Source organism: Podarcis bocagei (assembly GCF_964188305.1).
Source record: "Podarcis bocagei genome assembly, chromosome: 3".
Lineage (NCBI taxonomy): Eukaryota > Metazoa > Chordata > Lepidosauria > Squamata > Lacertidae > Podarcis > Podarcis bocagei.
In genome coordinates, this window is record NC_138127.1 from 49,728,212 (window position 1) to 49,783,768 (window position 55,557).

At 41.7% G+C, this 55,557-nt stretch overlaps 3 protein-coding genes across 3 annotated transcripts; 1 reads left to right on the plus strand and 2 right to left on the minus strand.

Moving 5' to 3' along the window:
* Positions 1 to 1,611: 1,611 nt before the first annotated feature.
* On the minus strand, positions 1,612 to 12,001 carry ADAT2 (adenosine deaminase tRNA specific 2). Its single transcript, XM_081186330.1, has 6 exons — positions 11,868 to 12,001; positions 10,700 to 10,804; positions 6,441 to 6,591; positions 5,225 to 5,331; positions 3,529 to 3,601; positions 1,612 to 3,443 (listed from the first exon to the last, which is right to left on the minus strand). The coding sequence occupies exons 1-6, from the start codon at positions 11,937 to 11,939 to the stop codon at positions 3,403 to 3,405; spliced, it is 549 nt and encodes a 182-aa protein (XP_081042456.1). The 5' UTR covers positions 11,940 to 12,001; the 3' UTR covers positions 1,612 to 3,402.
* A 136-nt stretch (positions 12,002 to 12,137) lies between these two features.
* On the plus strand, positions 12,138 to 23,477 carry PEX3 (peroxisomal biogenesis factor 3). Its single transcript, XM_081186317.1, has 12 exons — positions 12,138 to 12,271; positions 14,987 to 15,118; positions 16,313 to 16,394; positions 16,940 to 16,983; positions 18,106 to 18,230; positions 19,003 to 19,069; positions 19,168 to 19,222; positions 19,330 to 19,498; positions 19,752 to 19,822; positions 20,388 to 20,510; positions 21,630 to 21,726; positions 22,406 to 23,477. Exons 1-12 carry the CDS (start codon positions 12,199 to 12,201, stop codon positions 22,487 to 22,489), a joined length of 1,122 nt encoding a protein of 373 aa, XP_081042443.1. The 5' UTR covers positions 12,138 to 12,198; the 3' UTR covers positions 22,490 to 23,477.
* On the minus strand, positions 22,403 to 31,837 carry FUCA2 (alpha-L-fucosidase 2). Its single transcript, XM_081186313.1, has 7 exons — positions 31,545 to 31,837; positions 30,212 to 30,399; positions 28,951 to 29,290; positions 27,466 to 27,676; positions 26,644 to 26,834; positions 26,164 to 26,272; positions 22,403 to 25,364 (listed from the first exon to the last, which is right to left on the minus strand). Exons 1-7 carry the CDS (start codon positions 31,775 to 31,777, stop codon positions 25,224 to 25,226), a joined length of 1,413 nt encoding a protein of 470 aa, XP_081042439.1. The 5' UTR covers positions 31,778 to 31,837; the 3' UTR covers positions 22,403 to 25,223.
* Between the last annotated feature and the right edge of the window lie 23,720 nt (positions 31,838 to 55,557).

Sequence of the window (55,557 nt, forward strand, 5' to 3'; positions counted from 1 at the left end):
CCCCCGTATAGCCAACCACGTACCCCCAAAGTCTGCTGTGGAGGGTGGGGGACCCTCTGGGACAGGATTGGTGAGGCCACAGGAGATGAAGAAGGGGACACTCACTCAAACATCATTACGGTAGATGTCACCCTGTTGCTGCAGTCCTGCCCATCACAGATGGGAAACCTGTGGCCCTTCAGATGTTGTTAGACCGCAACTCCCACCACCCCTGGCTACTGGCTGGGCTGACTGGGTCCAACAACTCCTGGAGGACCAGATGTTCCTTATCCCTGCTATCTATGCTGGGAGTAAAGTTATTTTAAGTTTATTTATAGGCTCTTTTGGAGGGAGGCACAGCCTCATTGAACTAGGCAGGACTTCCTTCCAAATAAACATCGATAAGATCGGGCTTTCTCAAAATAGATCATCTGAGTAGGAATTCAAAAGTTGCTAGACACAGGTAACTAGTGTGTGGGATGGATTACCAAAAGGTAATTGGAATAATAAGGATAAGCTTGCTTTTTTTTTTTTTAAGGAACTTCAAAATCTTCTCAACTGTGTGTACTTGTGATATACCGTATAAGCAGTGGGACCTACAGCCAGTTGCAGCTTCTAAGCCTGTGGAGATGATGGTCTACATTTTTTTGCATTTTTAAAACGCATGATTTCTCAGTAGGAAATGAGAAATGTGTTACAAGTTGCTTGTTTCATATGAATAGAAATAATGTTTGTAGTGTTTGTATCTCCCAAGTTTTCATTCTTCCCTTCATCAAACAGAAATGGATCCTCTCACCTGCCAGCCGCACTAGACTCTAATACAGTGGTGCCTCGCAAGACGAAATTAATTCGTTCCACGAGTTTTGTCGTCTTGTGAAGCACGGTGTCTGAAAAGTTTTGGAAAAGCTTCAAAAATCACCAAAGTCTTCAAAAACCTCAAAAAAGGCTACCACACCGCGTGCTATGAGTTGCTCCTCAAAGTCAAGTCGCAACTGTATTAACGGTGTTAAGAAAAAGGAAACAAACTTGCAAGACGTTTCCGTCTTGCAAAGCAAGCCCATAGGGAAAATCGTCTTGCAAAGCAGCTCAAAAAACAAAAAACCCTTTCGTCTTGCGAGTTTTCCGTCTTGCGAGGCATTCGTCTTGCGAGGTACCACTGTATGTACTTAAAGCATTTATCATCACATTGTGACTGAAGACAGATTAATAAGGGAGAGGCACAAACTGTAGGTTTAAGGCTGCAACCCAAAAACACATATCTGAGAGTAAATTCCATTCACCTTCCAGGTAGACATGCATAGGACTGCACTGTGAAAAGCACCTTGCATCATCCTTACCTATAACTATTAATGAAATATATTCATCACACAAATGATGTCCCAGGTGCTATGCAGGGCATAGAGGGGGCATATTCTCTGCGCAGACAACTTACCATTTAAAGGCCAAATCAGTTTGCTTATAGAAATGCTGTATTTGAAACCAGTGGGGCCTAATTCCAAGTTTAATGCTTAAGAAATGAGGTGCTAATATAGCTACCTTAACATTACCTCCCCCCACCCCCAAAATGCCCTTCTGCCGTGCACAGTGTGAAATTATTATATGTCAATGGAAGCCAAGCATGGGAGGCAAGTGGCAGATGTATTCATTTTTATTATTTAACCATCAGGAACGCACTTCATCCCTTTTCAGAATTTGTTTATCTGTTTAATAGAGAAATAAAAATAGTGCAACAACTGTGGCTCTCACTTGTCTAACTATTGGAATTGTCCATAATATACAAATCTATAAGGCACACTGCTTGACTGCTTCCCAGCCTGTTGAGTTGCTCAGCATGCACATTCTGCAGGAATAAGAGCTCCATGTCAAACTGCTGGGCCATTCATTATTAGAACAGCAAGGCCCTCTTCTGGATTGTAATCAGAATACGGTCAAGGAACAACCCAATAAGCACTGAAGTGCCAGCTCTAAGCTTTAGGCATTTCTTTTTTCCATTTTCCTGCCTAGTTACCTTATACTAGGAAAAGTTCCTCTGGAAATCTACTTCTCAATATTCCTCTTTGACCTCTTTTTTTTTTTTTAAAAGAACAATAAAGCAATGTATGAATCTTATGAAACAAAATATTCATTCAAAAAATACTGGGTATGCTAGACTTCCGTTTTCAAGGCGGTTTTCTATCACAAGCATATAAGAAAAAGAAACTGTTTGCTAACTATAGTGATGACGTAACCTGAAAAAGTACACACAACCAAATATGGTCATAAACCATGGTTTGTCAACTCAGACATCATGAACAAACCATAGTCAAGCTTTCTTAATCATGAATGTCTTAATTGAGATCAATATAAACAAGCCATTGTCTGGGATTTGCTAGTTTACCTTTGAATTCCTCCAAATTATGTATACATTGGAAACGTGCACCACAAAGTGATGAGGAAAGCAGGTTTACTTTTAAGTAATACCAACTATAAATCTGTCTAGGATACAAGGGAAAGGGCTGTAGCACACTGGAAGAGCACATGTTTTATGAGGAGAAGGTCCCTATTTCATCTCCCTGTTTCCAGTTAAGTAGTCCGTAGGTGTTGTCAATCAGAATACGTAATCCTAGCCTAGATAGACCAATGGTCTGACTCCATGTGACAGCTTCGTATGTCCTAGAGCTAATAAGACTGGTCCTACAGTTTTCAGGATCACAGCCACTGCTCACACAGGTTTCTAGCTGCATGAGTGGATGTGATGGTTCTGTTCCAGCTGATGGAGCATGCAGAACTCTGAGACCACTGAATTTTTGTATGTTGTTAAGTGGTTTAAATGTAAACAGAACTTGGTATGTGCACTGGCTGGTATATCATCATGTGTGTGCATGGCATCAGTGACAAGAAGTCATACCTGCCAAACTAAGTACTTTCAGGATAGTTGGTCTTCCAGCTGATCAGTTCAAAATTAGTAGGGTTACAACAATGTCATCTTCTTATTATTAATTTTTCAATTTATTAAGTACAAATTAGAAAACATACATATTTACAACAAAAGAAAATACAAAAGAAAAAGAAAATACATATAACCAAGGAAAAAAATTAGAGAATACCTTGTCTCTTTTCATATTTACAGTTATTTATGCCTCTATAAAATACTATTCACAATAAAGGAGTGAAATGAAAGATAAGACTTAACTATTTAATTATTGAAGGATACCACTCCTTTCTATTGTTCCTTATAAAAAGCCAAACATTTTAACCAAAAGCCATATTTGACAATTCGATTATTATCTTTCAATTATTGATACTTTTGGACATTTTACAGAGTAACAGACATGTTTTTCTCCACCTCTCAGGATTAAATACACTGAGGGAAGGTCAATACTGGCCAGCCTTTTCAAAGACTTGTCATTCTTCCAGCTTTGCTTTACTATCCATCACAACCACTCACTTACTGCATTCCTTTCTTCGAACTTTTGATTTTGGTGCTGCCACAAGAAAAGAAAAGAAAACATAAGCATTAATGTTCAAAGATGTAAAAGCCAACATGAATTAGAACAAGAGGGTACTTACCATTTGGATTTTCTTGTCTGTAGAAGGTTTTCAGCATTTCAACAGCTTCTTCAGATCGATAACCAGCTATGCACTGTAGAGATTGGAATATTTTGTTCATAAAGCCTCCCAGATTAACCGGCTTGTATCCCAAAGAGGTTATCTGACTCTTTAGTAGCATAAAGAACGTCAGCAGATGTGACTTCTGATATCACTGTATTCAACTTCCAGGGGCAAAAGAAAATCCACTGAACAACTTCATACTGGAGTTTTTTTTAAAGACAAAGCAATACCTTTCAATAACAAAAATGGCTTACCACTGAGGGTATCCAATTTACACATGTAAATAGCATGTTTCCAAACCGTTATTATATTCATCTTGACTGGCTTACAGATAATAACTATAGTGTGATAGCCTGGTTTGTAGGGATAGCTTAAAATAACAGTTTCCTGGTTTGGACATTAGAAGCAACTGTGGGTTTAACAAGCCTCCAAAGTAATGAATGAAGGCATATGAGAGGAGGGAAGTGAGAGTGTGCACATACACAGGCTCTTCCTATTCCAACCAACCATGGTTTGTTGAACAGGAATCTATGAGTTTGTGCCAAGGAACTTGCCTTTGTGGGTGTGCTTTTCGCCTAGCAGCAAAACGTCCTTGACCTATCAAAATAATTTAGTTATGTTGCAACTTTTTCCACTCACAAATCTTTCCGTTATCATTTATTTCTTGACATGTGTGAGTGAAAGTGACAGTGCTTACACACATACACAAAATAGGATGCTTTCAATGAATGCCCTAATTTAAGCAGTATGCACACACTTGGTGGAATAATTGCCATTAACTGCAATTGTTTGAGACTGGAAATCAAATTTCTTAAATGCAAGACATTTCTTCTCACATAGTTGCCATGATGTAGAGCTAGTGTCATCACTATGCTAAAGTGCCCTTTTTTCTCTTTTAAACAAAATTACAACCAATGATGGTCCTATAATGGTTTCCAACTATTCTGATAAACCTTCATCCATATAAAGTGTATTATTTATTAAGTTTACAACTTGTTCTTTGTTTTTAAAGGGAGGATACATAAGATTTATTGTGGTCTTCCATACATGGACTACTCAGATCCACTTAGCGTCACCAATGCTGCACAATTAAGTGCTCCCTAACCATTCACTGAATCCATTTTTATTGCAGCTAATTTTACAATTTATGGTTTGCATTCCCTCACACCTCAAACAAGGATGAATTATAATCTCTATAAAATAAAGGAGCCCTGAAGATGCTATATTATGGAAGAACACTCCAGCCTACTATTTCTGTTTGTGGGGTGGGAAGAGAGTGGCTGCTCTAGATAATAAAGCTATTTGAAGTCTCTCTGAATGTTGATTCAGCACCAAACTATCACTGGAGAAATGCTGACACAATAGTGCTAAGGATGAATTTCAGTGGTAGTTTCAGAATTAAAGTACTGACAACGATGCACCTTTAGAATAATTTCTCTCTGGATAAGGTTGTACCATCAACATGCACTTGGTTCTTCTACACCAGTGGTGGCCAAACCTGGCCCTCCAGCGGTTTTGGGACTACAATTCCCATCATCCCTACCCACTGGTCCTGTTAGCTAGGGATGATGGAAGTTGTACTCCAAAAACAGATGGAGGGCCAATTTTTGTTGTTGTTTTTTAAAAACACACACATCCGTGACAAGTATTTCACCTGGAATGGTTCCCCTGTGTCTGTTAAGGTAGCAGAAGAGATGTTCAAAACCGAACCACAGCCTCCGAATCGTTCATTCTGGCAGCCATATACAACCAGTGGGATTTATATATGTAAGTTAAGAAAAGAAGGAGCATAGAATAGAATTACCCTCATTTAATAGGCTATATAGTTGTGCTGGTCTCAAACCCATGCCTCCCTCCTTTCTCACGTATGCTATAAACTTCTCTTTTCCACAGACACACTACTGCCTGGTCATATCTCTGGGCAAAACTTCCCCCACTTAATTCAACTCCTTTGCTGCTAATTCAGTGTTCCCCTCTGCCCACAATCTGAGAGCAATAACTACCACTACTGTATCCTTTCCAAATTTTCTAACCTAGACTTGCCATACGTCAGGAAAATTCCTGACATGTCCTGGTTTTTGGGTGTAAAAATTGTGTTGGATGAATTGCCAAAATGTCAGGGGAAACCCAGATGTATGGCAACGCGATGCGGGGGAAAGCAGAGGAAACAGCTCCAAAAGCTTAAAGTCACTATTGGGGGGGGGGAGGTTCCCCCCCAAAAAGCTCAACAATGTGGGTTTGTTTCCCAAAAAAAGCTAAACAATTTTGGGGTCCTCAAGAGTAAACCAGCTGGGTGGGCAGGTTATGCTTGCTCAACAACTTTGCGGGTGTCAGGAATTTTACTTATTGAAATGCAGCAACCCTATCCTAACCCAGAGCAGAGATGGCACAATACACTTTGGCCCCTGAGGCACAAGCACCACCCAGGGAAGGTAATAATTATAAACTAAGTCATGATAACCCCAAAGATTGCCACCTGATGCAAGCTGCCTCACCCTGCTTCATTGTAGCATTGGCTACACCCGGCACCCATTCCTTGCTTAGACTCACCCACACAATTACTTGCTAAATTAAACTTCTTCTCCTTAGGTGCAGAACCTGGGGAATAGCAGAGGGACATAGAAATGCGCTCTGCTTGTTGGCTTTCCTAGGATCTGGTTCAGCACAGTAGGAAACAGATGCTGGACCAGTTACGTCTTTGAACTTGTCCAGCACAGCTCTCCTTACGCCCATCATCTCTGCACAAACAAATCCCCTTAGACCCAATGACACAGGCCTCATGTCAACACAGAGCTGCCCTCTGTTAGCTTGTTAGCAACCGATACATGAGATGAAATTAACATACCAATGGATAATTCTCCAAAGGATACTCATCATTCGCAGAGCAGCTGCACACATTATACAGGGCTCTACAGTGACATATAGCACTGTGTTCGCAAATACTTCCCTGGGTTCCTTCTTGTTCTGACGACACCAGTCCATGACCTGATCAATTGCTACCATTTCTGCATGGCGAGTAGCCTGTGGGGATACAGGGAAATAACATCAGTATTTACACCAAATAGTAATGTATCAATCTGAATGGATGGATTCCTGCTATTTTTAGTAGGAAGGCAATAGGGTAGGATCTTCAGTGATGCCAAAGCTTAACCACTAAAACCATATAAAAGATGGTCATAATAACTGCAGAAATTTCATTTCAAAGCGGTAAATTTCCTCTTGTAAAATAGAAAAGCAGAGTATGTTGTTGGCACTTTATTGAAAGTTTCTTCCTTATCAAAATCTGCTATAAAGGGAAAATGCACAATACCTCTGTTTCTCTTTATCCTTGGTTAACAAATGTTATGTTAATCAGCTTTTCCATTATTGAAAACATCCCAGTTTTTACCCAGATTACCATTCATGCAAGGACAGAGAGGTCAGACAGAAAGTGGCCAGTTGGGGGGAAATGCTCAGCTACAGGCAAAATGCTTTCCTTACTTGTCAAGATATCAGCATCCTTATTTTGTATCTAACTCAGTCTATGAATAAATATGAGGGAGGCGATGAGACCTACTAGTCATAAGAGCTCAAAGGATACCATGCAAGACACCCTCCCTCTTTCAACAGCTTTAGGCGTGTTCACATATTCCATCCAGAGTCACTTTCAATTAGGAGCATTTGAAAATGCTTCTAGGCTCAATAGAATGTCAGTATTGTTCACAGACAGACCGATTACCTCCATTTCATTCATTTATTTACATTTTGATATTCTTTACCCTGCTCATAAGCTGACAAGGCTTACATAAAAATTCGTTTAAAATAGGAACAATGACACACACACACACACACACAGAGAGAGAGAGAGAGAGAGAGAGAGAGAGAGAGAGAGAGAGAGAGAGAGATATGAAACAGGTTTCAAAAAACAAGAATTAAAAGATTTGGGAAGATAAAAAGAGCAGACTCAATGTCTCTGGGGAAAACACTTCAGTGCTTGGAGGCTACAACCATTGGTCTGGCTTCACCTCCAATGGCAGTGGGACCAGAGAACAGGCTCTGAGGATCATCGTCATACTTGAACAGATTCATGTAGGAGAAGGCACCCAAGATTCAAAGTCATTTCAGCGTTTAGAGACTAAAACCAGTCCAAAGAATTGTGCTCAGACATAGACTTGGAGCAGTTATTTCAAGGCTGGCAAGTTATGATCTGGATGTCAGTTCTCTCTTAGCAGTCTAGCCACTGCATAATGAACTTATTGTTATGTCCATTCCTCAAACACAACCCCATGTACAAAACATTATACTTGCCTAAATAGGAGATTAACAAGAGCATGGATAGGAACTGCAGTTGGTGCATTAGCCTAAATGCTTTAACACACCATTTAGTGACAAAACAAAACACATATTTTGATAAGAGATGTTTAAAGCTATTTAAGGCTGCTTGGCTTATGATAAATGAAGCCTATATATTTCATTGAATTCCACTTCTTTAATACTCTGTTGCTGTTAAGATAGCGATCAAAAACAGAAAGCAAATTAATCATTGGGTAGATTAATTACTGTTCTGTCTTAATATGCTAAAGTTTTATGAACATTATTTTAAATCCCTTCAGGTAGACTGTTTGCCTTGCAATAACTTGTTCCACAAATGATTTCAGATCAAAGTAGAGATCTAAAAGTAAATAACTGATAACAAGTACATACCAAACAGAATTATTAGTATCTTATGTATTTGTCTGTAAACCAATGTTATAAGACAGTTTTGCAAATGAATTTATATTTTAGCCAGACTTCCGAAAGATCAGGATCAGCAGACACCATGAACAGTGTCAAGCACTCCAGGAAATGTTCAGCCACCTTCTTTGTCCCAGAGCTGACACTATCATGATTATTATTATTATTAAAATTTGTTTACTGACCATACAAAGATTTCAGGCCAGTTCACAGCATCCCTACACACCTAATAGTCCTCTTAGTTCTTGTACTTACCTTTTATGAATGATCCGCATTTTGGAGGGGAGGTTTGATATCACAGCACAGCTTTTCACCTCCCATCTCCTCCTTGTCGGGACTCACATGGAACCCATTCTTGTGAATGAATTTGCCACACACATCTTATTCTTTAGCCTGTCCAGCTACACTGATAGCCTCCAATGGTGGGAATGGGCAACTACTTCACTACAGCAGTAACAAAGGGGGAACTTAAGATATATACACAAACTATTCTTATCACCATGCTAGTCCTACAAAACAAAGGACAGACTGTCAGACAAGGAGTGTTAATGTGTTAGGATACTGGTTTAAATGCACCGTGATTTCATGCTGTACCACACTAGTTACTTCTTATAAGAATGATCTTGTTATTTTTCTATAAATTAACTCTTTTTGGAACAATTCTGTGTGAGAGCATATTTGTGGGTATAGGATAAGTTAGGCACCTATTCAGGGCAGTGCACAATCATCTCTACACAAAATATCTTATTTCTCAGGAGGTGGATAGATATAGGAACTCCCCACACACATGTAACTGATCATAGAAGTCCTAATATCTTAGGCACAGTTTATTTGAAATACTGCATCCTAATATGCATCCTATGTGGTGATATTGCCATCACCACAATGCAGTTAGATCATCCAAGGAAGTGTACTTTCCCTGCCATCCAAGGTACAGTGGTACCTCGGGTTAAGTACTTAATTCATTCCGGAGGTCCGTTCTTAACCTGAAACTGTTCTTAACCTGAAGCACCACTTTAGCTAACGGGGCCTCCTGCTGCTGCCGCGCCGCCGGAGCACGATTTCTGTTCTCATCCTGAAGCAACATTCTTAACCTGAGGTAATATTTCTGGGTTAGCGGAGTCTGTAACCTGAAGTGTATGGAACCTGAAGCGTATGTAACTCGAGGTATCACTGTAATATTGTTACACTGTTACCTTGATGCTTTGAATTTTGCCCTTGATTGTGAGCAACTCAGAGAGATCTGTTAGGTTTGCTGTGCTATGTAATATATGCATACTCAAATGACCAACTGGATGCTAGAGGTTATCGCTGAAACATCTTCAAAGGCAAACCAAAGGCAGGTTATGCTTGCAAGTGAGGTTTAGTGTGCCAGATAACTGTTACAGCCAAAAGAACAAACAATGCACGTTCAAACAGAAACAGAAGCATGAAGGAGGGAAAACAAGAGCAGGCAAGGAAGCTGCCAGAGGGAAAAACACGCTCGTAATATTTGCTCCAACTCCTGCCAGACAATTCAGAAGGGTCAGCTCAGAGAAGTATTGGCTGCACTATCCGAACGGAGAACTCCCCCAGCTGCAGATTAAAACAAGTCTATTATGCTGTTCAACATACAATCCAGCTCAGGATCACTTCTCACATTTTGTACTAGGGCACAGATACCAGAGCTTAAAAAACCCCACACAGCCACAACAAAAACATGCATGCATTTTGTGAATGGAATACTGTCAGTAAACTGCAACTTTTCTTGGCAAACATTTATAAAAATAAGATGAAAAACACATCAACTTTTGATCAGAAAATCTTTGAGATTGTTAACAAAGTTAAAATGTTTTTTTAAAAAATAAATAAACACCACTGTATCATCTTTTCAGCTTTAGCTGTGTCCTGAAAATATTTCAGGGAAAAGCTGCTGCTTTTAAGAATGACACTATTTTTTTAAAAAAAGCTTTAATTAAAATGCAGTTGCATTAATATGCAGAAAGGCCAGATACAATTATGATAAAAATACAGAAGCTGAAACAACAAATCAAAGGACCAAAAGTAATGAAAATGAATTCTCACCAGCATTCAGAAATCAGTGCTATGCCAAATGCCTTGTAGAAAAGGAATGTTGTCATGGCCCTTCTGAATTACAGTAGGAAGGATGCCAGGTGATATTTTTCCCATTGTAAGATGTTCAAGAGTTGCAGAGAACTACTGAAAACACAGTGCTTTACACACCTAATTTCCAGAAAGAAGGAGCACAAACATGCAAATATTCCAGAGACAGCAGTGTACATATGCCACTCAGAAGTTACACAAGATGCATGTTTTTGGACTGCAAAAATGATTACAATTATACCAACTTAAGGAGTTTTTACCCACATATGTAGTGCAGTGATTTACATTAGCTTAATTCAGTTAAATAACTTACATTTTTAGTTTCATTAACTTCATTCTTTCCCTTCCCTATGATCTCATTATTGTAGACCATGAGGCAACCAACAGGTACTTCACCACTCTCTAGTGCTTCTTTAGCCTATCAGACACAAAATGAATCAACAAGAGCAGCTTTATCACTGATTATATACACCAGGGCAAAGTACATTGCGTTACAAATCCTCCCACCCCACAAGCCAGCATTAAGAAAGCAGCCAATTCCAATGTATTCTTACCCAAGGATTACTCTTAATAGTAAGGTTGGAAATTATTCTGTTCCCCCTTTCCATATAATAAACAAAGGCACCCATGTTAGAACACAATAAAAATTCAAAAACCCACATTAGGGCAATATCTAGCCCTAATAATATCACAATATCACTGCAATAATATCACAAATTTGAGTGCATGCTTTCAAGTTCTCCTAAACTTTTCATCAGGCTAGATGTTAAATGAAGCCAAAATGCAGGGCAGGGAAGAGAAGAGGAGAATTATATTTTGCTACCCCTTATCTACATCTATCCTCAGAATGAGCTCAGGCTTGTTAGAGAAGTTACAAACAAATGTTTCTTTGTCTATGTTCAAAACAATAGGAAAAACAAGCAAGTAGTAGGTTAGGTCGTCTGCATGGAGATGGGAGAAATGCTGTTGGAGGACACGAGAGAAGTCAGAACTGCTCAACAAACTACTTTGCCTCTGTCTTAACCCAAATGGAAAGAAGGTCCATCCTGGTGATAATAGACGATGCAGAGAGGATGTTGAAGCCCAAGATAGGAAGGGGGGGGGAAGGTGGTAAGATAACACCTAGCTAGTTTAAATGAATTCAAACCTTTCGGGCTTGTGAGCTGCACCCAAGGGTACTAAAGGAAAGACACACTTCCTTTATCCATACATGTCTCGCATGGCCCTTGAGAGAATCTGCACTGACAAGGGGTTTGCGGGCTTCCCCCAGGCCTAGGGATATTGCGAAGGCTAGATGCTGTACTGAGTGTCCTCGGTGGGCCTTTGGCTTAATCCAGCTCCTACACCCTTAGATGACAACAAATCTGCCTAGGCATTTAACGCGCCATGAGCCTCCTTTTTGCTTCGACGAGCATCCCAGCCACAACTCAGGCGACCGTTATTTTATCCAGTCCCTCCGCTCCCCACCCCCACTCACTCACCATGTTTACAGCGAGGTCCATCCAGGCCTCCCTTTCCCCTGCGGTCACCGCTCGCCCCTTCTCCGCTTCCATCTCTCTATAGAGGTGAGCGGGGCCGCCGCCGACTCTACAGCCCCGGAACGGAGTGTATGGAGCCGATGTTTCCGGGGGGGATCGGGATCTAAACGGACCACGCAGAGGTGGGGGACTAGAATGCAGGTAGGAGGCGGAGCGGCTGCAGCCGCTGCCTTCGCTTTGCGTGGCCGACGTCCGGGGCGGGGCTGGAGGCTTTGCGGCGGCTGCGCTACGGGGAAGAGGCAGCGCCGAGCCCTTGCTTTCCGCGGACGCCGGGATGCTGCTGGCCGTGTGGGGCTTCCTCAAGCGCCACAAAAAGAAATGCTTCTTCCTGGGCGCCTTCGTGGGCGGTAAGTGAGAAGACCCCTCCCTTCGCCTTCCGCTCGCGTGTCCTTCTCGGTCTCCGCGTAGCCCTCCTTAGCCCTTCCCGAGGAAGGGGGCCTTTGGCTGGCTTTGCTTCTCACCCAGTGCCGCATTTACGTATAAGCTAAACAAGCTATAGCTTAGGGCCCCACAAAAAAATAAAGAAAAAAAAAACCTGGGTGTAAATTTCCAAAATACTGTATAAGGTAAAACCTACATACAGCAACAGAGGCGAATGGCTTTAGATACCTATTAGGTCCAGAAATAGCCTATAGCATATATTCAACACAAAAAAACAGCGGCAATTTGTTGTTGACAAAGGACGGCTGGAAATATAAAGGGCCCCTTTATCTTCAGTAGCTTAGGGCCTCATCAAACCTAAATCCAGCCCTGTTCTCTCCCCCATACGCTCCGCCTCCCCCCATGCACACACACACCTGCTGCCTTGTTCCCTGAGATTCCTCTCCCCCCCAAATCTCCCAGCAGTAAGCCCTACTGTTTTTAGTGGGGCTTACTCCCAGGTAAGCGTGGCTACCTGCCCAGGCAATTATAGCACTGGATGTCGGTGTGCAGTTCCTTATCTTTTTGAGTTCAGGTGCGGTCAAAGGCCTGGAAACGATGCCTTATGAGGAACGGCTAAGGGAGCTGGGCATGTTTAGCCTGGAGAAGAGGAGGTTAAGGGGTGATATGATAGCCATGTTCAAATATATAAAAGGATGTCACATAGAGGAGGGAGAAAGGTTGTTTTCTGCTGCTCCAGAGAAGCGGACACGGAGCAATGGATCCAAACTACAAGAAAGAAGATTCCACCTAGACATTAGGAAGAACTTCCTGACAGTAAGAGCTGTTGGACAGTGGAATTTGCTGCCAAGGAGTGTGGTGGAGTCTCCTACTTTGGAGGTCTTTAAGCAGAGGCTTGACAACCATATGTCAGGAGTGCTCTGATGGTGTTTCCTGCTTGGCAGGGGGGTGGACTCGATGGCCCTTGTGGTCTCTTCCAACTCTATGATTCTATGATTCTATGATTCAGTTACAACACCAACAAACCTGCTAGGCAGGCCAGCTCCAGCATTCCTGTGTATTGTAAGGCAGGGGCTGAAGTCAAGAGAGGGCCACTTGCTCCTGCTCTATGGTGGCCACACACCTTCTCTCCCAGGTTGCGGCTCCTGCTGTTTCTCCCTCCTTGTGCCTTTATTTCAGCTGATCTCTTGTGTCTTTTAGCCAGAATCCGGTGTGTCATCCCTCCTTTTTCCTGGCTTGAAAAGTAGTCCCCCACCCCGCAAGAAAAACTTTTTTTAAGCTCAAAATTGCTGAAGGTGCTCGAGTTCAGGCCTGTTCCTTATTCACTCGTTTCAGATTATAACTTGTCTTAATCTTTCCTAACAAGTGCATGTATAGACTCATTCCTTCTTTTCAGATCAAAGTCTTTCTTTTTGCACAATCATAACCAGCTCTTGCAGATACTTGCTCCCCACCCCCACCCCTGATTTGTTTTTTGCTCTGTACTAGTTGGAAAACACTTACCCCTTTATTGTGCTTTTCTGGACATACACATTTCATGTGCTGATATCTTGTATTCTACATCATTAGAAGTTTATATTTCAAAATAGGGGAGTATGTGGCAGTAGCAGCCATAGCTTCATAACTTACATTTGAAACTGCTATACAGTGGTGCCTCGCGAAAGGTTTTTTCGTTTTCGAGTTGCTTCGCAAGACGAATTTCCCTATGGGCTTGCTTCGCAAAACGAAGCTTGCCCCGCAAGCTCCGGGGATAGCGGGGAAGCGCAGCGCGTCTTCCCCGCTGTCCCCGGACCTCTTTTGAAGCAAGGGGCGGCGGGGAGAAGATTGCTTCTCCCCGTTGCCAGCCCCGCAATCTCCGGGGACAGAGGGGAAGGCGCGCGCGCCTTCCCCTCTCTCCCCGGACCCCTTTTGAACCAAGGGGCGGCAACGGGGAGAAGCGATCTTCTCCCCTCCGCCCCTTGCTTCAAAAGAGGGGACTGAGGGGAAGGCGCGCGCCTTCCCCTCTCTCCCCGGACCCCTTTTGAACCAAGGGGCGGCAACGGGGAGAAGCGATCTTTTCCCCTCCGCCCCTTGCTTCAAAAGAGGGGACAGAGCGGCACTTCCCCTCTGTCCCCGGACGGTCTCCATAGGAACGCATTGGTTGATTTTCAATGCATTCCTATGGGAAACCGTGCTTCGCAAGATGAAAAACTCGCAAGAAGAAAAAACTTGCGGAACGAATTAATTTCGTCTTGCGAGGCACCACTGTATATTCATTTGCCATGAATTAGGCTTTTCTCATCTCAGTATTCATCACTACTTAACCATGGGACTCTATTTCCATTATCAGTTTGCTAAAAGTACTACTTGAATAATTTGTATAGTCAACTTTTTTATCTGATTGTGTGAAACTATTACCAATAATTTTCTATCACAATCCATTGTAGGTCATTTTTGCCTGAGAAAGGGAAGACAGTCTGGAAATTAAGAACAGTTTTATTTAGCACATATGCTGTTTCGGTGATCCTATACTGTGATGGGATCCAGCCTTACTTATGATCATTTAATCTAAATGTGAGAACTTGTTCTGGGTAACATTTTTACAATTTCTACTGAAATCAAGAGAAAAATATATTCTAAAGCAGAAGAAACTGTTTGGTTTTAAGCCCTAAATTATGCCTCTTCTAAAATACCTTTAATAGGAGTTTACATACTTGGAAAATATGGACAGAAAAAAATGAAAGAAATCCAGGAAAGAGAAGCTGCAGAATACATTGCACAAGCACGAAGACAGTATCATTTTGAAAGTAACCAGAGGACTTGCAACATGACAGGTAAAGCAACAGCAGTCTTGGAATCAATTCAGGTTATACCATGGCTTTTGCTAACTAAAGTGCACGTCACTTGCCTATTGTTGGTTCCTGTTTTCTCAGCACATATTAATTACCATAGTTTCTGATGCCAATTTGACAACTGATCACTGAACCATGATTTGTCATGCCAAATCATAGTTAAACTTCCTTAACTATGGTTTGGTGTGCTGCCTAAACTGAAGTGGTCTTTTTGATTGAGGTAATATAAACAGAATCACATAGTAGTTAGGGTCAAAAGAATTGCATGTCTAGCTTCGCATTTCCAGGGGGACTTGTGTTTTGTTACCAGCAGCCCCTTAAGTTGCATGGCAAACTACATTTAAAACTCATGAAGGACCATCTGTAGCCTAAGGTAAGTTTGACTTTTATAGCTAATTTTATTTTTCTGCACATTTTATGGACTGTTCTTATCCTGTGCATCTGTGTTAAACTCCTATTTTTAAAAGCAATCATATCCATACTGAGCTTCCTTTATTCTAAAAGACTGAGATCATTTAATCTCTATTCATAAAATTAGTTCTCTGATTGCAAAAGTGCTCTTTGCACTTTGGCTTTGAATTCCTCCTTTTTGAACAGGGGTAACTAAAGCTGGAAACAATAATATTAAAGGTGTCATTGTGCATACTTCCAGTTCGTGCTTTTTTTGAAAAACAAAAACAAATGATCCTTATATTTATTTCCCCAAGACCAAGAGTTGGATTCAGACTTGCAGTTCTATGAACGGAACAGCTTCCCCTGTTGATGGAAGGTTCTGAGATCCAGCAGATGCTTGGCTGGAGAGAGAAGGGGGCGCCATTTTAGTCTATTCTCCCTATTAGTTCACCACTTCCTGTGCTGTTCAGGAAGGAGTCCCACCCCTCTAAGGCAGTTTCCCATGAGCTGCTATAGCAAGTGTGGAAAATCTTTAACTCTTCAGATGTTGCTAAACTACAATTTGCATAAGCCTCAGCAAACATGGCCAATGACCAGGGGTGTGGGAGTTGTAAACCACTGACATTTGGTGGACTAAATGTTCCTCACAGGTGTGCTAGAGGGAGGAGGAAGTATCAAAAAACACATACACATGTGATCAAACCAATTACTAAATAAATGATTTGTTTTATGAGATTCTATGTACGCTGGTTATGTTCCTAATCATATGCTTTTTGTTAATAGTCCTGTCAATGCTTCCAACATTAAGGGATGCTTTGATGTATCAACTGAATTCTGAGAGCCTCACTTCACTGCTGAAGAATAGGTAAGTGTGATCTGTTGATTTGGTTTGAATGCCTATTCTTTATATTTGGGCTATAAGTGGAATGTGCATATGTAACTATCATGTAGGAAAATTATTCCCTGCAACCTGAATCTGTGGACTGTGAAAACCTTTAAAGTTATTTTATTCTGATAGAGAAATATAAGAATTAAAACCATGTAGCACATTTTGTATCTAATATGCATTAGTGGGGAAATGATACTAAAAAGTATTTATAATGTATTTCTATGAAACACATAAAGGAAGTCTAAAGCAAATTCCAGTGTGTTTCAGTTAGTTTGAAAAATGCTTGTTGAAATATTATTTGCAAAGGCCAGTTAGGGTTACATTTGTAAATTTCTTCAGAGCCTCAAATCCCCAGGCTTAGTTATTTATATCTTCATTTTCCTCTAAGCATTTCCTCCCAAGCAGTTTCAATGCTTGTTCATGCCTATATTAAAGTGAAAATTGAATTTTCACTTTAATATAGACAGAAATTGAGCTTTCTTTCTACCATTTTCAATGTTTCCAATTTTGTGTTTTTTTAGACCAGCCAACAAATTAGAAATATGGGAAGATTTGAAGATTATAAGTAAGTTGAAAGGAGTAATTATGCTCATGATCCAGTGAGCCTCTTTTTATGTATGCACATAGCAGATCTTCTGGTTTTTCTTCAAAATGCAACTCTGGTCCAACTCCAGTGCACATTACAATCTGTAAGCAGAACTATCAGATATGTGCTTCTTCAGAAGCAAGTGCCATTCTGTTCAATGAAGTTTACTACGAGCTTATTATGCATAGGATTGTAGCCTTACAGAGCATTCCTGTCCCCACCCCAATGGCTGCAGATGGTTTGTCAGGATGGTATGTACTTGCCTCTCTACTGACCTTCATTGCCAGAGGTAGGCAGCGGGGAAAGGCTCTGCTTTGGCAGAGGCCTCAGCTTTGCCTAGCCATGCACTGAGCAAGTAGTTCCCAACCTTTTTGATATGGCAATACCCAAGCCCAAACTTACATGGCATAGTGACCCATCAGTTTATTGTCACATGAATTTTTGACCTTCTCAAGTGTTAAAATTTGGAAATTGAACCTTTCTAACACAAGTGTTAATGCAGCATTATAGCATGCCAACAAAACAAAAAGTTGTAAGATAAAGGATTACAAGCAATACTTATTTAGGGTTTGCTTACAAAGCCCATGACCCACTTATACAGGTTTTGTGAGCCACTGGTTGGGAAACGCTGCACTAATCTTTCACCTGTGGTAGCCAGCAGAAAGCTCTAAAGTGGGGCACCTGCAGATTGGGATCAATGGGACCCAACCCCCCCCCTTGAGATATTTAGCTACACCAGGCTGGAGCTGATGTAGTGAAAATAATCTGTTCCACACTTTCCCAACCCCTTGTTTGGATTGCTTTGCCATGTTCTTGCAAGTGTAAGTAATAGGCTTGTAAAGTTTGTCCTTGTTTGAGCTCATTGCATCTTAAGCTCTTGATTACCCAGAAGAAACACCTTTTTGAAGAAGACACGAAATACAGATAGCCCCTCTAAATAAGCTCTAGAAAGTTATGTTTTCTGCACATAAAACCAGAACGGTAAACACTTACTCTATCCCATATATACAATATTTATTACTCTGCATTACTTTAGATGACATGCTGATTATTAGCTGTCCACTCTTTTTCATTTAGCATCATTCCTTTTTCTGTTTAAAGGTTTTACAAGAAGCATTGTAGCTGTATATAGCACATGTATGCTTGTAGTTCTTCTACGAGTACAGTTAAATATTATTGGTGGATACATCTACCTGGATAATGCAGCAGTTTGCAAAAACGGCACAGTAAGTACATTCTTTGAGCAGTATATCAGTGATTGAAAATTTCAGTAAGGGTGGCTATAATATGTAGAATCCAGTACATAGTATTAGACTTACGGAAATCCAATGGACGTTAATTAATATGCCGAGGATGAAATCCAACATCACAAGTGAAATTTTTGCTTGCATGACAGGACTGCTCCTTCCTCTCCTCTCCCTGCACCCTCCCAAATGCAGAGGGGGGAGAAGAATGAGAGATTCTGTTGCACATGTGCAAGGCCATTCTGCTAGCAGATGAGGCACGACTGGATATCATCCTCAATTTATGAGTATTGGAAGATTGGACTAATTTACAAAGTGAATGATGCTAAAGAGCAGAGGTGATGCTTCTTGAATTCCTTTTTTTGGAAACTCTCTGGCCCTCATAATTGGGGGTGGATTCATCCATTTTGTTGGTGTTGAATAAGTTGACAGCGCAGCAAAAGGGAAATAAATTTGGTGTTCCATGCTTGTGTGGTTGTTCCCAATGTTAGCTCTTATTTATAACGAGAGAGGATCTATAAGGCTTTTAAAAAAGAGAGATTTGAATTGTTCTGTCCTCTGTTGTTCTGTGTTTAAAGATGGCTGAGGCTGTTAAGATCCAGGGTATCTTGAGAGTGATGCCAGCAGCAGGAAAGCACAGAGAAGGCACGGGGAGGGAAATTCTGCATCCTGACTGGTTGTACAGACACATGGAGGATAAACACACTGTTCCATAAAGTAACAGAAACATTACAGAATGTTTTTCTCCTTATAGACACCTCTAGCTCCCCCTGAAGTCCAACAGCAATATTTATCAAGTATTCAGCACCTTCTAGGAGATGGTATGATATCTGTAAACCTCTTCCTACATAGTGCCAATATTTTCAAAGTTTGAACAAATGGGTAGCTAGTCTTCAGTAACTTTTTCCTTCTGCCTTAGGTTTGACTGAATTAATTACTGTGGTTAAAAAAGCTGTGCAGGATGCATTTGGGAGGTAAAAAAATGGCTTTAAAAAAAAGTTTTCATGTGTATTTTTAAAGTAATTCATTGGGATGCATTCAATTGATGTGACAAATAATGTTTAACTTCTTCCCCTTTCAGTGTTTCTCTCAAACATGCTCTGTCTCTCTTGGATTTGGACCAGAAGCTACAAGAAATTAGAAAGGTGATAGAACAACCTGGAGATGGGTCATCATCTGAAGACACTGGGTCCCAGTCTCTGCTGTGTCATTACATGATGCCAGATGAAGAGAATCCATTAGCTACCCAGGTATTTTCATAGTATTGTGAGCAGGGAACCAAACCAAACCTGAAGTTGTTGGGGGCGGGACAGTGATTGGCTCTAGGTTTTTAAAAAAAGGAGCAGAATTTAAACTTGAAACTCAAATCTTTTAGTTTGCTTCCATCTGAACCAGAACCAGACCTTTCTGAACAAAAAAGGTTCAACATAAATAAAGGAATCCTGTACATTCACTTGGAGCACTATCCAAGTTGCTTTTATGCTCTGTTGTTTGTCTTTCTAGGCCAGTGGACTTACAGAAGGAGATGTGGCTACTATTAAATTACTTAATGAGACAAGAGACATGTTGGACAGGTATGCAGCAAATGTTATCTTTGGTAACTTAGGCTAAATAAATTTGGAAAGGAAAATAGGAAACTGATTTTTTTATCAGAGTAGAGAAATTGAGGGTGATTTTGCATAACGAAGTATCTTATTTATTTTTATTTTTAAAAAAACCTTTCTCAAATGCTTTGATTCTCCACTTCCCTTGTCCCTGTTTGAGCAAACCACAGTTTGCTGTTTTATCCAAACTGAGAAAATATAGCTTGTCTCTAAACTTGGGGTTGAAACTAATTTTAATTACTGGCAAAGACACAAACTTTGCTTCATAGAGATGAGGGTGGGGAGTGAATTGGAGCAAGAAGAGCAGAGGAAGAACAAATAGGCCTCCAGTAAATTCTTCCAGGCCCAGCCAGAGAGGCCTGGAGGTGCCTGAAATGTCCCATTTCTAGTTTAGTGTTATGTTTTATCTAGCCTCATATCCCCATCAGCAAAGTATCACTTTTATTTAAATTACATTTTAAATATGTTTTCCAAAATACGTTGGCATGTAGAGAGGGATTTATATATCTATTATTATTTGATTGATTTATTCCAGTCCAGATTTCAATAGAGTTTTGAGTTCATGCTTAAATAGAGGGTTCAGTCGATTATTGGACAACATGGCAGAATTCTTCAGACCCACCGAACAGGACTTATGCCATAGTAGTTCCATGAACAGGTAAACATCTTTAAACATATAAATGCTTTTCAATGTAGAAGAATCGTAAGTATAGTCAGAGTTTTACTTACTATTTCACTATTATCAGGTTCTCCAAAAAATAGTTGAGGTTTCACCAAGATCACATAGCAATCCTGCCAGATGGATCAGTTTTAAGCTGATTTTTTAACAAAAACAATGTCTCAGCATAGTTTGGACTGTGCTCTTCTTTCAGCAAAATGTGTTAACCCTTTGTTTAATTATGAGTAATTAGCCTTAAAATAAGATGGATCTGCTGTCTAGCAAGATTGAATACTCAGACTCCATTAAGTTAATTTTCTTTTCAAATTCTTTTTATTTAAAGTTCCTCTCCACTTCCTGAAAAACACACTGCACAAACATCCTCATGGGAGACACTTGTTTTAGCAAACATAAAGAAAGCCATTTTGAAAAGAGAAGTAAAAGAAGGCAGAATGCTTCCTTGTAATCAGGTGCAGTGTTGGCACTTTTGAATGGAAGTGGGAGACAAACTCTGCTCCCCCACACCCTGAATCTTCATGCCGGCCATCAAATAAACCAACATGCATTGGCCAGTCAGGTGACCACCACACATAGGAGCCAAGAGACTCCCATTCAGAAATGCAGCTACTATATAGCACCATATGGCTCAGTTGGTTAGAGCATGGTGCTGATAGCGCCCAGGTAGCAGGTTCGATCCCCGTATGGGACAGCTGCATATTCCTGCATTGCAGGGAGTTAGACTAGATGATCCTCAGGGTCCCTTCCAACTCTTAAGATTTTATGAATCTATGCCACCTACCCACAATGTCTAATCTGGACCAGGTGCCAGGCAGGGAGGGTGGCTGAATGAGTGTGTGTAGGCTGGAGAGCCTGTGCAACTGGATAGGGGTTGTGTGCTGCCTGCTCCAAACTGACAGGCTGTGAGTGGTAGCATGCGATGGGCTGGTGAAGGGCCCTTTTTTGCTTCTGGGGCTCAGTCAGTCCCCAACCTGGCTGAGCTTTCCCCTGGGCGGGTATTATGTGTTTACTATTCTTCTGAATCTGTTTATTACAAAAGTAGCTAACAAGACAGACATTTATGTTGTGTAATCACATCTCTTTCCCCACCTCCACCTCCAGTCTTTCCAGTGTCAGTCTTCCTTTAGCCAAGATAATTCCAATAATAAATGGGCAGATTCATTCAGTCTGCAGTGAAACACCTAGCCATTTTGTTCAGGTAAGAAGACCTTTTCCTCTTTCTTTCTTTCTTTCTTTCTTTCTTTCTTTGGCTTAGTCTGTTATTTAATAGCTTTTCTGCACTTAGTTTTCAGGGTGTCTTATAAACAAAATTAAACAGTACAAATGGGGAGAAATCCAATTAAAATAATTTCACACCCAAAATATGAAAATGTAGACCTGTCAGCCTGCTTTGTATTGTTACCATTAGTATATTTTTAAGCCTTTAAAAGTGCACTAAGCTCTGTACCAACAGTAAACTAGACTTGTTGCTGTCATAATGTCTCACATCTTATTAATCAAAATATGAAGAAATGTATAGTTCAGGTATGCACATTTTACACTGCATAAACACAAGAAGTGAGACTGCCAGGATGACACATTTTATTCTGAGTGGAAGAAATAGAATCCATCCCCCTTTTTGGTTAGGCTTCCATGTTGGTTATGGCTGCGGCAAAAGCCGTTTTAGTGTCAGTGGTAGATGATCCACATATGTAAGATAGAACATTTCCCTCTTAACAGTTTTGGACTTCTCAGCCTCTAACAGTGCATGAAGTAACATGCCAAGCAATTCTGTTAACCAGGCTTGAAGTGTTAACGGGGGGTTACTTGCTGATATTACGCATCTGCTTGTGTTAAAAAAGAGTGCTGTGTCTGCTACATGAACATTCTCTTTCCAGGACCTCCTAATGATGGAACAAGTGAAAGATTTTGCTGCTAATGTGTATGAAGCTTTCAGTACCCCTCAACAACTAGAGAAATGAACTGCACAGCGGGGTGTACATATGATCCGTAGGGCCCAGTCCTGTGAATACTTCATTTGATGATGAATCTTTTCAGAATGGTACAAGATTATTAATCCCTGCAAAAAGAAAATCCAACACCTGGGTTTTATACTGATAGAGCTCACCAGACTTAAGTAAATTCAAGGGGGAAGTATCATTACACTGCAAGCCTTTGTGTTGAAGCAGTCTCAGTTACAAATCACTTGTTTACAAAAGACAGTGCAAAAAATAATAATCTGCCTACAGTAACTCCTTTCCCCACCCCATAAGAAGTACATCTGGCTTCAAAAGTGTGCAGGCAATGTCAGGCTTCTGTCTCTCTTGACCCAGTGGGGAGGTGGTTATCTTTCCCCAGTCTCCCCTCAACCCAGAGACAGTGGTTGACCTATGAAATGAGTTCACAGATTGGCTGCAGCAGGTAACACATTAAGAATAGGGGCGGGGGAGAGAACCACCCCCACTGTACTCAGCACCTCTTCTCTTGGTGGCAGGGGAAGATCAGGAGTAGCTCGTCTCAGCACCAATCAGCTGTGAAGCAGGGTAGAACATGTCCTACGTGCCCTTCCCCTATGGCAGTTGTAAGCCATGAGAGGTTTCACTCAAAAGCTGATCATACCGTCTACCACTATGAAAAGGGGAGATGCAATCAAGCTTCCCTTACTCCCAGCTGTCTCTTCAACTTCTTACCTGCTAGCCTGAGTGAGTCTATAAGAATGTGAGAACAGGAGTAGGGTATGTGGCCTTCTGTGCTTTAGGCTGATGGTTCCAAATGCATATTTTTAGAACACGGTTATCTTCTGAACAACACAATGCTAAGTGCTTACTCTACTGTTTCAGATTCAGAGTAGATGGTTCCTAGAAAATATGTTTATGCTGTTTGTAAATGGCTCCTGCTGTATACATTCATTTGTAAATATTTTTAATTGGAATATCTGTTAAATATCTGACAATAAATTATTTTGACAAAGATTATGTGTGGTAACTTGCTACATGCTAAGCTCGCCGTTCAGTGATGTATTTGTGCAATTTTGAACTGTAGGGGGCGGGTATGGATGCAATGCTTTATTTTTTGTATATAAAAAAAATCAGTTGTAACTTCAGCACAAAAAGAAGCATTAAACATATTAGTAGTCTTGCTGTAGCTATACCTGCTTCTTCTGTAGCAAATTTATTCTATTAGATTCTACTTTATATATTTAAGAAGGTCCCCTAGCAGCTTACAAAAGTTTCTAAAAAAAAAAAATGCAGTCAAATACAGTAATCACATTGCATTCAAGTAGAACCAGGATTATTTAGGCTGTATTTCTTGTCCGTGTCCTTTTCCTTCTCTGGTTTTGTAGCAGGAAACAGTTCCCACCAAGCTTCTTTTGAGGCAAAGGAGTGGGACCGAGCAGCTAGAACTTGCCCATCCCATAACGAAAGCAAATATACAGTACATTCACACAGAGAAAAAAGAGTTTGGTTGTAAATCAACAAGGCAACTGGACTTCAACATTGATTTCTCCTTATAGAACCTCAGCTGCTTTATTAAAGTGTTTCATGAAGATTACAATTACACAAATTTTTAAATTCGCAATAATTTCCTTTTTTTCAAGTCACAAACTGCAAGATACTCAAAGAGGCAATAGCTTTAGAATCTTACCTGTCTGATACTTAAGTAACTGAACATACATGTATCAAAATTTAAGAAGTATATAATTGTAGGCCATTTCTCACTAATCAGAACTATGACCCAAGTCCTAATATGTAATTTTATATTCAAGGAAAGTGTGATGGGGTAATATTGAGGTAGGTTATAGGACTGAGGAAACTCTAGCACCCAACTCCAGCAAAATGGAATCAAATATTACTGAAACCAATGGAAGAAGTTGAAATTCACAGCTACTTACCACTTACCCCTACTGAAAACAATCCTAAACACTTAACTTGAGCATATTTCATTGAACATAGTAGGACTGTTGCATAGACAATGGTAGGATTGTATTGTTTGTCATACTTGATTTACAGTCAAATGCAGTGTACAACATTTCAGTTTTAGAATGCCTCAACCCTTTTTGTCCATAGTTATTTGAGCACCAATTCTAACATTAGGCATGGCGGACTCCCCCGCCGCCCTTGGTTGCTTTTTAAAGCCAAAATACTTTTCTTTTTTAAGACACATAATAACTTTTCTGTTTAGTCTGTCTTTTGTGAGCCTCATAAGATTGCTCTTCCCAAGGTCCAAAATCTTGAGCGGTTTTGCCTGACTGGTCTATGTCCTTAAACTCTAGTAATCCCTCTTGCTTGTGTGGCTGCAGGATAGAGAGCGGGGTGTAAGTGAAAAAACTAGCCTACTGTACAACGTAAAATTCACTTTAATTGCTCTGCTCACTTTTGCCTCTGGCTCAGCTCTGCACTGGCATTTGGTCCCTAGGTTACCCCAAAGGAAATGTGTCCCTGGGACTCAAAATAGTTCATCGCTTCACTCTGCAGTTTACTTGCACTTCCTGCCTAGTTGTGGTAGATTCTGTCTAATTTCATAGGTCCTCTTATCAAAAACTGAAGGTGGAACAAGATCAGTGCATGAATCTTCCTATAGATTATTTCTGTTTCAGATATATATCCCCTGTCACCTCAGAAGTAAGTCATGGTGAGTGAGCTCTGATTGTTCACCAAAATAATAATAATAACAAAAGAATCAGTCATAATAACCAAAAGTGAAGGATGTCTGTTGCTAATAGACATTAGTCAGCTGCAGAGTCCAGCCCCACTGATACGGAAATATAGTGAATGGCAATTGAGGTGCGACTACCATCATTCCCTTTTCCCCCATGGAAACCCATGGCAATGGTTCTTCATATCCAATCAGCTTAACCTGAAACAGAAAAGCTTTTATTAAATGGTAGAAGCCATTCAAAGAGATGCTGACTCTCTTAAGATCTTGCGCTTAAAAGTCTCTGTCTCTCCAGATGAGAATAGCCATAGTCTGGAATTAATGGGTGTTAAACAACAACATGACAAACCTTGACAGCATCTTAAAAAGTAGAGACAGCACCTTGCCAACAAAGGTCAGTATAGTAAAAGCTATGGTTTTCCCAGTAGTGATGTATGGAAGTGAGAGCTGGACCATAAAGAAGGCTGATTGCCGAAGAATTGATGCTTTTGAATTATGGTGCTGGAGGAGACTCTTGAGAGTCCCATGGACGGCAAGAAGATCAAACCTATCCATTCTTAAGGAAATCAGCCCTGAGTGCTCACTGGAAGGACAGATCGTGAAGCTGAGGCTCCAATACTTTGGCCACCTCATGAGAAGAGAAGACTCCCTGGAAAAGACCCTAATGTTGGGAAAGATGGAGGGCACAAGGAGAAGGGGACGACAGAGGATGAGATGGTTGGATAGTGTTCTCGAAGCTACCAGCATGAATTTGACCAAACTGCAGGAGGCAGTGGAAGACAGAAGTGCCTGGCGTGCTCTGGTCCATGGGGTCACGAAAAGTCGGACACGACTAAACAACACAAAACAACAACATTGACCAGCCTTGTAAACTAATCTGTTAGGGATGTTATATGCAGATGATCTTGCTTTGCTGGAGTGCATTTCATGTTCTTTCTAGTCCTCAAATTCTTCAAGAGAAATTGTACAGAAGTCATAAAAATAGGCAAATATTTCTTACCTCTGTCTTTCCAGTAACGCCTTTTGGTTCCCCAAGCATCAGAGTTCCTGAAGATGGCCAGTTAAGGAAAATGGCATACAGAATGTCTTCTTTTGGCTTGAATGTATACCTAGTAGGAGTTAACAAACAGCAGCATTTTGAGGGAGGATTTGCTCTCGCCCATTGCATAATTTCAATCTAGATTGCACCCTTCCTTAAATGCTATTCTCAACAGAAGGAGAGCTCCCATTGATACCAATGGAACTTTCTTCCTGGGGTTAACAGCAGCTGCAGCAAAGGCTCAAGAGCAAAGTGTTAAAAGTCTCACTGCACAAATACCACAGTCCTGATTCAGTTCTCCCTGATTCAGTAGCATCATACCTTGCTTGTGAAGGGTGTCAAATGAGGGGGAAGTGAAATATAGCCAATATAGTGGAACAATAGCAAAAGTAAACTTAACGTTGGTACAATACTTCCTGCATTTTTGCTTCACAGACTTACCATACACCTGGTGTGGCACTGTCATTCTGAGCTCTCCAAGGTTTAGTGCTGAAAATGGCTTCCCCGTTGAGGGCCAGCCACGACCCCATTTGCTTCAAGCGCTCCTCAAAAATAACAGGAATGCGGCCATCGTGGGTGGGCCCGATGTTCAACAAGAGATTTCCTCCACATGACACTGTTTCTACAAGTTGCTGAAATTATATAGGGAGAGGAGCAATGAAAAGCCACACTGGGTTTGGCATTTCCAACATAGCTGCCCAGCGTTTGAGATGGCAAATTTATATCAGTTGATAAGCCTAAATTCATGCTTCTGTTACAACACTGTCAGTACCTTCCTGTAGGTTCAAAGAGAGTTTAACTCATGGATGGGGAAACTGTGGCCCTTCAGATGATGTTGGACTCCAAATCCTATCAGCCCCAGCTAACACATCCGGTTGCCAGGGTTGATGGGAGCTGTAGTTCAACAACATCTAGAGGGAGACAAGTCCCCCAACCCTTGTCTAGCTGTTCAACTGGAAGTGCTCCTTCTAGGAATCAACATGGGCGTTTCATTAGTGGGCTCCTTAGTACCTTTTTTGTGGCTGCTAGCCCTTTAAAATGAGAAACAACTCTTGCACGATTATGTATCTATCCATCCCACCCTTCCTCCCAAAGGAGCCCAGGATCCGCAATAATTTTTTTAAAACATTCTAAAACATTTTAAATTATTCTAAAGAAAGTTACAATTATCAACATTGTTTCATCTAGTGAACTCAGGGTTGCCAGGAAGGGCAAGGAAAGAATGCAAGAATTGACAGCCCCAGATTCTTTATCTGGTTTTACCTTTACAAGCTCTTCAATAGTTAGGTAGTCACTCAACTGTGCATTCCTCCGGTATCCCCAGGAATTTTTGTCTATTGTCATACAGTTTTCCCACTTATGGGTCAAAAGGTGTCCTGGGTTGTAACGATCGGCACACGTGTAATAGCCACCATGTTTACAAATGCAGTCAGCTCCCCAGCGATCATTTGTTACAACCGTGTCCCGAACAGGGCTGGGGAGGGGGAGAATATGTTGTTCAGATACAGTGCTTTATTTTAACAGGAAGCTCAGTAGATTCCATATAAGCAGTTTACTATTCTCGAATGCTTCCTAATAGGTAGGACTTAAAAACAACAAGTGATTCAGTGGTACACTCTCTGTGCATTTTCTTCTAAATCAAATATTTTAACCTAGGTGATTGTGCACTTCTGGATGTTTAAAAACAGCTAACACTTGTGGATACTATACAAAACCACAACCTCATCGTTGCTGCTCTAGCATGCTGCACTTGTGGGGATTCTACATGTATTCGAAAGTATTTTCTAACTTAGAAATGCCAGTTTCTTTAAAAAGCCAATCCACTTCAAGCACCAAGACTTTTGCACTAGTTCCACTACTGGAACTTTGCTTGAAATGCTTAAGCAACATTTTCAATTCATTTTCTAAGCAACTTGGGGCCTTCCTCTACATCTGCCACTGGACAAACACATCCCTCCTGCAACTCATTGGAAATGTGACTTCCAACAACATATGAACAATCAGTGGAAAATCAGAACAGTGGAGAATGTGTCAGACTGAGTTGCATTTAGACCAGTCCTCACCAACCTTGAGTTTCCACAAGTTGTTGCAGATTGTATGGGCTGCTGTCCAAGAACATCTGAGGGCTCAAGGTTAAGGAAGGCTGGTTTACTTCAGCCTTTGCTGAACTGGTGTCCTCCAGATGTTTCAGCCTACCATACTTCGTGACCACCCTGGCTGGCTTTAGTCCATAACATCTGAAGGCCATAAGGTTGAATGAGGCTGGTTTAGACAAATGCTTCCAGCAGAACTGGGTCAAATATCATCAAGTCTTCAAGTATTTGAAATGAAGAAGTCAGGGCACTGGGTTATAAATGTCACTAACCTACTGAAGAAAAAACTGCACTTGTCCAGGACTCCTAAGCTGTGTAACTGCAGGTCAGAAATCACAGGCACCTGCAATGAGAGCCACATTCCAAAACCACAAGGAACTAGTATGAGGTACCCCATTCTCTCTCAATATCTTATTTAGGTAAGTAAATTAGAATTTGTTATCATGAAATGACTAATCAACAGTGAAATCCTGCACATGTTCACTCAGAAGTAAGTTTAGTGGCACTTACTCCTAAGAACCTGTTTGTAAATGCATCAGCCTGGAGCAATGAGTTGCATGAAATGCCATTAAAAAGCTGTTGGGAAACAAGTTTTCTGCAATTATCAATATTGAATGCATTATTTCAAGGGCAGGGAGTAGGGAAATGGACGCACCTGTCATTATAAAGCCAAGCTAGGAAGCCAGTGCTGTTCCAATAAGTGTCTGGGGCATGCCCATCTCCATCTGACCACAGAATCTCTGGGTGGTACTTGTTCACAATCTCATACAGCTCTGGGAGTGACTTGGCACTTGGGAACTGGTTTTTTAGGAACCCTCTAGAGGCATCATCAAGGAAAAGAGGATTGAACCATTCGAAGAGCGAGTGATAGAGTCCAAAGTGTAAGACGGTTCTATTTCTAATGGATGATGCTAATTCAGCCACAATGTCCCGTTTGGGTCCAACATCAACAGCATTCCAATTCCAAGAATATTTAGATCCCCACAATGTAAAACCTAGGAAACGAATGGTAGGATTAATAGAATAATTGTAAATATATCGTGCACCTTTATTTTGCATTCTTGTTTAACCTAATGCTTCTGAACCTGTTGCTGGAAGCCTCAGAAGGGAAGAGTGGTCTTGTACTCAGCTCCTGCTTGCAGGTTTCAAACAGACATCTGGTTGGCCACTGTGAGAACAGGATGCTGGACCAGATGGGTTATTGACCTGATCCAGCTGGCTCTTACGTTCTTTAACTAAAGCATGCTCTGAATTAAATTAGCTGTTTATGGAGCATAGTCCGCCAGCCCTTGCTCTGGGAATAGAGAGCCAAGTGGGAGGCCGGGCAGGTAGGCAGGTGCTACACTGGCCTTTCTTGTGCTTGCTGTGTGCAATGCCTGCCTGGGAGCTGAGTGCCCAGTGCCGAAGGAGAGCCTTTCCACTGTGCAGGCCCAGTGGCGCTCGCTGCTGCCACTGCTGCCTCCCAAGGCAAGGTGCTGGTCTCACATTCACCTTGGGCCAGTCTTCGTTGGGCTGCTAAGGCTGGGGGAATCCTCTTCCCAGGCCCCTGTTGGGCGGTGTGAGGACACACCTCTCTTTGGGACAGCTCAAAGACCCGGGAAGGTGGTTACTGCTGCTCAGAGGACTCCCAAGAAGAGAGCAGGCTGAGGGAACACTCCAAAAGGGAGGGTGTTCGAAAATGGGCGAGGGACTCACAGCTCTGAAGGCAAGGGGTGACGAAACTGAGCTTCTGAGGCTTGGGGAGTGTTTCCCCACGGGGGAGCTGCAGAAAGAATGTAGTTGGGCAAGGGAACCATGGACTCAAAATGGCTGAAAACCTGTATCTCAGCAGCTGAATGATTAAGCCCCACCCAGGCTTTTTGTCTGCTGAAACAAACAAAACAACTGAGATCAGAAAGAAATACATTCAAGTTTACCTTCATGGTGCTTTGAAGTCAAGACAACATATTTGGCACCTGACGCTTTCAAAATGTCTGCCCACTGGTTGGCATCAAAAAACTCTGCTGTAAACAAAGGGCCAAAATCTTCGTAACTGAAACCAGGAGGATAGTTGCTCTTCATAAAGTTTACATAGGGATCTCTCTTTTCTTTCTGCCAATACCACCTACAAAGGAAGCAAACAAGCCCATTGTATCTGCACACAAAGGTAGAAGCATTCAGAAGTTCCCAAATAAAGATTCAAACATGTTCTGGAGTATAGTCCAGCAGCTGTCCTGATCATGGGGCTTTTAGGAAACACAAGAAGCTGCTTTGTACCAAATCAACATGTTTCATTATTAGTGATCAATGTATAAGTTCCTGGTTTAAGAATTGGTTTAAACAATTAGGAAGAAGAAAAAAGAAAGGAAAAAGGGGTGAGTGATGAGTGGGGTGGTTATGCTTCTATTATTCTACTTAAAGCCTATTCTCATATTATTTATGCCACACATGTGAATGGAGTGAAGAAAAATCAACTGCACATCCTAATCATGATAAGCTTTGCTTTGTCGATGGACATAAAGTCCAAACCAATATAAGCCACTTGTGTGAAAATGCTCCTTGCCCTGGACCTTGTTTGCAGCTTTAGAACTCAGGTCACTTCTCATACAGCCTGTTCATTGTGCACTCATCTCCATTTATTGAGAAAACGTTTGTAGGGAGACTACACATCTTCTGGTGTCCATTGAGCAATCTCTCTGATTTGCTTACGTGGAGGTTATGCGATGTCACTCTGGGCAATTGTTTAGCTGCTCCTAAAATTCAGTTCATTAGTGGAGGTGCAGGATTTCCCAAGGGTTCATCCTTAGAGCCCCCTCACTTACATGAATACATGAAGCAGTAGCTTTCACTGAATAGCTAGAGCCCACCCACTTTAGAGCTAAAATGGCAGGGCTTCCGAGTTAAGTTTTGTATCATTCGTCCCTCTCTAGCACGCGGCTGAGTCCGAGGATCACAGCGGACCCACCAGAGGCAGCATAGGAGCCAACCCCTAGGGGCCAAGATAACTTTGGGCTCCCCAATAAAATATTTGAGGGGCCAGCCCCCCCGACCCCCCGCAGATTGATGGGCATTGCCATTCAAATGGTGTGCGTGCATTATGTCTTGTGATCCATTATGCGGGGCGAGGCTGCCCTGCCCCCCTCCAATATTTTATTCCAGTTGGTGCCCCAGGGAGGCAGCCACCCTCCTTGACATTTCCCACCCCGGAGGGAATCGGCCGGCACGATGCTCTCGGGAAGAAGAGGGGCGGGCAGGGTCAAAGAGCCTCACCAAAACCACTCGCTGCCGAAGCTTGGCACCGAGAAGACGCCCCAGTGGATAAAAATGCCGAACTTGACTTCGTCAAACCAGGCGGGGAGCGGCCGGGAGTCCAGCGACTCCCACGTGGGGTCGTAGCGAGCAGCATCTCCGGGAGAGGGAAGCTGCAAGCAGAGCAGGAGCAGCAGGAGCCCTAGAGGAGCCGCTGGGGAGCGAAGGATGGAGGAGCGCGCCGGCGGAGACATCAGGCAGCAGCAGCAGCAGCCCCTTGGCTCAGGTCCTCCTTTCCTTTCTCCGCCTCGTCTTCACGGGACTCCGGTCAGCTGACCAAGCAGCAGCCGCCGGGGAGACGAAGCAGGGCTGCTTCCGCTTCTTGCGAGGTCTGGATCTTTTTCATTTGTTTTCTCGTCTTCCGGCAGACCAAAATAGTGACTCGCCTTTGGCCGAGTTTGCTTTCCGCGCTGGCCTCCAAACAGGAAGTCGTTTCTGGGAGATGCGTCCTGAGATCGGGTCGAGCTTCTAACCTCTCAAATCAGTGGGGCTACCTGCCGCAAGGAAAACAAAAATTGGGGAGCGTTTGCCAGCCTTTATTGCGAGCATCGACTGTGGTTGAGCAGGCACAGAAGTCCGCAAAGCATCAGAAGCTACACACACACACACACACACACACACACACACACACACACACACAGCGCCGAGATCAGCAGGCCCTTCTCAGTGGCAACGCAGCTCCACTGCTCACGACCTTGGACAGCTCCAGAATGATAACCATCTGCTGTGGTTGTGTCGTGAGGTCATTCCTTCCCCCTCCAACGACCTGCCAGTGGTCTTCTCAACCACCTGGATCAAGTCACAGAGAAAGGACGTCAACTCCCAACACCTCATCAAACAGTTCTGCCAAGTCACAGCAAACAGACCCATGGCGTCTCATTGCCGCGGACCAAGGAGGTGCCACGTAGACCACACATGGAAGAAGGTGCCACCTTCCCAGAGCCACCACCAGAGCCAGGTTCGAGGCAGCAGCCACCTTCTGCAACAACTGGCATGACTGCACTGCACCCATGCCCATAGATAGGGCAACACAATTTCTGGGCTTGGTATACTGTGCACTGATTTGGCCCTTTGGTGCAGTTGCCAGATAAGACACACATCTGCATGCGCTTCTTTATGTCTTGGGCAAATTTGTGCACACTTTTGCAGGAGAGGGTGGAGTGCCCCAAAATAAATCAGGGGTTGCATACAAGTCATAAGATGTCCAGCAGACAAAATATCAACAAGTGAAGCTTTCCCCATAATTGTAGTTCCATACTAGAAGAGAATTGCTTTGTTTGATATCTGCCTGCCACATAGCTGATAAAGGCACCACAGCCCCACTCTCCTCCAGTGTCAACCCTAAAGAGTGCAACAAATGCAAGTTTCTGCTTGATGATAGCTCAGTTGGTTAGAGTATGGTGCAAATAAAAGATATATATATATATTTTAAAAGATATTTATTAAAGTTTCAACATATTACAAAAATAAGCAAAAAAAGAAAGAAGAAATACAGGGGGAAAAATAAAAAATGAAAATACAAGATAAAAACAATTAAAAAACAGATTAGTCTTTCCATGTCTTATCTTTCATTTGCTTGTTTCCCCGATCTCCTCACACCTCCCTTTTTGTATTCCAGTTCAAATTAGTTAGTTCAGCAAATCCTTTCCCTCTTTGATTTTATCTTAATCTCTTATCTTAAAATATAATAACTTTAAATTATCACCTGTTAACAATCCATTTTTACATATTCCTTTTAACATTGCTGCTAAAAACCACTTAACTTCAATCCAACATCATTCTAACATTCATTAATTTTGCAGTATTTCTGTAAATAGTCTTTAAATTTCTTCCAATCTTCTTCCACCGACTCTTCTCCCTGGTCTCGGATTTTGCCAGTCATTTCTGCCAGTTTCATATAGTCCATCACCTTCATCTGCCATTCTTCCAGAGTGGGTAAATCTTGTGTCTTCCAATACTTTGCAATAAGTATTCTTGCTGCTGTTGTAGCATACATAAAAAAAGTTCTATCCTTCTTTAACACCAATTGGCCAACCATGCCCAGGAGAAAGGCCTCTGGTTTCTTCAGAAAGGTATATTTAAATACCCTTTTCATTTCATTATAAATCATCTCCCAGAAAGCCTTAATCCTTGGGCACGTCCACCAAAGGTGAAAGAATGTACCTTCAGTTTCTTTACATTTCCAACATTTATTATCGGGCAAATGATAGATTTTTGCAAGCTTGACTGGTGTCATGTACCACCTGTAAATCATTTTCATAATATTCTCTCTTAAGGCATTACATGCTATAAACTTCATACCTGTGGTCCATAACTGTTCCTAGTCAGCCATCATTATGTTATGCCCAACATCTTGTGCCCATTTAATCATAGCAGATTTCACTGTTTCATCCTGAGTATTCCATTTCAACAGCAAGTTATACATCTTTGACAAAATCTTGGTTTTGGGTTCTAACAGTTCTGTTTCCAATTTTGATTTTTCCACCTGGAAGCCAATTTTCTTGTCCAAATTATATGCCTCCATTATCTGATAATAATGAAGCCAATCTCGCACTTTATTTTTTAGTTTTTCAAAACTCTGCAATTTCAATCTGTCTCCCTCTTGTTCCAAAATTTCCCAATATTTCGGCCATTTGGCCTCCATATTGAGCTTTTTCTGAGCCTTCGCTTCCATCGGTGACAACCACCTTGGGGTTTTATTTTCAAGTAGGTCCTTATATCTTATCCAGACATTAAACAATGCTTTCCTGACAATATGATTTTTAAATGCTTTATGTGCTTTGACCTTATCATACCACAAATATGCATGCCATCCAAATACATTATTAAAACCTTCTAAATCCAAAATGTCTGTGTTTTCAAGAAGCAGCCAATCTTTCAGCCAGCAAAAAGCTGCTGATTCATAATAGAGTTTAAAGTCTGGCAGGACAAATCCACCTCTTTCCTTTGCATCCGTTAGTATTTTAAATTTTATTCTAGGCTTCTTGCCCTGCCAGACAAATCTAGAAATATCTCTCTGCCACTTCTTGAAACAGTCCATTTTGTCCAAAATTTGCAATGTTTGAAACAGAAACAACATTCTAGGCAATACATTCATTTTTATCGCAGCAATACGGCCTAGCAGTGAAAGCTTCAAATTTGACCAGATTTCTAAATCTTTTTTCACTTCAGTCCAGCATTTTTCATAATTGTCTTTAAATAGATTCCCTAGAGTATGGTGCAAATAACACCAAGGTTGCAGTTTCAATCCCTGGATGGGATGGCTGCATATTCCTGCATTGCAGGGGGTTGGACTAGAAGATCCTCAGGGTCCCAATTCTACAATTCTATGATTCTGTGATTCATGTTATATTACTGTATGTCTTTCATCTGCTAGTCTAAGGCTAGCAGTACTACATTTGGTGCAAGATAAGGCATGGTATTTAAGATGGAGGGGGTCAAAAGTGATTCAAAATTTACAGAAATTCTATTTAGAAATTCATGCTTGGATAAATTCAAGATTTAAATAGTTACAAAGCAAGCACTGTATTCATTTGTTGTGGCTGTTTATTAATAACTCATAATAACTGCTGCAATTCTTTTGAACAAAAAGGATTTGAAACCCCCACTCAGGCACGAAGCCTACTTGGTGCCCTTGGGCCAGTCACTATCTTAGGCTAACTTACTTCAAAAGGTTGTTGTGAGGATAGAATAGTAAGGGGAAGAACGATGAACCCCACCTTGAGCTCTCTAAATAACACCCCCCCCATCTAAGTGTTGAGTTGCACCAGCCCACACCAATATGCTCCCCACCCCAAGCATCCCTGAGTTGGACAGGCCTTTGTTTTATTCTAATTTTACTTTTCTGTAAGTTACTCATCCCTTGGGAAGCTTATGAAGGGTGGAGTATATATAAATGTCCAAGCTATTTTATTTATGTGAACAACTCTGCTAGGATATGTGCATTTTAAAATCTAAATTAGTATTTTTAAAGGAAGGCAGGAGTTTGACAATAAATAATAATACAGCAAAGTGCTCAAAAAGCCTCATTTCAGAGATCCTGTTAATGTATTTTGGTTTGAGAAAGTTGACCTGAGGCTTTTATTTGAAACACAAACTGTTACGTTGAATACACACACTAGGATGCCAAGGGGAATACTGGGTTGTATTGAATTAACTCACTCACAGTAGGCCCATTGAAATTGATGGCCATGACTCATGTAGGCCCAGTAATTTCAATGGGTCTGTTACTCAACTTATGTTTGCTTACGTTTTACAGCTTTTGTGACCCATTGAAAATGGGTCAAGTTAGTATTCACACTTGAAATGTAGAAGTTTTCAACCTGACTGTGTGTACCAAGTTCTTTTTTCTGATATCTTGAAGTTCAATAAAGTTCTCACATGACAGACAGTCTTACAAATGGAATGATGAATGGACTTGTAAAACACAAGACCTCATTTAATCAGCTGATTTAATGCATCTAAGAACACAGCCAACTGTGCTCTCTGGACTGTAAGAAACTCAATTTGGAAGCTACTATTTCAAAACTTCTTTGGTAGATGATCCAGCTAGTGTCTTAGACATTTGGCAAGCTCAGCTACCATCATAAACTCATCACTAGGAAGTAAGTACACTTCATTTTTCTCTGTCAAATGTTGGACGTATGTAATTAGCTCAAACATTCACATTTCTGTACTTTGATCCAAAGAACTTCTTTAACCGAGTCCAACAAGAGTGGCTTGTTATAAACCATTTTTCAAACTTCCCTAAAATAATGGCTTCCTACGTAGCATGGGGAACTGTTGTTTTAAGGAATACAAGTTCAAAAATCCTTTGACCGTGTGAAACTGTGCAGCTGTCTGATTTCAGCCCTAGAGTTAGTGTGCAATGAATCATTATTAATGTATAAAGAGTGCATGATGCAATTCAATAAAATTAGCTTTTTCTGCATCTTCAGAAACAAACCAGAAGGAGTAATTGCCTCTTGTGTTGTTGGGTCCAGCAATAGGTCTTTGAAATGTGCCTGTCCTTGCAGGCTTGTACTTGCTTTCTGTACATACGAAGTGTCCTGCTGATCACATATAATCCACACCAGGGTCTGTACTGCAGATGGAGTTGGTGAGTTTTATTCTGTACTCTTTTTGACCACAATAAATACAGTGGCCTGATTCCCACAACCTGGTAAGCCAAACTATGGCTTAATGGAACCATACAGACTCCTGAATCAACACAGCCCCTTTGCTCCTTCCTAGGCTTTTTGATTCCCACATCTCATGTCATGGGAACCTGGGTTCTCTCCTCATTAACCAAGTTTTATTAAGCTTGGCTTACTGTGTTGTGTGAACCAGGCCATTCTGTCCTGATTTGAATACTATTGAATCCAATCTTGAAGAAACAACAGCCTCGGTTACTGTTCGCTTACATCAGAGAATCACAACAAAACTGTTGAAAACTTGTACATAACAATTATCTATGTAGGAGCAAGTCTTGTGGCAGAGTGTCATTACCATCTATAGCAAGTAGTTCCACTAAAGGATACATTAACCACTGTGATAAGTAAGCTATAGAGTAATGCAGAGCAGTGGATTTCATTTCAAACGGACACTCTCATTCATTTGCACAAATAGCCTCTTCTTTGCAGTCATTGTAACAGAGGAAGAATATCTGCAGTTTGCCAGATATTATTGCTGCATCACAATCTTTAGCTACTTGCTGGGTTGCATTTTTAAAAAACAAATCTAAACAGAAGAGTTAAATCTATTTTTTTTAAAAAAATGATATTTATTACTTTTTCAACATTTTCAACACAACACTACAAACAAACAATACAAATACAATACAAAAACGCTACATGGACTAACAAAACAAAGCAAAAACCAACAAAAACAATTTAAAAACACCTCAAACATTTTCAATATCTTATATTTCATTCACTTATTTCCAGCGACCTCCTTACACTTCCCTTTTTGTATTCCACTTCTATTAATTGTTTCAGCAATTCCTTTCCATCTTATTCTGTTTTCTATCCTATAATTATCTTAACACATTCTTGCCTTATTTTTCCTTTAATTTTCTATTAATCTATTTACAGTGGTGCCCCGCAAGACGAAATTAATTCGTTCCGCAAGTTTTGTCGTCTAGCGAATTTTTCGTCTTGCGAATCACGAAATCCCATAGGAATGCATTGAAAATCAATTAATGCGTTCCTATGGTCAAAAAAAGTCGAAACAAAGCCAAATTTGGTACAACAACAGTTTATTAACTGCTCTTTAAAGTCACACATACTGTAAAGAGCAGTTCAAAAATTGAAGGGAAAATAAATTAACTTTATAAACAAAACATGTCTTTGTTTTTAGACAAAGGAAACAAAGTCGCGAGACGTTTTCGTCTTGCGAAACAAGCCCATAGGGAAATTCGTCTTGCGAGGCAAATCGAAAACGGAAAAACCTTTCGTCTAGCGAGTTTTTTTTGTCTTGCGAGGCATTCGTCTTGCGAGGTACCACTGTATACTTAATTCCTTTTTTTATAATATTTTTTTTATTGCATTTTTCCAGATACAACTAGATCAGATATACAAAGAAATAACAGAAAAGAAGAAAGAAAAAGAAAAAGAAAATCATCTTTCCAAAAACATTTTTCCATAACCAACCGGACTTCCCCACGTCTCCCTCACCATGCATTCTTTACAATAAAGATATCAGCAAATTATAACCTTGTTTCATGTATTCTTTTGTTCTTTCAAGTAATTATGTTTTGGGTTTAAAATACTTATTTTCAATTTATTTTAAGAACAAATATAATAATATTTTAAACTTTAGTCCTTTCATTAATATAACTTAAATTCCCATAACATCATATCTTATTGCAGAAGCTAGATTTTCCAAATCATGCAAATTCTTAACATTCATATAACTTGTAAAATTTTTGTAGATAGTCCTTAATTTTTTTCCAATCCTCCTCCATTGTTTCTTCTCCCAAATCTCGGATTCTGCCAGTCATTTCAGCCAGTTCCATATAGTCCATCAATTGCGTCTGCCATTCTTTCAGTGTGGGTAGATCTTGTGTCTTCCAATATTTTGTGATGAGAATCCTTGCTGCTGTAGTTGCATACATGAAAAAAGTTCTGTCCTTCTTTAACACCTTCTGGCCGACGATGCCCAGGAGAAAGGCCTCTGGTTTCTTAGGAAAGGTGTACTTAAACACCTTTTTTAGCTCATTGTAAATCATTTCCCAGAAGGCCTTCACTTTTGGACAGGTCCACCAGAGGTGAAAGAATGTATACTTAATTCCTATGACATTTCTACTAATGCCATATAACTTCATTCCAACATTTTTCTAACATTCCTTAATTTTACAATATTTCTATAAATAGTCTTTAAACTTTTTCCAATCTTCTTCCACCGACTCTTCTCCCTGGTCTCGGATCTTGCCAGTCATTTCCGCCAATTCCATATAGTCCATCAACTTCGTCTGCCATTGTCCAACACTTCAGTGTTTTCAAGAAGCAGCCATTCTCTCAACCAACAAAAAGCAGATGGTTCACAACAAAATTTAAAGGTCTGGCAGGGCAGGTCCACCTCCTTCTTTGGCATCCATCAATATCTTAAGTTTTACTCGAGGCTTCCTGCCCTGCCAAACAACTCCAAAAACATCCCTCTGCCACCTCCTGAAACAATCCATCCCATCCAAAGCTTGCAATGTTTGAAACAAAGGCAAAATCCCCAGCAACACAGCAGCCCTTATCCCCACCACAGTAACTCGGCCCAACAGTAACGACTTCTGATTTGTCCATATTTCCAAATCCCCTTTCTCTTCAATCCAACATCCTTCACAGTTACCCTTAAACAGATTCACATTTTTGGCGGTCATACTAACCCCCAAATACCTCTCTTTCTCAACCGATGTTAGTCCTGTTGCCTCCTGAAACTCTGTCAAGCTTTCCTTTTCCAGTTCAGATAGGGCTCTGGTCCTCAAATTCATCTGTTCTTCTTTAAGTTCAATCATAACGAATGTCAGCTTATGTTCATCAGGTTGTCTTTGTATGGATGGGACTCTCCTCTCCAGTTGTATTGCTTTAGATTCAGCAGCAAGGGTTTTTTCCCTGACTTCATCTGCAGTTTGCCGTATCAGAGTAGATTCCTGTGTCAGTTTCTGGGTGGTTTCTGAATTGGTATTCACCTTTTGTCCCAAGTTATTTAAATTTTCTACGATTAAGTCAATTTCAATATTTGCAGCATCCATTTTCACATTTATCACGTCTGTTTTCTTGTGAAGTTGTTCCAGCGAATCGTTTATTTTCAATAATGCAGCCACTAAGGCCTTTTCTGTCGACATCCCGTCTGTTTTTTTCCTTTCCGTTTGCCATAACACTTAAGAGATTCAAGATCAATTCCAAAGTCTCACACTTTTTTATCTTGCAGCTGGAAATTCCCCTAGCCCAGCTCCTGTAAAGTAACCAATTTCAAAAGCTTCCACTAGGGGAAAACAGTTTCTATTTGTATCGGTCAGTATGTCCTCTTTTAAACACAGTTTCAATAATCCAAAGTTAGTTTCAATTTTCAGTTACTTTCCTCCTTTTTTTGAAAACAACCGGAGACAGTAGAAACAATGTATTCTCTTGTTTAGCTACCTGTCAATGAACGTTCTAAACGCTGTCAATGGACGTTCCAAAAAACATCAATCCTGCTAGCAGCCTGTTTCCAGGGTCAGAGCGGCGGTATTTTAACTCTCTTAACTCTCTCCTACAGGCCTCTCTCCACCATTCCCCCCCCCCTTCTCCTGTCTCCAAAAGGGGGGGGGGTTAGTTCTTTACCAATGGAAATTTAGTCTTTTACAAAAGGCTTTCCATGACTTTAGCTTGCAGCCTCCTTGCTTCAGTTTATCTACAAAAGAGGGAGGTGGACTTCCTGTATTGAACCTCCCCGTTTTGATGCCAGATTAAACGTTTAAAAATCCAATTCTTCCCAATTCAGCTCTACTCACGGGTAATTACTTTAGAGTCAAATTGTCCACAGGAAAAAGTCAGTGCTCTCCGACAACAGCTATGCGGCTTCGCTCTGTGGAAGAAGCAGACGATTCGAAGCACCGTGCCACTCACCCCACATCGCTCCGGATCCCCAAAACTGGGTTTTCCCGCAAGTAGGGGAGGCGCAAAAGGTGCCCGCCAAATCTCACGTTCACAGGCTTCTCCCGCCTGTGATTTTTATGGGTCTCCGCCTTCACCGTGGCGGTACGGATCCAAATTCCCACGGGGCAAATTCCTCCCGATCAGAGGAATTCCGCCATTGCCGGAGGCACCAACCCGGAAGCCCAGAAGAGTTAAATCTCACACTTTCCTGCTGCACTTTGCCTTTTTCATACCTGGTGCTAAATTTATATAACAGGAAGTACGCAGATGATCTAAAAACGAACACGTATTCTACAATGCATATTCCGGAGGAAAATTCAAGCCAGGCTTTTTTAAATTATGAAAACTCCTTAAATGCAAATGCTGCCAAAACTGCCTTGAAGGAGCTGGCTTAGTTTGCTCTCTCACTTGCTCATTCAATTATCTTTGAATGATGAGCTGCTCACATTTAATGCAGCAGAAATGTACCCATTGTCTTCTATCAAAAGTTGAAGTGCCCATGCCTTTACTGGTCCAACTATGTTTTCCTTGTACTGTACTGTAGGCATATTTGGCAGGCTCCCACACGTTGAGAGGAAAAGTGCTCCTTAATGGACTGCATTACCATCTTAACCTTATTTGGCATTGACTCCTATTTGATTATTTAGTATCAAGAGGGCAACCTGACCCAGGGAGTAATGCATCATAATCCCAATGGCAATTGCTCAGATAATGATAGAATGACCTACAGAAACTTTTATGAGCGGCAGCAGGCATTTACTAAGGCAGACTGGGCAACCAATGAATCAATTAATTTGCCCCTTCCCATGCTGTGGTGTCTGGAAGATATTTTATTTGCTTATTTGGAAATGTACAAGCAACTGATCAGCTCAACTGAATTCCCAAAGCTGAGAACACCAATAAAAACTAACACAATGTGATAACCATTGGCTCCTATAGCACATGGACTACAAGTATAGCACTCATGGGCATCCATGGGCCTCTAAAGGCCTTCCCTGGTGCTATAAGGTTCCATCCTGTTCAAAAGGAGACTTTTTTCTAGCCTAATTGATCTGCCTGGGGATTTCAGCTGGGGAGGGAAGTTTAAGTCTTCCCCCACAAATGGCATTCTCCAGCAAGATCACACACAAACAAACATACCCCAAATTAGACTTGATAAAAAGTCAATACTTTTTTTCATTCCTAAGTGCTGTGTGTGCTTGGTGCCCAAGACTGTTTTTCTGGTTTGCAGATGTGCCTGTGGACTCAAAAGGGTTGCTGACCCCTGTTATAGCAAAAAGGACCATGCATACTTTCTCTGGAAACCCACACCATCAATGTTAGACTTACAGTCATTGTGCTTTCTTGTTTTAATTTATCAGTGCCAAATTGCTGGTGCAAGGTTGGGTATGGAAGAGCCTCAGAGAGGACAGCTGCAGGGCAAAGGTGAAAAAGGATTTCAACTGTGTTTGGGCATTTTTACCCTTACGCTATGCCCTTATAAGCACTCAGTTTTCACAAAACAAATCCAAGTATTTATTCAGTTGCCCTATTCATCATAATATGGTGATGTGCCTCATTGATCATTCTTTCAACTCCAACAGCCAGCAATCCTACAAGTAGGCGATCTATGCTTTTTCAAAGTTGGCAGCTGACACTTAAGCTGAAGATGCATCTACACCTTCCTTTTGAAAGGTTTGTAACTCACTGCCTCTAACAGCTCACATGATATAAAAAAGGATCAATCCTTTATCAGCACCATCTGCACAGTGCATATGTGTAATTTATTTATTTTTGCTGCCACTGAGAGATGTTCCTCAGTGGAGGCAAGTATGAAATGCAAGGTTGGCTCCAGGTTTGAGGAGGCAAAGTGGGTACCCCCATCATCCATAAGCCATGGTAGACTACCTGGGCAGTCAGGGGAATGGGCAGTAATGTTGGCAGCAGGGCTCTGAGGAGCACTCCAAGCAGCACCGGATGTCTGAATCTAGCCACCATTTCATTCCTCACAATGCCCCTGGCATCGCATCAGTCTGCAGCATTGTGGAAAATTAAAAGAGTACTGCTCAGAGCACTGGAATTGGGTTTCCCCATAATAATGTGTCAGCCAAAGAATAGTCTTCCCAAGCTAAAATTGAATGGCTTTTTAAAATTAAATTAAAAAATTACAGGGTATTATTTAAATTTCTACAGGCATCATGAATTCTGACAGTTTCTTTTAACATTTATTGTCTTCTTAATGCCTTATATGATTAATTCACTTTACATCCTTTAACCTGCCATCACCCTCCTTGCCTTTTTCTGAATATTCTATCTCAGTTCTGACCTCTTTTCAGTTAAACATTTCCCACCTTCTTTTTTTATAAAGGCTGCTAAGTTCTTCTTTCCATGTATTATCAAGTGTCACCTGCTGTTACTTTTAATATAACTGTTAATCTTTAGCTTTTGTATATATTTGAGGCTCTCTCTTTGACATTCAGATATCGTAACTCAAGATTTCACATGCCTGGAGTCCTCATTTGTTGCAAATCTTTCATATAAAGGCAGCATGCTCCTAAAAATATTACATCCCTTTTACAAATGCTATGTAGCCTAAATGTTTTATCTCCCAAGTGTAGAAACAGGAGCATTGCTCACTACCGGGTGTTCCACTGACACAAATGTTTTGAGTTTGTTCAAATGGAATATGTTCTACTAAAATAATTAGACTCCCATATTCTGCACTGGGATTTAAATAAAGTTCTGCGCAATCACTAGAGGTGACAAGCTGTGGTTCAGTCTCAGGACCCTGAGTACATGATAGATAATATTTATTGCGGCCATAGGCCCATACATGAGTACATGAGAATGGAGATTAGATTGTTAGCTTCCGTATAATGTTATAACATAACCTGATATCTAGCAGTACAAGGAGGAGGAGCTGGTGGAGAGGGGCAGCAGCAGTCACCTGACCTCCTGGCAACAAAATCAATGCTGCTTACTAGGAGAAAGCATGGGAAGGGCAAGGAAGCAGGGAGCTCAGTGCTGCTCAGGCAAATTGCTGTAAGCACCTGGACAACACCTGCCTCCCCACCTCGTTGCCCCTCCCAGTAAGTGGCAGTGACTGTGCTGCCTGCTGGGAGGCCAAGTGTGTTGTGGTCTTCCTCCTCACCAATTGCTCTGGAGTACAAATGAAATTGACTGCGTATGCTGTGTGGGGCTGATAGGATGTGTAGTCAAAAACACCTGGTGGGTACCAGGTTGGCAAAGGTTGAAGTAAACCATAATAAATGTCCAAAATCAAGGAGACCAAAAAAAAGTATGTTCAAAAGACTTCTAATTTTGCGTTGCAACTTAAACAGTTCAGCTGTGTTATTGCCATTGCATAGACAAGGATGCTAGTGTGTAAACAAGAATTTAGTGAAACATATCCTGATTGTACTCTTATACTGCAGTGTTTTCATCCACTAAACTTTAAAGAAAATCAAACTTTCCACAGGTGTTTCAACATGAGGACTATAAGTGTGGAGCAGGTTGGTTCTGTTCCATAACTGGAGTAGTTTCTTACATCTTACAGGTCACAAAGACAATCACATAAATTATATAAGCACACATTTAAAAAGAAATGCTAGGCCTAATCTTGGGATGCACCAGATTTAATGAGTTTCAGTTTCAAGACTGCATGTTTTCTATAGCAGGGCAAGCAACAGCTGGTGGGAAGGCCAGTTTAGACTTGGAAGACACAGTATGTGTGGAAATAGAGTTACTTCCCACCTCAACCCTGGCAATTCTGGCAGCTGCTTTCAAAAGAAAGCAGAGTGGTCATGGGTCTCTTCTATTTAATTGATGCTAAATGAACCATTTGTGAACCTATGGGCTTAGCTTAACCAGGGGTAGCTATAACCTACAGTCTGGGGGGAAATGTTACTGTCCCCAAAACTAAGCTATTTATTCCAGAAGCCTGAATATCACTTAAAAGCTGTCAGACTCATTGCCACTTTAAATGCCTTCATAGAACAATAAACATAAGTCTACCTGTGAACATTCTGCCAATAAAGAGTAGAAAATAAATGAAGAAAGGAGGAGAAAAATGCAGGAGGGGGGCAGAGAAATACTGCATACGGTAACTGCTGATTCGGGGAATGGATATAAGAGCACTTCCATGCAATTTTAATGAAACTATTGATTGGTTTTATGTTTGCTGCCTAGAGACTATGGTGCCCAATACATTAGTAATACATAAAAGAGACATTATAATGTCATATGAATACGCCAGTAGGACTGTTTATAATATTATGCTTTTGTTGCAGGCAGAACCAGTAGCAAAGTCAGAACACTGATGAATCTGTCATTTACTTTTGCTATGGAAGATACTGCATATCAACTCTGCACAAAGGTTGACATTTGGATTACAGCTGGAATAGCTATTTGTAAACCTACAAATAGTTGAAACAATGTAGTATCTTTCACTACAAAAAATTCCCAAAAACTCATGCTAGGGAAAGGATAATAACAAGGTGGAAAGTTTTCTTTTCTTTGCAAGTGTAGACAGAAGTGTATTTTTGTCTAATGCAATTGCAAAAACCTATTTTCTATTGGAATGTATTTGGTGTAGGAAAAGAACGTAAGATTTATTCTTCAATATTACCTTAATGTTTGTCTTTAGTAATTATTTTAGCACTGCTGTTTGCCTATTGTATTATTATGCTCAGCTGCCTTGAAATGTGTGGTATAAATCTGTGAAATAAAATAAATAATTCCTAGGTAGATTTTTGAGAAAGGAAATTCTATTGGCATCCATAGAGTACACTTCCAAGTAAATGTTATGGGCTATTTTCAGAACCCAGTCCTGTGTTCTGTCCTCTGCTTTAGAGCAATGGGGAATTCACTGTGTGCCACTGGGACGTTGGTCATGGACTAGGGTAGGCCCCCCTGCCCTGTTTCTGAGCATGACAGAGCAAGTCCACAGTTCTTAATAGGAATAGCTGGAACCTGGAAGGTATAGCAAAGGGCTTTTTGAGAGCAAACAGCCTGAATGCTCAAACTCTATATGAATAGAAGGTAGCCTGTTTCTAGGAATTCACAGGAAGCACACTATATTTATATCCAGTTAGCTACAGTGACTGCATCTGACACTGTAATGAGATCCTCTCTCTTCCTGCATGCAGTGCAATCTAGTACATTGTTAGGGAGAGAATCATTAGGGGTTAACTTTGGTCTTTCAAATTTCAGCAGTGCCCTGTGCAAGGCCAACATTTGGCACCCACTCCCCACCTCTTGCCCTCTATTTTGGTCAGTTCACTATGTCATAGATGCAGTGCCCAGCAGCACCCCCTAGGCTCAGCATGCAGTACAGCAGAACTGGTCACAGTGCCCTAAATCCACCTCTGGAATCATAGAACTGGAAGGGACCTCAGAAGACATGTAGTCCATCCCTTTGCTTAGTGCAGGATCTGCAATGCAGGATGCAACAGCAGCATCCTTGGCAGGTGGCCATGCAGTATGTGCAACTGTGCGCTGAATTAGAGCATAAAATATGTCTCAGTTTTTAAAACGGCAGACAAATATTCACTGGGAAACCATACCTGTTTACTTAACTGTTTAGCAATTTTCTTGTTCCACTCTTCAACCACAAACGATTTCCACAGCTGTTCACAATAAAAACAGTCATTAAAATGCCATTTAAAATCGGATACATAACATTTTTTTTATTAAAAAAAACACACCTGAAAGACAAATCTGTGTTAAAACAGAATAAAGCAGGGAATGCAACATATATTGAAAAAAGTATCTAAAGCACCAGGGCAACTGAAGCAACCTTCACTTGGTGCCAAAAGGGCCTCAGAGTTGATACCAGATAAGCCTTCCTTGGGAGACTCTACAAAGACAGCTACCCATAAAAAGGATTTGGGACAACTGTCTCATCTGGGAGTGCAGCACCCCCAACACACATCATCTCATCATCCAGGCAAGTCCATCTGAGGCTTCCCAGTATATATGCATGTTGCATAATGTGCATGTGTGCGATACAGGATAATCTTAACACGTGGGTTGCCCATTCCTTCCTTGGAAGTGGTTTCAGCTTAGGAAGCTTATCGCATTTAAGGTTCAGACCTTTCCAAAGATGTCTTCCAACTCAATCTGGATTCCTAACTAGAAAACACACACATTCCCCTTCAAAAAGCAAGCGACCATTTCCCAAGCAGTAAACTACCTCGGTGTGCAAATGTCAACCGAGATGTGTGGTGAGCTTGCCACCCCGGGCAGTGCCCTGCCAATGTGCAGCCCAGGAGGGAGCGGAAACTGAACCCCTCCTCTCCCCGTTTTTGACAGGCCACTCTCCGGGGGAGGCTGCAGCTTTATCAGGTGGCTCCTGGTCGTCCACGCCCTGCAAGGTTAAGCCTTTGCCAAACGGCCGCTTGCCTTGGTTCCTGCAGAGCCAGTGGCCCTGACAAAAGCCAGGCGAGCAGGACCAGCCCCGGCGGAGCCAGCGCAAACTGGCTGTGCGGAGAAGCGAGAGTCGGTGGGCGGGTCCTTCCTGTCAAAACTTTTTCGCTCGCCTTTCGCCACCTCAGGCAGGGCTTCGTCGCGCTGTGGCTGCGTTGGCTTCGAAGGCGCCACACCTACGGCGGAAGAAGGCGCCCGTTTCCTCTCAGAGACCACTTGAAACGGGGAGAGAGGGGAAGAGAGAAAAGAAGTGGCGGGCAGGCGAGCTCGTCCCTTCTTGTCGCGGGGATGGAGGAGAAGAAGGCGAGCCCTCCCCGGGCAGATGCGCCTTCTCCCTCGTCCCGCTGGTGGATGCTCCCCGGCGAGACCGGCCCCAGGGGCCGCGCCCAGAGCGACGTCTCCGCTTTCTGCACGCTGCGAAAGAGCCACCTGCAGCGGGGCGCGCTCTCCGGCTCAGGTAAGGGAGAGGGACCGCCAAGAGCTGCCACCTTCATCCCACCCCACCCTCTTTCTCGGCAGCCAGGGGGCTTGCGCCTTTAACAAGCAAGGGTTCTGCAGGAGAAGCTTCCCCAGCCCACTGCAGCTGCTTTGCGAAGTGGCTTGCTGGGAAAGCTTCACCTGCTGAATGCAAGTCGGTCACCAAGCCTAGATCCAGGATCCAGGATCAGGTTGCATTAGAGTTCTCTCCAAGCAACTTTTTTTGCCTGTGTGAGTAAGATAAGCATATATGTGAGAATTTAAAATGTTCTGCTGGATATGTGCAGTATTGTATAAGGTTATGGAGGGATTTTCTGTTGCTTTTTTTTTTTAAGTAGGGAGTCATATATGACTTCATACCTCCCTTTCCTGCAGGAAAGCTTAGCCTTTGATAGTTGCATGGCAGGCAGGAATTCAGGAAGCACCAGGTCACTGTGGTTGAGAGGTAGGTATGGGAAAGATTCTCCCACTGAACGTATGCCTGTCACAAGGCAGCTGCCAGCATGATGTTAGGTCTAGAGAGGTAAGCCTCATGGGATCTAGAGAGGTAAGCCTCATGGGATCTACAGTGTTACGCTTCTGGTAGGATGTCAAGATTCCTTAATGCAAACTTGGCCTTGAGCCTACTGACCTCCCTGTTAATTTAAAACTAGAGTAGTTCCAGCATGCTTTTGTAGATGAACTGATTTTTGGCTGGTGATAATGAGCATGAAGAAACACAGTAGTGGTTGTTCCAGACTAGCACTGAGAATGATTGTCATCTTCTCTGGCTTGGCTTGGTTTACATCTCAGTGCTTTGGCAAGTGATGGGTTCTCTCTGGTAGTTAGTATGCCACATTCTTTGACCATTAAAGAAACTGACATGACAAACACTTATTTTCTTCTTAGTAAAATGGTCATAACAGCAGCCTACTTCAAACGACTTTCTAGATCAGAGCTGTGCCCTTCCAGCCATTGCTGGACTCTCAACTCTTATCACGTGATACCATTTGCCATGCTGGGCTGGGACTGATGTGAGCTGAAGTCCAACAATATCTAAAGATCTACAGATTTCCCAGCCCTGCTCCAGACTAAGGTTTTACAGCACTTTGTTACATTAGGAGAACTAAATATTATTATGTTATATAGTACTTTTCATGTATAGAGAAAGCACTGGAACTTGAGGCTTTGGCAGGGACAGCCAGCTCATGAGGCAAGGTGAGGTAGGGTCCACAGGTGTAGTGCATGGCAGTCTTCTCAAACAAAAAAAAAAATTCTATATGTTGTAAGTCAGTTTGTCAAGCAAAGGGTTGTTTTCAGTAATTTTTGGATCTAGCATGTGGTCTCCATGAGGGACTTAGGCCATCGTGTTGGGCCTAGCAGGTGCTCAACCATTCCAACAGCCAACACTTGATTTGATCATGGGTTTGCCATGGATTATCCATGATGGATACTGCTGCTTGACATTTCGAGAAAATACCTGTTTCAAATCAAATTTGGCACAACAAATGAGTTCTGTGTCAACGTTTTCCAAAGTATGAACTTCAACCCTCTGATCAACCAGAACTTTTTTCAGGGGGAACTCACAGAAACACAGTTCTGGCACCTCTCAGGTGGGTGCCATTGCCATTCTAAGGGAACGAGGGAAGTGTTCATGGTGAATTCTGGCACCTCTTTTTCTAGGAAAAAAAATAGCACTGTGTTCAACAGTGGAAGAGCTGTATGAAATTTTATGAATTTCAACCCTATCTTCAGTTGTAAGGCTTGAAAACTTCCAACATGGCCTGGGGTTTGGGCTGTTAGTCATAAGAACAAGCATCTCTCATGTAGCAAGCATTTGGGTAAAAGGCTAGGAAGTATAGGCCATACTTGCAATTAAAAAAAAATGGTTAATAGCAGTCTTATGGCCATACCCATATCAGTGCTGGGAGAAGTTAATCCTCTCTTGTGCCATTTTTCCATATCTTTGCATCTGCTATTTTTCATGCAAGTGCAAGCATATGGGTACAATAGGGAGTTAAGCAAACTGCTTTACCCACTACTGCAGCCTCAGTCTGATTCCCCTGCCCCATAGCTATTCACACACCCCTCTTTTTTTAAAGGAGATAGTGTCTGTAGTTCTCTCACATAACATAAAATTTTGCCTTCAGCGTAAGCTTTTGAAAGGACTGGTTTTCATACCTGGATTCTCAGAGCATGGGCATCAGCTTGAGAAATAACAGACTGTATTTGGTTACTGCACTGTCTAAAAGCTTTTTGAATAGTAAGGAGGTGCAGTATGTTGTTGTTTCCAGGTTTGTCGATTTACATCAAGACTTGACTGAAGAGCATTGCTTGGAGGACTTGCATTGTTCAAGGCTCAGACAATCTCTATATAGGGAGTACACTTTGCACTTGACATATTTCAGGACCTGAATGAATCTGCATATTGTTTATATAACATCTATAGTCTGTTCCAGGAGCATGGGTTTAATTCAGAGTTGTAGGGGACCTTCATTTTCTCACAGACTTTGAGGGCCTTTAAGTTCACCCAAATATCGATGAATTTGAAGTAGAACTTCTTATTATTTTTATTTATTATATCCTGTCCTTTCTCATACAGACTCCAGGGTGGCTAACAGCATCTTAACAAACAACAGAATTAAAAACATAAACTAAAACCCACTGTAGCAGCAGCAGCAGGAAGAACAGAACAATCAAAGATACAATTCAGTAATATAGTTTCCAATTGCCACTCTTAATATGCCCCAGGCTTGCAAAAATAAACAGGGTTTAAGTTGACACCTGAACAAAAGAAGCTGAGGGACAGCTGGATTAGCAGAGGGAGAGAGTTCAGTAGGCAGGGGACTATCAGAGCAAAATATGGCAGATCTCCAGGCTATCTTCTCTGGGCTTCTGCTGCAGAACTCAAAACTTGTGTTGCCTAGTACTGTTGAAAGGTGATCCTTCAATTTATGCAGAGATTAATGGTGTTGATATTTATTGAGGCTGGAACCAGATATTCTAGGCTATCTGTTACATTTTTTCCTGTGCTAGTCTTTCATGAAGTGTTGAAGTTCCCATAAACTAATTCTATGAAGGGCTATTATGGATAATAGCTCTGCAACACAGAGACTTATTCTGGGCTGGAATTGGGGAACGGAATACTTGAGGGCCAAGGGCTTGTAGTTTCAAACAGAATGTTCAGTTCAAAAGCACAGGAATGAGAAGGCGGTCCTCACTGTTCTAATTATTAGACAGCATTTTATGGACCTCTTTAAACTGCTTTGTGAGAGAAATGTGATTTGCTTTGCAACTTGACATTAAAGTGGTGGGGAAATTTATGTGAATGTACCCATACATTATCTGTATTGGTATACATTGCAAAAGTGGAGAACCCATGGCACACCAGATGTTTTTGGCCTATAAGTTCCATTGGCCCCAGCCAGCATGGCCAATGGTCATGGATGATAAAAGTTAGAGTACAGTGGCAGCCGGAGAGGCAGAAATTCCCCATCGCAGATACTGAAAACATCAATTGCTACAGGAAGAAGTTAATGAGAATATTCTAGTTAGAGACATTGTCCTTTCTAAAAAGCAGTTTTGGCAACGGTTCACAAAATCCATCTATCTGTTATTCCATACGATCCACCTATCTCTAAAGAGATTATTTTTTAATATGCTGATAGTTACAATTTCCTGCCATCTATTTTGTTCAGTTCTTTTAAGCTATAGACCTTATGAAGCAGGCTAGTCTGCTTTGTGGTTTGCTTTATATTGATGTTGTCTTTATTGTCTCCGGTGCAAAAAGGTAAAGGAAGACAGAAATATTATGCATACATTCATTAGAATAAGTTCCGGACTGAAAGCAATGGGACTTCCCTGCAAAAACAGGGCTAGAGCTGGCTGGGGTTGAGAGGAGTCATCGTCCAGCAACATCTAGAGGGGAAATAAATAAATTAGCTGTGGCTTATTCACTGGCTTTCAGCCTTGAGATGCCTATTTAAGGACTGGTGCCGCAGACCCTTCTCCCAAGGCCCTGCGGGACCCTGAATGCTGTCTGTGCAAGGAGAAGAGAGATGGGGGAGGCCAGCAAATTCATCAGCATGTCTCTACCTGGGAACCCTGTTGACCTTGAGCTCTGTGACTTTTCTTCAGGGCCTCGAAGCTGTAGCTTATTGCCACTCCCTCTTTCTTTTGAGTTTGTTTGTTTCTTGCTAAGTTGCTACTGTGGGCATAGAAGCCAACTCCTAGGGGCCAAGGTCTCTTCCGCTCCTCCAATAAAATATTTGAGGAGGCCAGGCCCTCCAAAGTTGATGGGAATTGCCATTCAAATGGTGTTTGTGTGTCGGGGGTCATGACACCCAAGGTTTGCTGCTCCAATTTATTCTTGTAACACTGCATCATGGTTTAGTCATATGTTTGTCCTGGGCCTTATTCAAATGCCCCACCTTCATAAGTTTATAATCATCAGGGTGCCTTGAACTATGTGTGTACCAAATTTCAGCTTTCTAGGTTATGATAACCCTGATAATTTTCATACTGCTATGAAATCCATCAACACCAAGAAGCTTCATCTACATGATTTCTATAAATGCATGCATCTTTGTGTGTTAAACAATATTCTATGCAAACTGAAGAGAAGGAAAATCTGCCATTGAACTTTTTCCTGTCTCTTGCTAGATGCAATTTTCTGATAGATACCCAGATTGTGTTTGTAATTTCCTGTTTCTGACTGAAATAGAGAAATGCAGGAAGCATTGCTTTCAAAACATATGCTAATATTCTCTCTTGGGTTTTAATCTCCACTATCTTGGGGATTTTATTTATTTGTCAGGGCTGTAATTCACTGTCATATGCCAAGGTGGCGTTAATATTTCACTTTAACTTCTAACTTAGATTCCAGAGCAGCTAAAAAGGAAACAGAGTGAGATAATGAAAAGTTTACAACTGAGCATTTATTGTCTCCATAGCAACAATGAGATTGTCTAAATGTCCAGCTGCCCAAAACAATGAGCAGTGATGCAGTCCATCTTATTGTCATGGTTGGACCATCAGCTGGTGAAGTTTGGATTGGTGGTAGCAATACCTCCCCACAAGGGTGGTGGACCCATTTGGATGGTGCACCCTCAGTGCCTGATGGATTCCAGAATGCAGAGATGAATGACAATCCTGTTGAAGCTCTGGTCATGTCCAAGTCCAGATCAGGGGTGGAATTCAATGTTAAACTCTTACAAACATTCCATCTGCGCGAGCATATCAGCTTGCCAGACAGAATGACACCCACCCACCCTGGTCCTCTTCACCCATGCACTGTGCTTATGGTACTCCCAACACCCCCCACAGCCTTTTTTTATTCTGCAAAATGTTTCATATTTTTCAGTTATAAGAAATCTAGTTTTGGTCACATTCTTATATTTCAATATTAAAAAGGTGTGTGCACGCGCACACACAATCTTTTGTCCAAGACTGCTTTGTAAAAGCTGTCACTTATTCCCAGCCATTAGAGAAATGGTGGTTTTATGAATCTAATGCTGATCTTGCTTGTATATTGAATATGTTTCTGTACAGCTACATAGGAAAGCTGCTATGCAGAGTCGACTCACTAGATGGAGTGTTTGCCATACTGATAGGCAAATGTTATTCTCCATAATATCAAATGCCTGTTTAAAAGTCTTTAATTTCTCAGGAGGAGAAGTGCTTTCTAACCAAAGTGTATATTTCTAAAATAGGCGATACAACACCAATTTTAAGTGCATTCAAATGTAGGCTACAAAATGACTTGCAGCTTGTAATATTTAGGCCGCACTTTTGTGTGTTCTTGACAGTAGGTCCCATTGAACTTAATGTTGGTATTACTTCTTAGGATCAAAATAAAAAAAATCCTTCCAGTAGCACATTAGAGACCAACTAAGTTTGTTATTGGTATGAGCTTTTGTGTGCATGCACACTTCTTCTTTAGTTGAACTGAAAGTGGTCATGTGTAGATGAACATGCACGAAATAGCATGCAGGAAAACTGGCTCTGTGGAACCCACAAGTGTATCAACAATCTGGTGTGTACACAACTCAAGCTTCTTAACAAGTACTTGTCTAATTCATTTGCAGAATCAGAGGTGGAGAGATGACCCATGTATAATGGGTGGGGGTGCAGAAAAGTTGCTGAGGGAAAACTCCATGCCCCCTGGGTGTCTGAGTCACCATTTTTGGTGACTTGCTGGGGAGGATAAGTGCTCTCCCTCCATGTCTGCCCTATGATGTGGGGATGGTTGAGTGTCTGGGAGACAGCCCAGGGATGCTGCTGAAACTGCTGTCACCTTTGGGACTTTGGTGTAGTGACAAGTGTCTTTAGCCCTGTGGGAGCCAGTCACTGAGAGGAAACACCTTCTATTACATCTCTGCTCCTGTTTGAAATTTCAGATGATTTCTAAGTGCTGGGCTTTCAGCTCTCTTACTAGAGGAAACCATGTTGAATATATTTTCTTGAATAGCTCCAGAGAGGAAGAAAATGAAGGACTTTTAGAAGTTAAGATAAATGTTTTGCTGAGCCCTTGACACCCTGTACACCAGAGCTAGGCAGGACTAGTGCTGGTAGGAGCCTCTCTCCCACACAGGAAGGTTATAAAGCTTTAAGTGTTGACCATACCCTCTGGAGGGGGTGGGAAGAGATCCCAGTTTAGGATGATCTCCATTGCTGTAGGAGAATGTCTGCCCACAAGTGGCCATCACATATTGAATTCATATATTGAAGGAAAGCTGTACTGGTCATAGGAAGTCAGAACAATGGTCTGTCTAGCTTAGTATTATCTACACTAATTGTCAGTGACTTAAGAATTAAGAATTTTCCAGGCTAGATGATGATGCCAACGATTAAACCTTTTGCATACAAAACACAATAAATGCTGAGCTACGTTTCCGAGCACAATTCAAAGTGTTGGTGCTGAGCTTTAAAGCCCTAAATGGCCTTGGTTCTGTATACCTGAAGGAGTGTCTCCACCCCCATCGTTCAGCCTGGACACTGAGATCCAGCGCCGAGGGCCTTCTGGCAGTTCCCTCATTGCAAGAAGTAAGGTTACAGGGAACCAGACAGAAGGCCTTCTCGGTAGTGGCACCCACCCTGTGGAACACCCTCCCTTCAGATGTGAAGGAAATAAGTAGCTATCTGTCAGGGGCTCAGGGACAGAGGCACAGGGGAGAGAGGAGATGGAGAGCGAAGGGGAAGGATCTGAGGGCAGCATAGGGGAGTATGACAGTGACCCGAGAGATTCCATGAGCTTCTCCAGCGAATCAGAAGATTCCCAGAAGGAGGCGCCGATGGTCAGGGCGAGGGGGGTCCCAGGGGGGACACACCAGAGACAGGGGGCCAGCGGGGACTCCCAAAGCAGCAGCTGGAGATCAGGACCAGCTTCCCCACCAGAGCAGAGTGGGGGGGGAAGAGTCCCAGGTGTCAGGTCCAGCTAGCCACCCCGAAGGGGGAAGCAATGACAGGAGCAGTGAAACGGTCAGAAGGAAGGTTACCGGCTGGGCGCACGCGCCAAGTTCAAATGTACAGGCGCGTGGGACAGCAGAAAGCCCAGATCGGGAACCTGGTCCTAAAGCCCGCCGGAGGCAGGGGGAGGACTCAGGGGATTCAGCGTCAGAAGAGTCTAGAAAGGGAGAAAACCCAGCTGACAGGCGGACCCAGCGGAGGAAAGAGCAAAGGAAGAGGTGGAGCAAGGTTAGGGTCTTAAACTGGTGTAGTGGGGGAGGAGACTCAGACGGAGCTTCGGCGGTCTAGAGTTTCAGACGTAGAGCTGCACGCTGCTGATGTGAAAGACAAACTGAACTTCAATAAAGACTTTTGTATATAACAACGAAGTGGCGTTGGTCCTTTGTGAGCTGGGACCTAGGGCAGGTCTGACACTATCCTATCTTTAAAAGACATCTGAAGGCAGCCCTGTTCAGGGAAGTTTTTAATATTTAACGCTGTATCATTTTTAATACTTGATTGGGAGCCGCCCAGAGTGGCTATGGAAACTCAGCCAGATG

Coding starts and splice junctions, on each gene's coding strand:
- ADAT2 (XM_081186330.1), bottom strand. CDS start 11,939: ATGGAAGCGGAGAAGGGGCGAGCGGTGACCGCAGGGGAAAGGGAGGCC. Junction 5,332..6,440: donor AGCTGCTCTGCGAATGATGA/GTATCCTTTGGA, acceptor ACTTACATATAT/AAATCCCACTGGTTGTATAT. Junction 3,444..3,528: donor CAGACAAGAAAATCCAAATG/GTAAGTACCCTC, acceptor TTCTTGTGGCAG/CACCAAAATCAAAAGTTCGA.
- PEX3 (XM_081186317.1), top strand. CDS start 12,199: ATGCTGCTGGCCGTGTGGGGCTTCCTCAAGCGCCACAAAAAGAAATGC. Junction 12,272..14,986: donor CCTGGGCGCCTTCGTGGGCG/GTAAGTGAGAAG, acceptor TACCTTTAATAG/GAGTTTACATACTTGGAAAA. Junction 19,223..19,329: donor GTGCAGGATGCATTTGGGAG/GTAAAAAAATGG, acceptor TTCCCCTTTCAG/TGTTTCTCTCAAACATGCTC.
- FUCA2 (XM_081186313.1), bottom strand. CDS start 31,777: ATGTCTCCGCCGGCGCGCTCCTCCATCCTTCGCTCCCCAGCGGCTCCT. Junction 30,400..31,544: donor TTCGGCAGCGAGTGGTTTTG/GTGAGGCTCTTT, acceptor CTTCCTTTGTAG/GTGGTATTGGCAGAAAGAAA. Junction 27,677..28,950: donor GCTTGGCTTTATAATGACAG/GTGCGTCCATTT, acceptor CCCCCTCCCCAG/CCCTGTTCGGGACACGGTTG.